This window comes from Urocitellus parryii, chromosome 2 (assembly GCF_045843805.1).
Source record: "Urocitellus parryii isolate mUroPar1 chromosome 2, mUroPar1.hap1, whole genome shotgun sequence".
NCBI lineage: Eukaryota > Metazoa > Chordata > Mammalia > Rodentia > Sciuridae > Urocitellus > Urocitellus parryii.
The window spans coordinates 223,950,195-224,019,601 of NC_135532.1; the positions used below are offsets into that span (position 1 = coordinate 223,950,195).

At 53.0% G+C, this 69,407-nt stretch overlaps 2 protein-coding genes across 7 annotated transcripts; both read right to left on the minus strand.

The window, feature by feature from the left end:
- Window positions 1-5,243: 5,243 nt before the first annotated feature.
- On the minus strand, window positions 5,244-31,496 carry Cbs (cystathionine beta-synthase). Of its 4 annotated transcripts, none has more exons than XM_077795064.1 (17): window positions 31,313-31,335; window positions 21,817-21,845; window positions 21,629-21,700; window positions 19,044-19,150; window positions 16,858-16,992; window positions 16,431-16,510; window positions 16,213-16,347; window positions 15,788-15,857; window positions 14,842-14,933; window positions 14,128-14,253; window positions 13,533-13,617; window positions 12,189-12,294; window positions 10,893-10,970; window positions 10,647-10,781; window positions 10,068-10,176; window positions 7,829-7,913; window positions 5,244-5,531 (listed from the first exon to the last, which is right to left on the minus strand). In XM_077795064.1, the coding sequence occupies exons 4-17, from the start codon at window positions 19,093-19,095 to the stop codon at window positions 5,428-5,430; spliced, it is 1,392 nt and encodes a 463-aa protein (XP_077651190.1). In that variant the 5' UTR covers window positions 19,096-19,150; window positions 21,629-21,700; window positions 21,817-21,845; window positions 31,313-31,335; the 3' UTR covers window positions 5,244-5,427. The 4 variants fall into 4 exon arrangements, with proteins under 4 accessions (XP_077651190.1, XP_077651189.1, XP_026265857.2 ...); XM_077795063.1 differs by lacking the exon at window positions 31,313-31,335 and adding an exon at window positions 30,847-30,946; XM_026410072.2 differs by having other exon boundaries at window positions 21,629-21,845; window positions 31,295-31,496.
- Window positions 31,497-41,144: 9,648 nt separating this feature from the next.
- Window positions 41,145-53,312, minus strand: U2af1 (U2 small nuclear RNA auxiliary factor 1). 3 transcript variants are annotated; one of them, XM_026410092.2, is made up of 8 exons: window positions 53,208-53,312; window positions 50,227-50,314; window positions 46,529-46,595; window positions 43,334-43,383; window positions 43,096-43,194; window positions 42,437-42,570; window positions 42,254-42,346; window positions 41,145-41,427 (listed from the first exon to the last, which is right to left on the minus strand). In XM_026410092.2, exons 1-8 carry the CDS (start codon window positions 53,249-53,251, stop codon window positions 41,286-41,288), a joined length of 717 nt encoding a protein of 238 aa, XP_026265877.1. In that variant the 5' UTR covers window positions 53,252-53,312; the 3' UTR covers window positions 41,145-41,285. The 3 variants fall into 3 exon arrangements, with proteins under 3 accessions (XP_026265877.1, XP_026265878.1, XP_026265879.1); XM_026410093.2 differs by lacking the exon at window positions 46,529-46,595 and adding an exon at window positions 47,427-47,493; XM_026410094.2 differs by lacking the exons at window positions 46,529-46,595; window positions 50,227-50,314 and having other exon boundaries at window positions 53,208-53,284.
- Window positions 53,313-69,407: the final 16,095 nt, after the last annotated feature.

The following is a 69,407-nucleotide window of genomic DNA, read 5'->3' on the forward strand; positions in this document are numbered from 1 at the left end:
GTAGCCGGCAGCACTCGGCCATCTTCTAAGTGCACTGTTCAGCGTTAAGTCATTCACACTGTTGTGTGGCTGTCACCTCCAGCCACTCCAGACCGTTCTCAGCTCCCCAGCTGAAGCTCTATCCCTAAGCCCTGGCCCTCCAGCCCCTCTCCAGCCGAAGCTCTGTCCCCTTAAGCACTGGCCCTCCAGCCCCTCCCCAGCCCTGGCTCCCACCTTCTGCTTCTCGTCTCCAAGCCTTGGCTAGGACCTGGCAGCCTCTCTCTGGCTCATTTCACTCTGTGACCCTCGAGGTCCTCCATGTCAGGATCCCCTTCCTCCCCAGGGCTGAGTGACCCTGCTGTGGTCCTCCCAGCGTCTTTTTCCTGATGCCCCTTTGCCTTGCCTGCCAGCAGGCCACTCCACTTCCTGTTTTGCTCCACCCACCCTTGTGGTCTGTTCATCAGAGTACCAGGCCTGTCCCCAAAGTGGCCTCAATGACTCGAGTGAGGGAGGAGTGCTTTAAGGCCCTTGGTATTGCCAGACTTCCTTCCCCAAGCTTGTGCCCTCCCAGGGCATGCACGTGTGGGTGCTCTCACTGCTGGGGGTCTCCTTCCTCCTCCTGGTCCTCGTGCATGTGGTGGATAAGCAGCAGCTCGCTTTGGACTCGCGTGTCCTTGAGGACAGGTGTCAGGCAGCCTCCCAAGCAGTGAAGCTTTGCAAAGGCGCCTCAAGCCGCGGCGGCAGTCGGCAGCCTGGGAGAGCTGTGGAGCAGGAGTCTTTCCAGCGTTTCACCAGCTGCTGGTTCCCCTCCAGCAAACATGGCTCCTAGAAGACTGAGAACCTCCTGGAATCCCGGCTGCATTGGACTGTGACGGAGAATGGGGGAAGGGACTCAAAATGGTTGTCCAGACTATGTGGAGGAAGCGTGTCCACACTCCATCTGTGGCCCTCTTTGCAATAATGGACCCTCGGGGAGGCCCTGGAGCAGACTGGATGGTCAGGGGACACCTAACCTGTGGTGGGGTCACCAGGAGGGGTGAAAGCCAGCTCTGCCATCAGCAATGGACACAATAGTGCCACCTCTACGTGTGTTCCATTCCTACAGAGACGTTGTCCATGTCGTCTTTGGGGAGAGGGGAATGAGTGCCACCCAGACTGAGGTCGGGTGACTCTCCCCCCCCCCCCAGGATGTGAACCAAGAGGTGAGGCACTCCCAACCTAGGGACAGTCCACCCTACCGGGACCAGGGCCTACCCGCCACCCCAGCTCAGAGGGAGGGCAACATCTGCCTGCTGTGTGGTCACCCCAGGCTGGACCTGAGGAGACCCCTGGCCTTCCCTGGGGATACTAGTCCTCAGCCACCTCCCTCCCTTGGGGTGGAATCAGGAAGGACGTCCGGGGCTGGTGGGCAGGCTGCCAGCAGAGCTTGGAACCAGCTCCTGAGTTAGGCTGGCTCCCAGCTTCTTGCAGCCAGGGCATGTCCTGAGTTCAGGTGGGCGTGCTGGCGGCACCTGTGCCAAGTCAGGAAGTGGGTCCGGGAAGTGCAGGAAGCCAGAACTGAGCTCTGCCTGCCCCGCAGGTCCCTGACCCAGAGCTGCCCCTGGGGCCACCTGCAGGAGGGTAGCCATGGCAAGCTTCACTGAGCCGGGGGCTCTCCTCTTCAGACTCATGCAGAGACCCTGGGGGGCTGGCATCTGGGTCAGCCAGTGGGATCCTGAGTGACATCTGTGACTTCAGGAAGTGTCCACAGAGAAGGGGGCTCCTGTCCTTGATCCTGTCCTGTGTGGTGGAGGCCCTGCAGCTGGTCTCAACGCCCCCCCTGGATCACTGGTAGGATCGCTGTTGGAGGGGGAGATGGCCAGTTCGAGAGGTGTCAGGTTTCTGCTGTGGTGGAGCTGCCTGTTGGCCTTGTCCTGCAGGCCTCGGGACTGTGACCAGAGAAATGTGCTTCTCTAACAAAGGAAGTCCTTGCCCTCGGGGCCTTCTATCACTTGCAGAGGAATCAAACAGTATCCAGGCCACGATGCTCTTGCACACTGAAGGCTCCGAGAGGTCCTGCAAATAGGAGCCAAGGATGTTTCACCCAACTGGCAGAAGGAGTCGGCTAGACTGCCCACTGCACCGCTCTTTACTGCCTAGGGGTCCCTTTGTTCAGAGGAGCAGTGTTGGGGGCAACAGCTTCACACAAACGGAAATTGCTGCTCTTACCAATTATCACATCTCAAAGCACAGTTTCTTAAGAACTTAGTTCATAATGGTTGGTTGGAGATTTTCTGGCTTCCTAAACATATTAAATTGTCAGAAATAGATACTGTGAAACCTCACACCCAGTAGCTTTTTAGACAATCTACCTCAAATAGGAATGCTCCCTGCAGAGGTAAACTCTAGTCCAATCGCAGGATGACTGTCCACGTGGTGCGTGGAGCCTGAGGCGCTCGGACCCACAAGGAGGGGCAAGCAGGCAGAAACAAACGGCATGGCACTGCCAACTGAGGAACTGTCACAGGGCGGCTCCTGCTGTCCCTGTGGACATGGGAACTGGGGCAGCTTGCCTAAGAACCCCTGACTTGGCCAAGGCAAGATTCAAATCCAGAGCAGATTGGGTCCGGAATTGCAGCTTCTCTGGGCTATGCCCCAATGCTGGGGGTGGCACTGCTGAAGGAACTCAGATGCTGAGGTGGGCCTGGGGGTTGCTACTGGCTGAATTGTGCCCCTCAATTTGTATGTTGGATTACTAGCCCCGAGGACCTCAGAATGTGACTGACTCGGAGACAGGATCTTGGGTGATTTGTGTTAACAGGCCGTCAAGAGTGGGTCCTGACAGTGAGCATCCTCACCAAGAGGAGTAACTGGGACATGGTGGGAGCAGAGGGAGGTCCCCAGGTAAGACCAAAGCCAAGGTGGAGGAATGCCGGAGGCGGCCCACAAGCCACCTGCAGCCGGGACAGGGTCTCCTGGCAGCCACAGGAGCCTGCCCTGCGCACACCCGACGGTGGACTTCTTGGGATTCCTGTTGGCCGAGCCCCTGGGTTTGTGTGCGCTGCTGCTGCAGCAGCCCTAGCCAACTCGCGTGCAGAGACCCCGCAGCCTGCTGGGGCAAGTGGAGAGCCTCCGCAGCCAGGGTCCTGTCTCACACCACACCGTCAAAGACCTTTCCAAGGCCATTATCTGCAACCCCCACTGTTGTAATTGAATGCCCCACCCTCAGTCCAAGGAAACTGCACTTCTCAGGGGTTTATACCCTTCTCCCCTCTCAGCAGGCCCTGGTTTGGGGGTGAGGCCTGCTTTTTTCTGAGATCTGAAGAGGCTCCAACCTTCAGGAGGCCAGGAACTGGGCAGGGACCTCTGTAACCCCCACAGCAGGTGGACACCAGGACCAGTGGGGCCTGCCCTGTTGAGACTGAGGGACAGCAGGGGCATGGCTGGTGCCAGGGTGTGGGAGCCGAGTCATCAGGAAATGGCAGCGCTTCCTGGGTCTTGCTCTCATGAAGCAGATGAGACAGGAGGTGGGAGAGCAGCCCAGAAACACAGTAGGGGCACATGGCAGCCCCAGGACCTGCACCATGGTCTGCCTAGCCAGGGGGCCTATAGAGAGCCCCACTGTGCGCTGCCACAGGCTGTGGCACTGCATGAATGAGGGCTTCCCAGGTCTGCAGCCTGCATGGGCAGAGGGGCAGCCCGTCCCCAAGATGCTCCAAGGCCCCAGGAAGGCTTGTCCCCCCAGCCTCCGCGTGCAAAACCTGAGGTGGAGCCCAGGCTCGGAGGACACCGAGAGTGACTCTGGGTTGCCCGGGGATTACACCATCACGGGGACAGTGATCTCCACGGTGCCGAGGCTGGACCACAAAACTGTTAAGGATGTCAGATGCCAGCACGACAGCCAGGCTGCTGGAGGTGCAGGACTCTGTGCTCCCAGGTCAGAGTGCTGCCACCACAGGGTCCTGTCCTTTTGGCCAGTGGCTCACAGGAACCTAATTTCAATCCCTGAGCTTTCAAAAAATGTCACCAAGTCATTTCTACCCCATTCTCCATAGACTGTTTTACTGGGATTATGTAAACTACTACTTTCTTAGCTGTCGATGGGCCTTTACTTATTTATATGCAGTGCTGAGAACTGAACCCAGTGCCTCGTACATGCTGGGCCAGCGCTCCATCACTCAGCCCCAGACTGATGCAAACTGTTTTTAAAGATGGTCATACACAGTAGGCCAGAGTTCTAGATGGTCACAACACCACCCTCTGCCCCCAACTCTTCCTCCCAAAGGCAGCTCAGTCCTTACAGCTGGATCTTGGGGAGTCTGTGCCCATATTTCCAAACACTTGCTTATGCTGCTGGTTTGAGGCACAGATGTGAAGGGGCACACCCTTCCATGGAAGTGCAGATTTGTCTCCCCCATGTGTAGGAATCTACTTCTACTCTGACCGCTCCAGCGTAGCTAAAGCCAATCCTACAAGCTTGGGAGGCTGAGGCAGGAGGATCGTGAGTTCAAAGCCAGCCTCACCAACTTGGCAAGGCTCTTAGTAAGTCTAAATAAAATATAAAAAAGGATGTGGCTCAGCGGTTAAGTGCCCCTGGGTTTAATCCCCAGTACCAAAAAAAATATAATAATGTCCTGAGATAAATGGATCATCCCCAGAAGAATGATAACTCCCTCATCTACAAAAGTGGATAGATCAGGGAGCTAAAGCCACAGAACTCTAACAGGTGTGAATTCTCACCATCTTAGATGTCACAGTGGAACACCAAAAGTAAGAGCAACAGGAAGAAACACCTTGGCTTTGCCAAAATTAAAAATCGTGCCTCAAAGAACTAAAGGAACTGGTTAAGAGCTCAGTATTCAGAGTGTGTAAAGAATCTACAACTCAACAAAAAAGAAAACCGAGGTGCTAGAGTGCTTGCCTAATGGGTAAGGGCTCCCCAGAGCTGCCGGCTGACCAGCAAATACTGGACAGACGTCCAACGCCAGCAGTCATCAAACGCAGACCCAAACCAGTGGAGGGGCTGGGGATGGATAGCATGGCTGCGACTCAACTCGGCAGTGACAAGTGAAGACTACTGGCGAGGACCCTGCGCCCTGGGGGACAAGGAGCAGGGCGGCTCCTCCAGGTTAAGGCAAGGCTGCCCCACGACCCCACAGCTCTTCTCCTGGGCATGCACCCCAGAAAAGTGTGGGTGATGCTGGGACACGCGCACCTGTGTCTCAGGCGGAAACAAGCGTCCATGCCGTGTGGAGACCCATGCACACTGCAGGGGACCTGAGACACACCAGGAAGACAGGAGGCCAGACTGCAGTTCCACTTTTATGAATTGTCCAGGCCAGGTGGCGCCAAGGCCTTTGCTGGCTGGCCTGGAACCGGCCTCTGTCTGCTCCCGCCACCCACAGGGGAATCTGCTTAGCATCTGGAAAAGCAGAGGGAGGGTGGGAACAAGGCGCAGGACTCGCAGGTTCATTTCCCATCCTCCTCGCGGGCTGCCACGAAGTTCAACAGGTCAATGGCCGTGACAACCCCGAACACCATCTGCCGCTCGCTGGACTCGCCATTGCTGTGGTCTGGGGAAGAAGACGGGGCCACTGGTCAGGAGGCACCTGGCACAAAGCGGATCTGAGGCAGCACGCCCTCCCAGGGCTGCTGCAGGCCGGCCAGCAAGGAGGCTGTGCTAGCCCCTCCCCAGTCTGTGGGTGGGGAGCACTGGGCAACCCAAACAGCCCAGGGCCACGTTGCCTCCCTCCAACCGGAGCATTTGGGCAGAGCCAGGCTGCAGGCTGACCTAATCCAGGCCCCCAGAATGGACGGTCTGGGGGGCAGCACTGCTGGGCCCATGCCCCAGGTCACACTGGAGGCCTCACCACCTCAGGACAAGCCTTGGCCCTCTCTATGCCAAGGCACCCTAGCAGGAGGCTCAGGCCATTGGTGCCCTGAGCAACACCTGCTCGGCCTCTGCCTGATTCTGTCAGCAGACGCAGTCCTCTCTCTGGGGCTCAGTCTTCAAATCAGTGCCAGCCCAGCCCCATACCACACAGCCAGCAGGCAGAGGGTGCTCATCATCAGCTTGGCCGGGTCTGCCCAGATAGTACTGGGATGTGTCTGTGAGTGTTCTGGATGAGCTCAGCACCTGAGTTAAGAACCCTGGAGGGCAGATGCCCTACCCGGTATGGTGGGCCTTGTCCAATAAGTGGAGGGTCTGGACCAGCAAGGCCCGTCTCCCAGAGGAAGGGGGTTTTTCCTGACTTTGGACTTAACTGACACATCGCCTCTCCTGGGCTCCAGGCTGCCAACTCCCCTGCAGCTCTTGGGATGGAAACCTCCAAAATCACAGGCCAGTTCCTCACAACTCCTCTCTTTCTACAGATACCTACCCTGTTAGCCCTGTTCTCTGGAGTCCCCTCCAGGCACACAGAGGGCAGGCAAGGGCAGAAGGGACGACTACCCTGACCCTGCTTCCTGCTTGCGGCAGTGCTGCCTCTTCTGTTTTCATGAGCAGAGACCCTTGGGACTAGGGAGGCCCACAGTGGGCAGGGACCTTGGTGCCCCAGTAGAAGCCTCAGAAAAATAGAATCCAGAACAGAACCAGTGGCCTGGGCTGCCTTTGCCCTATGGACCCCCTAAAACCCGGCTCCACAGAGTACCAGTGGTCAGTATTTGAGGTCTGCAGATCATGCAGTCTGTCACAGCCATTCAACTCTTCCCATGTCACATGATGGAGCCCAGAGTGGGGACAAGCAGGACAAGTTCCAACAATACCTTCTCTGTGGGGCTGGGGTGCGCTCAGTGCGGAACACTGGCTCCCATGCCCAAGGCCCTGGGTTCCATCCCCAGCACCATAGGAAAAAACAATAAAAACACTTTGTGGACTCTGACTTTGGCACCCACTGTTTTCTGAGGTATTCAGATATAAGTAAATGTGGGATCAGAGGAGTACCCCCACCCAAGCTCAGGGTGGGACCCTGGATGCCTGTTGCCTCAGGAGGCTGTGGTTCTGAATGGAGGGCTATTTTTTCGAGGGGTGGGATGGACGTACATACCTGCAGGCCCCCCCACCACTCCTGACCAGGCCTGGTCCCGTGCTGCAGAGCCAAGGACGGGAGAGGGTTAGATTGTGGTCGCCCCGGGCCCTCTGCTTCCCAGGCACTTAAATCCTGGGCTCTTAGAAGGCGAGGAGGACCCTGCTGGCCTTCCGATGCCCAGGAAGCAGCTGTGCGAGCAGGGACCACAGTGCCCCAGAGCTGGCTGGAAGCAGACACCAAGGTACGGCCACAAACAGTCCCTCAGGGCCAGCACCCAAGGGCAGGAGGCTGGCAAGTCAATGTGGCCTCTCCTGGGGACACAGGACATTGCCAGCAGCCAAGACTAAAACTGTTCCAGGTTTTCCTGGGATTGTCCCTTACAGTCCCAGAGACAGGCTAGGTGTGGTGGCAGACCCCTGTGATCCTCACTACTCACAAAGTAAACTTGAGCTGGGGATGTGGCTCAGTGGTAGGGTCCTAGCATGAGGCCCTGGGTTCAATGGCCAGTACAGCAAAAAACAAGCATCCCTGTGACTGCCTGCCACCTAGGGCCAAGAGCCCACTGAGCCTGAGCCCCTGCACTGCAGCAGAGGAGCCCCTGCCCAGGTGACAGCGGGGTTTGCCAAGCACCGCCTACCCTGCACATCCCTGGAGACGTGGCTGGGATCACAGGCTCCCATGGCCAAGAGCCTGGGGTGGGGAATACACAAGTCAGTTCCACCCATTCCCCGTCACCCGTGAAGGACAGGGGTGTCTTCTGCACACAGCAGGACTGTGCACGTGGAGGCCCAGGCCAATCAGCACCCCACCCTGAGGACAGAGCGCTGTGTGGACCCACTTACACTGGATCTGCTCATGGACCACCAGGGCAAAGTGGTCAATCTCCAGGACGTGCGAGAGGGTGCCCAGCGTGTCCGTCAGGCGGATCTGGAAGGGAACCAGGGAGCACTCACTGGAGATGGAAGGCTGCTGCCTGCAGCATAGCCACCCACATCCCTCCACGGAAAGGACGTGGGGGTGGGGAGGGCTGGCAGGGCACTGCCACGCCAGCCAGAGGACGGTGCAGCATTCAAGAAACACACTCAGATGAGCTGTCAATCAGGGTAAGGGGGCCAGCAGATGCTATTGGGAGGGGGTCAGAATGGCAGCCAGCTTTGTGGGCCCAGATCAGGGTTCGCAGGCTGAGGAGGGAGGGATTGGTTCTGGGATTCCTAGGGCCATACACACTGGGGTCTGTGACACTGTGATGACTCCCACTGGGGGCAAGCTCACACCTTGGAGGCATCTGTGGGACACAGGGTGCTGGGCCAGGAAGCCCCCTGCCCTCAGAGGGGCCCACCCTGCAGCCCTCACACCCTTCCCAGAGCCTGGTGAGGGATTCTCATCTCTTCCCAGTCCCACAACACACTGGGCGCAGCCACCCGACCCAGGGGGAAAATGGGCAGCAGCCCAGGCAGAGATGCAGGCCAGCCCGGACGGAGGGCTAGCAGCAGAAGTGGCCCCCTGCAGGCTGGAGAGAGCTCCCACTCCTGGCACAGACGAGAACACGCACAGGAGGCCGAAGAGCAATGGACACATTCCCCGCGAGGAAGGAGTCGGAGGTCAGCGCATGGCTTCCATGAACAGCCACAGGCAGGTCAGTCTTGCTGGTGGGGAGGCGAGCGGGGCAGGAAGAAGCGCTGGGGCTGATGGACGTGGGCGGTGAGGGTTTCCCGGGGGCATTTTACGTCAAATCATGGAACTACATGCTCAGCACCCACTGTGTGCAACCACACCTCACTTAGGAACAGAAGAGGTATGAAGGAAGGAAACTTCCAGAACTAGTAGGCAATGGGGAAGGCTGATCAGGAGGTCAAAGCCAGCCTCCGCAACTTAGTGAGGCCGTGAACAACTCAGTGAGACCTTGTCTCCAGGTAAAATACCCCAAAGGGGCTGTGAATGTGGCTTCTCACTGTGTGCAACCACACCTCACTTAGGAACAGAAGAGGTGTGAAGGAAGGAAACTTCCAGAACTAGTAGGCAATGGGGAAGGCTGATCAGGAGGTCAAAGCCAGCCTCCGCAACTTAGTGAGGCCGTGAACAACTCAGTGAGACCTTGTCTCCAGGTAAAATACCCCAAAGGGGCTGTGAATGTGGCTCAGTGGGTGAGTGCCCCGGAGCTGTGTCCACAGTGTTAAAAACAAGACAGACCAAGGCTGGGACAGACACCCGCCCTCTGCAGAGGGGCCCGTGGTCAGGGAGGCCCAGGAGGCCAAGTGAACAGCAGGAGGGCCAGGCTGGGAGGCCTTGCCATGCAAGGGGACAGTGGGACAGGCCAGGACTCGGCACAGGGAGGGGCAGGGATTTCGGTTTTAACTCCAGGTAGGCAGGCTTTGTGGGGGTTAGAGGCCCAAGGGCCCTGGGAGGACCACAAAAGAGGCCGTGACAGGTGACGGAAGGGGGAGGGCCGATCTGGCAGTGTCCGGGGTGTGCGAGATGCGGGAGAGGTCAGGTCTGCCACCTGCTCTGGGCAGAGCCCCTCAGCTCAGCAGCCTGCACAGCCAGCGCTCCCTGTTCCAGCTCACGGGGTCTGTGTGGAGAGCCAGGCTCTGCCCGGGGCCGGCAGAAGCAACGCCAGGCGCTGCCCTGGCAGCCAGGACCTGGCCAGCACAGGGCCTGCTCTGGCCCGTCCCTGAAGAGCTGGGTTCTTGAGGGCACCAGGTACACTAGGTGTTCTCCCACGGAAACAGACACAACAAAGATGAAGGGTTGAGAGAAAGACCACCTGCGGAGGCCCTTGGGCTGCATTGGTGGTCCCCAGGCTGCTGCTGACCCCAGGCCCCACCACGCAGCACCTGAGGGGAAGCGACCCTGGCCAGAGCTGCCCTTCTTGGCTCTGCACTTGCACCCTGGGCTTTGATGGGGTACAGCTGGCACCTGAGTGGGGTTACAGCCAGGGACCTGGTCCCCTTCCCCAGGAAGCACTTGTGCCCTGCTCTGAGGACAAACCAAGGCTGGAACAAATACCCGCCCTCTGCAGGTGCCCTGGAGAGAGGCAGAGGGTCCTGTGGGCAGGGGCTGCTCTACTCAGGGCATACCAACCGGTTTGAACTGCTTGTAGAGGACTTTGTGGACTTGGTCTGACGGCTGCACCTTCCCAGCAAGCAGGGACGACAGCATGTTCCCAAGAGTCACCATCCCCAGGATGGCCCTGCAGGGGATAGAGAATGGGTGGGGGAAGGCAGGGGTCAGACTTGCCCACAGCTACACTGGGGGGCTCTGGCCTCCACATGGCAGGAACACAGAGATCCCCCAGGACATGGTGGACTCAAGTCCTGGACTATTTCTGTTCTCACAGGTGTGGAGACTCCCAGGACGTGGGACAGCTGGTCACCTGGGCATAGCTGCAATGGACCTCTCCCGTGAGACACACCCCAAGGTGCCTGCCACCTGCCTCCTGGGCAGAGGCCCAGGGCAAAAGTGTGTACGTGAGCAATGAGGCAGTGAGCACCTTCTGTCGCTCCAGGGGCTAACCAGCGGGTAGCCAAGGTTCTGAACACTATGCACAGTGACCACAGCCTAGCAGTATGGGCCTCAGCTACTTTGTCTGGTGACACCACACATAGGGCCCAGAGGACGGAGCTCTGCACTGGGGTGGGGTGGGGGGAAGCTGGGACTGACCCCGACTCCTCAACCACAGGCGCCTGGTCGAAGCCCTTCTCGCGGAGGATGGTGATGGTATGCTCACAGGTGACGGTGGGCAGCACAGTCAGCGGGGCCGACAGACTCAGCTCCTGAACTCGCAGGTGCCACCACCTAGGGAAAGGGAAGGCCGGGGACCAGTGCTTCACTGCAGGCCTCACCGCAGGGGCTACGGGGACCGTGCACCCTGCCCAGGCGCTGTGTCCCTGCTCAGGACGTCCTTACCACGGCCTCTTCACCAAGAGGTCCTCCTCCTTCAAAAAGCCCTTCTGCAGCATCCACTTGTCACTCAGGAACTTGGACCTGCAGGGATTGTGGTGTCACCAAGGCCAAGGCCCCTATCACAGCCTCTGCACATGCCAGGTGCACACCCTGTGCACTCAGGGATGTGGTTCCTGGACCTTACTAGTCCAGGGGACAGTGAGAGCCTGGCAGCAGGTCCAGGGTTCAGGAGGACCTGGGCCAGGAACTGCAGGAGGAAGGGGCATCTGGTCAGCCAGGGCACCATGCTTGGGCTGATGGGCTCAGAGCCTTGGGCAAGGTTGTTTTCTGGGGCCTCTGTGCTCACAGCCCCTCAGGGGCCCCTAGGTAGCCTCTTCCTTGGCCTCCAGGTCTGCCCCAACAGAGGAAGCCCACCCTGCTCAGTCAAAGGACAGCAGAGGAAGCCACACAGCTGTTGCCACCTCCTAAGAGGCAGCCAAGTACCACCACAATGGGGCAGGGCGACCCCTGTGCCTGAGGGCACACACGCACACTGACCCCTCACATTTGCTGCCCCACGCACACACCGAAAGCACTCTCACAGACCAGGCTGCTCGCCAGCTCACATGTAGGCCCAGCAGCCCACCCAAGTGCTCAGGGAGACGCGCTGCTGGGGCAGGCAAGAGCCCTACTTGGGGCCACCTGGCAGTGGGCACCCAGGTATGAATCATCCCATGTCTGAGAACCCACCTGGGGGTGCCCACCCACTATGCCTGCCCAGCAAGGGCAGCAGGGTCATGCAGAGGCTCAGGCCAGGAGGAAGCACTGTGATTAACAGAGGGAATGGGGGATGGATGGCCTGTCCCAGCCCTGCTGCTCCACTGATCACAAGGCCTGCTGCAGGGCAGCTTCCCTGGGGCCTGGGGTGAGGCACTGCCCCATCGGGAGGAGCTGGAAGCTGAATGGCCACTCAGGGGGCCAGGTCTGTCCTGCAAGTCGAAGGCCATGGCAAGCCACAGCAAGTTCTAAGGGACCCCAGCCAGGACTGGCCCTGCCCAGGCTCTCTCAGGTCCAGGTCAGCAGGCTCCTGGATGGCAGGGGCAGCAGGCTCTCCCTTAAGGACACTGGTGCCACACACTGGCCCATGGAGCTGAGGCCTTGAGCAGCGATAGGGGCAGAGACGGGGCCCCAGAGTTCCTGGGGCCCGCCACCTCCAGCTTCCTTCCGCGGGCGCCCTGGTGAGGCAGCGCAGGACGGGGACAGCGGCCAGGTGGTGTCGAGGTCAGGGGCAGGGCTGGAGGACAAGGGAGCGGGGCTCACATGTAGTTGCGCACGGAGTCGGGCAGGATGACCACACAGCGCTGACCCTCCTGCAGATCCTGGGCCGCCTTCACAGCCACAGCCATGGCGCTGCCGGAGCTGCCACCTGCCGAGGACCACGCAGCTGGCTATCTACACGCCTGGGTATGTGCACACCCGCACGCATGCCCAGGTGCCCTCAGAGGCACCGTGTGTGTGTGCTCCCTGCCCGTGAGTGCCTGTAGCACACCTGACCTACTCTGGGCGGAGCTGTGGGCAGAGGAGCAGGGCCTGCAAGGACCCACACATGCTTGACGTTCCCGCTGAGGGCGAGTAAGAAGGCCCAGGAGGAGGTGAGACTTTCTGATCAGCCAGGGCAAGGCTGGTGACGGGGGATGCCCAAGATGGGCTCTGGGTCCCACGCAAACACCCCTGGTCCTGTTTGAGTGCCAGGGATAGCCTGCCGTCTCAGCGGCTGCTCATGGTCACCCCACGAGGAGGTGGGTGACACCAGGTCCTGCCAACTGTGCCAGACCCTAGGAGCCTGAATCCAGAGGCTGCAGCTGTACCTCCAGCTGGGGCACATCTGGGCTGCGTCTGGACTTGGCTCTAAGTGGCCACAAGAGCGTGGCCTGCAGGGAGACCCTCCTCTCCAGGGAGGCAGAGGGCCTGCTGCCTGGCTCCCAGGGCCCAAGGCCAGGGAGCAAGTCGCCTTTCCCAAAAGCAGCACTTGGCAGGTTCTTGTCATCAGCAGGGGCTTGGTCCCAGTCTTCAAGGTGGGACTGGGTGGCAGGGACTGGCTGCACGGAGGGCAGTTCCCACACATGGTGCTTCAAGTGGTAAACCCTGAGGTTTCACCAAACTGGCCCTGCTGTCCTGCATGGTATGGTCCCCAGTGCTGCTCTGTCCATCCTGAGCAGGCGGCTGAGGGCTCAGGTGAGGCCGGTGAGCCTAGTCCTGGACAGGCCTCTGGGCCACAGAGAAGGGGGCTGACAAGAATCTCCATCCATTTCCTTTGGGGCCACAAAGGTGGAGGGAGACCCAGCCCAGCCTCTCCAGGGCCCTGGGGGCACCCTGTCCTGGCTCTGGACCCTGCTGAGGAGGAGCCCAACCACAGACAGGGCTGGTCTTGACTGAGAAGAGTACTCCGAGAGCTCTGCCAAGAGCCCTGCCCTGCCCACCCTCACCTGTGCAGGTGAGCACGAGCTACAGCAAGAGCAAGCAACTGCTGCAGAGGAAGGCCAGGGCAGATGGCCCCCAAGCACTGCACTGCTGCGGGCACGCTGCCCCAGATAGCCTAGGAGCTGGCAGAGGGCATGGCCCCTGCTGCAGCTGCCCCACCACCCCAGGGGCGCCGCCCCTCACCACACAGCAGTCCTTCCTGTGCAATCAGCATGCGGGCGAAGGCGAAGGACTCCTCGTCGTTGCTCTTGAACCACTTGTCCACCACCTGTGGCCAGACACCACAGACGTCAGCAGGGGCAGGGACCACCTAAGACTTCTCTGGGTGACTGTGCCCCCAAAGAACCCAGCACTCCCGCCTGCAAACCTGGCGCTCGCTGCCCTTCCTGTTCCAACATGCTTCCCAACTACAGTCTCTGCTAGGACTGGGGGCTGCTCCAGGGCCTGGTGTCTTACTTGGCCTTTTCCCCCACTGCCCGGCCGCAGTGAGCCGTGGAGGCAGCGCCAGGGCGTGAACTTGGACCTGGTAGTGCCCCTTCCCAGGACTTAACCCTGAGGACACCTGCTTTCACGTATTTGAGTCGAGGTCTTACTAAGTTGCCGAGGCTGGCCTAGAACCTGCGACCCTCCTGCCCCAGCCTCCCGTCACTGACCCCAATACCAGAAGCCCTCAAAGTCCCTATGCCAGTGCTTATTCTTCCGTCCCACTCAGTGGAAAGCCAGTGCCCAGGCACCAGGCTGCAGCTGCCTGGCTGGGCAGTGCTCTGGCCCAACCTACCGCCCTGTCCAGCACCGTGGGGATGAAGTCGTAGCCAATCCCTTCCACCTCGTAGAAGGTCTGGTCCGTCTGGTTCAGCTCTTCGGGCTCTGCAAGGATGGACCCTTCCGGGTCCACCCCGATGATCTGCAGAGTGGGTGGTTTTAGTGTTCAAGCTGGAGACTAAACCTCATCTGGACTTGCTGCAGGAGCCACCCCCACTGCTAACACGGGACTCTTAATGACCCATCCGCAGGGCACACATGCTGCTCTGGGGCTCAGGGGCAGGAAGAATGCCCAGAACCAGGCCCAGAGTAGGAGCTGTGACCCTCAGAGGTGACCTCCCATGGTTCCTCTGGAAAGGACCCCTCAGTACTGGGGCAGCCAGAGCCTTAAGGGACACAGGGAAGCTCTGGACACTGACCTCTTCCAGGTTGGTGGGCAATACCATCCAGAAAGAGTAGCCAGCCAGGTATGGCTGCAAGCCATCCTCAGACCAGTCCTGAACCCCAAATCCAGGGCCTGTCTCAACTCAACCCTGGGCTGACCCTCATCCCCACTTAGCACAGCAGACCCCACCCCTGAAGCTCCTGGACCGTCATCCAGCAACACTTGCCAAACATCCCTGGGGGTGCAGATGGCAGTGCTCTGCAGCTCCGCTCGGGGCCCGGTGAGAAAGGCCAGGGGACCAGGCCTCAGGCCTAGCGGTGCCAACCCACCCCTGGCGCTACTCACTCTGCACCCAGGACACTTCTCCTTCAGCTTCCTGGCGATGCCTGTGATCGTGCCCCCCGTGCCCACAGTAGCCACCAGCATGTCCAGCTTCCCTGGTGGAGGGAGAAGGTCTCAGGCCAGTGTGGCCAGCCCCCACTCCTCGCAATACCCAGAGCAAGCAGCCCAGTGATCAAGTGCCCCAAGGAAAGTCCAGCCTCAAGCGCAAATGGAGCTCACGGCCTTCACGGGTCCGAGCAAGAAGACAGGGATGATAGGTTTTGCCCTGGCTCTGCTCAGAGACCCTCAGCCCTCAAGCCCCCCATGGATGAGTCTGGAGCTGATGCCCACTGGGTGCAGGTGGCAGGACCGTGTCCCTCGTTGGTGATGGGAATAGTCCACTGAATTTTAAAAGGAAATGGGGCAGACTGCTCAGGCAGGGCGCTGGCACGCCTGGGCCACCCCAGACACTCCGGGCGAGTCTGAGCACAGGCAGGCCCAGGCGCCGGCTGCAGCCCCCCGCAAGCCAGGCCTCTGTTGCCAAGTGAGAGAGGAGGCTGGCTCATAAAATGGGGCAAGCAAAGGCTTGGGCCAGCCTGTCACCTGGGCCACTGCCAACGGGCAGCCGAGGCTCCCGCCTCCCAGCTCTTTCCCACAGGGATCTGCTGGCACAGCATCTCCCTGACCCCCGGGACTTGGCACTCGTGAGTGGACACGGTTCCAGGAGCCACATGCCTGTACAGACAATAAACTAATTGTGGCCCTCAGCACCCAGCCTGGAGGTGAGGGAAATAGGGCTGAATTCACTGCCCGCTGCAGCTCGTCCCGCTGCCCTGGGGGCCATTTTAGAGAGGAATATTTCAGAGGGGTTCTGCAGGGTGCACAGGAGTTGGCCAGGAAGAGGACATGTGATTTGTACACTCCAGGCAACCAGGGACAAAGGAAATCGAGACCGACGGGGAGCACACACCATCACACTGCTGCAGGATCTCCTCCGCGGTGGCGTCATAGTGGGCCAGAGGGTTGCTGGCATTGCGGTACTGTGCAGAGAGAGCCAAGGGCCAGGAGCGTGAAGGCCTCTGCCACACCAGCCACAGCCGGCTGGCCCCCAGCTCAGTGGAGGGCCAGGGAGCAGCCCAAGGCCCGGGGCCCCCCAGAACACACAGCTCCTGTTCAGCCAGACACGTCCAGGAGGAGTCGAGTCTGCCGCCCGTAGAGCGCTCCGGGGCCTCGCTGAGCCACAGCTGGCAGCACACAGGGCCGCAGGCCTGTGGCTCCACGGGCAGGAGCACCACAGGCCCAGCGCCCACCATACCGCCCAGAGCCCGCGGAGCCCCGGGGATCTCTCGGGTGGGCGCAGGACCAACCCCGGACGCCCAGGCTACAGCACCTCACCTGGTCCAGGATGTGGGAATTGGGGATTTCGTTCTTCAGCCGCCACGCCACGCCCACATGGGACTCGGGGGAGTCGAACCTGGCGTTGGTGGGGGTCCTCACGATTTCCGCCCCCAGGGCCCGCAGGACATCCACCTGCAGGTGGAGAGCCACACCTCGTTCCTCCCGTCAGGCCTGAGTTGAGTTGGGGCCTGCCGCGCCCCGCACCCAGCACCCACCTTCTCCATGCTCATCTTCTCCGGCATCACGATGATGCAGCGATAGCCCTTCACAGCTGCAGCCAGCGCCAGCCCGATCCCTGAGGGCAGCACGGAGGGTGTGAGGGGCCCGGGGGCTGGCCCTGCCCCTCCCTGTCTGGACACCAGGGACAGGCCCCAAGTCCAGCTGCCCTGCCAGGAAGGCCCTGGACAGAGTACTGAGGACGTCCAAAACCCACCACGGCACCTGCCACCCCATGTGGGGCCAAGGGAAGGCAGAGGCAGAACCACAGGCACCTCTGCTCACGAGGAAGAGCCTGGCGTCAGGATAGGACAGCAGCTGCAGCGGTCAGTGCAGAGCCAGCTGTGTTCACCCAGGAGGTGCTGAGTGGGAGAGTGGCCAGGGGACAGCCAGCACTCGCCACCTCCTGCTGCTCCCTGCACCAACCTGTGTTCCCAGATGTCGGTTCAATGATCGTGTCCCCGGGTTTCAGGGTCCCATCGCGCTCGGCGTCCTCAATCATGCGCAGACTGATGCGGTCCTTCACACTCCCGCCCGCATTGAAGAACTCACACTTGGCCACTGGGAGCCAGAGATGGTTCAGGAGGGAGAAGACCCCGACCCCGATGGACTCCTGCTTACCCTCCGGCTACCAGACGCACCCCAGCGTGGCCCCAGGTTTGGGCTTACCCACTCTGGAAGTCGCCCCTCCACGCCCCCGCACCTGGGTGCTGGCGGATCAGGGCTTTCCCACTGCAGGCCACGCACACACCCCTACGGGGCACAGGGCGACTCTGCGAGAGCGAGGAAAAGGCACCAAGGAGCCCCCACCAGGTGGACAGGCCACAATGTGTCCTCTGAGGCAGGCAGTCCCACTGCAGCAGGTAGGACTGCAGCAGGGCTGGCTGTGAGTCCCACACCCGAGGCCAGCTGAACTGGCGGCCCTGCTGACCATCACCTTGATTGTCCTCCAGCCGCGGCTGGGGTCACTCCCCTGCCCGAAGCCCCTCCCATCTGGGCTCTGAGGCCAGGGGCCTAGCCTGGGCTCTTCTTCCTTTAGGGAAGGCCTCTCTCCCCAGCTCTCAAAGTCTTTAGTTTTCCAAGGGGGTGGGTATTAGTTTGCACCAGTACGGTTTGAAGGACCCTGGACTGACCTGCAGCACCCACAAGCCACCCCCTCCTGGCTCATCTGTGTTTCTGAAAACCACAACCAAACACTTCACCCCAGAACCAGGTGGAGGCACTGTGGTTTGGGGTGGGGGGTGGGGTGAACGTGTGGCCGAGAGGCCTGCATCCCAGAGAGTCACCGGGAGGACGCCTCTCACAGCTGGGGATGGCCCTGCTTGGGAATCCAGCTGCCGGGCCAGGCTGGCCCACCTCGAGGCCACTACCAAGTGCAGACGTGGTCTGAGCAGCTTGGCTGGTGGCCTAGCCACCTCGGTACTGCCTGACAAAGGGACACAGCCCTGGTCTCCTGAAGGGGCTGTTCTGGAGCAGTCTAGGTGCCTGGCAGCGTTCAGGGAGCGGGTCCGCTTCTCTAGGGGGCGGGCAGGAGGCAGGCCCCCAGGCCCTCCACGCCCAGTGCCTCCTGCTGTCTCAGGACACCCCATGGCAGGGACATCTCCTCTCCATGCAGCAGGGACCTTGGAGTAACAAGCCAGGATCCTGGTCCCCAGCCTGTCCCCAGGCTCCTGGCCCTTCCGGCTGCCCTACTGCTGATTCTGACCCCAGACCCCGCTCCCTGGGGCTCAGGGGTGCAGACCTCTCCCCCAGGAGGGTGCCCCTGCCTCTTCTGCTCTGGGAGCAGCTCCTTTACCCAGCAATGGCTGAGGTAAGGTCCAGTGTTCACTGCGGCTGCTGACCTCCCAGGCCCCTTCTGCCTCGTCAGGGATTGGCTGAGCTCGGTCCCCACTACTGACATGGAAAATGAAAAACCCCAAACAGTGAGGCCTGGGAGAAAGAAAAAGGAAGAGCCATACAGCGACGACTTCCTTCCCACCCAAGGTAAGTCCTTCCCAGATGCCAGCCAAGGGGGGAAGCCGGTGTCCCCTTCAACCCACAAGTGACACTCTCTAAGAAACCCTGATCTCTTCCAAAACAACTGCTCCCAGGCACTGGCCACCAGCCCCCTGCTCGAAGCCCCACTTCCCGATCGATGCACAAAGCGACCTGTTCAGCGGCTCATTTTCCACCAGGGAAGTGGGCCCATGCCGTGTGGTCCCATTCCTGAATAAAGGCTAAAATGACCTGTGATGTGTGTCCAGCTGTCTCTCTGTTCTAACACTCACGAGCCAGCTGGACACAGAGATGGACCCTTGCTGTCCATTGATGGCCACACCCCTACCTAGGACTTGCTCTCTTCCCCTGAAGTGGCGCGAGGGAAGCCCTGGGCACAATCTGCTCCGCTCTGCCTTGGGGTCTTCACCTCGCTCCTCACTCAAGGTCAGCTCCCCGCTGCCGGCAGCTCCGGGTGGCCCCCTGCTCACCCTGACGAACCCCTGCGGCACTTCCTTCTCCAACTCTACTGACGTGACCTCCCCCTGAGCCACCAGCAGGCCGCCTGCCCCACCGCCTGCGGGCCAGGCCTCATCTGGGGTCCGTCCCAGGGTCGGGGAGCGCGGGGCGGCACTCACGGAGCTCGCACTTGAGGCCAGCGCTCTTCCCGATCTTGTTGATCCTGACCATCGGGGTGTTCCCGATTTTCCTCAGAATATCTGGCAAGATTTTTGGAGAATTTGTCCTAAAACGAAAAGGGAGTCCACAGTTACTCAGACGAACAAGACCAGACACCAACAGTATGGGCAGGCAGTCCAGCTGCCCTCTTACAAAACAAACCGAGGACCACGGGGCTGGCTGCGGGGAAGGGTCTGGACGGCCCAACAAGCCACAGGCAGGGAAAAATGACATCGCAACACGCACACACGCACACGCACGCACGCACGCACACGCCCTCCTAACACCTGCCAAGCCCCAACACGGGAATGCCTGTGGATTAGCAAGGGCTCTGGAGCGTACCGCATCTGTGTCCTGATCTGAACATGTCCTCTGGTCACCTAAGACCTTATCAGTAGTAATGTGGTGACAGGTGCAAAGAACCTTTATTATTTTTGCAATTTCTTGTGAGTTTTAAAATAATTTTCCAGTAAAACAAAAGCCAACAGCCAGGAGTGGTGGCTCATGACTGTGACCCCAGCGACCTGGGAGGCTGAGGCAGGAGGACAGCAAGCTTGAAGCCAGCCTCAGCGATTTAGAGAAACCCTGTCCCTCAAAATCAAAAGGGCTGAGGTGTAGTTCAGAGGAAGAGCACCTGCCCAGCGGGCACCAGGCTCCGGCTTCCTCCCCATATCACAGGAGGGAAACTAGGTGAGCAACAACCTTGACTTAGAAACAACAGATCGGACATCTCTGCTGGGAATTCCAATGCCCCCTCCCAGGGTCTGACTGCTAGGGTAGCTCTACTCCTCAGACCCCTGGCCAGCTAGGAGGACTGCAAGACCACAAGAAATGCCAGGCCTCTACCTGCCCTGGGCCCAGGACAATGCCAGCAGCTCTACCAGACAAGATGGTGACAGGGACAGGGAGGCTATGAGGCCAGCGGCTGTCCACAGGTCTGTGTGCACAAAGTGTGGCCCAGGCAGGTTCCCAAATGACCTTCCTGTGGCTCCTTCCACCCCCAGCCAAAACCTCCTGAGAAGACTCCGTGGAGGGCCTGAGGGGGCCAGCTCCCACTCAGCATCAGAGGGCCAGGATCGCCACACCCCAGTGGTTGGGCACAGCTGCCTGCCCTGCAGGCCGGAACCCAGGACGGGAGTGGACAGGCGGGGGGTGCTTGGCTGGGCAGGATCAGGCTTGGCCCCCGGGGCAGGTGACTGGGTGCTCACTCAGCAGGCCACGGTCTGCAGGTGACGGGCCGGAGAGGTCTTGATTCACCTTATCTTAAGGGCTTGCACTTTCAGCCAGGAGGCTGCGGGGCATCCCCAGACCGTAGCTTAGACCCCAGCCTGTCACAGGGCCACCTGCCTGCCCTCCCCTGAGGCTCCCACAGGCTCTCTTCATAAGCCCACACCATCTTGGAAACCTCTGCAACTGGCCCCAGGCACCTGACCCCACCTGCCTGCTCTGTCTCTGGCCCATGGGTCTCCCTGCCAGTGATCCCCAGGGACTGTGTCTCCCTCTAGTGGACCTGGGTCCAGCGGGGGCCTCTACCACAACTCCCTCCTGACTGTGGGGACTGGGGACAGGGCTATTTCGGGACAAGACTTCCCTGAGGCCAGTGTGCTCAGGCAGCATCCAGGGACCTGCTCTCCTCCTCCCCCAGGCCCTGCAGCCACACCCAGCCTCCCCAGCCTGGCCCCGCTGCTCTGGGCTGTCTGGGCAGCAAGGACTCATCCCTCTGGCCAGCTGCCCGAGTGGCCTCCTGCAGAACCTGCAGGTGAGTGAATTTCGCTCTTCCTGTGGCCACTGAGCCCCCGCACACTCCTGCTGACTGTTCAATCTGTGACCACTGGTGCGGCGTGCAGTGGGGGAGGACAGGCACTTTGGAAGCCTGCTCTCCATCGGGAGGACTGTGCACTAAGGTCACCTGCAGCCTCAAACAGCAAGCTTGGCTTGTCCTTGCCGGGACCGGGATGGCTGTTTTCCACACGAGCAGCCCTGGGCTGTCCTACTGCAGAGCCCTGAGAACACCAGCACAGGGTTGGAAAGCCCCCACCAGGCCGGGCGCATGCGAGGCCGTCCTCCCAGCGGCTGCGGAGGCGAGGACCGCGAGTTCAAAGCCAGCCTCAGCAACTTAGCGAGGCACTAAGCAACTCAGGGAGACCCTGTCTCTAAACAAAACACGAAATAGGGCTGGGGTGTGGCTCAGCAGACGAGTGTCCCTGGTTCAATCAACAGTACCAAAAAAAAGGCCTCCACTGGCCCTGGAACTCCATAAAAGGGGCCCACGACAGGAGCCTGGCGAGAGGCCCAGACACCTGGCGGGGACACCTCTCCCTGTAGCTACTCCCTGCACCGACCTGGGCAGGCTGACCTGGGTGTGCTGACACATTAGTCCAGCTCAGTGTGCCCAGCTCAGCTGGGCAGCGGCCTGCCCAAACTCAGTGCTCCCTGCCAGCCCAGCCCTTTGTCACCCACCCCAGGTCCTCCTGGATGTGGCTTCCAGGTGACAAGCGGCTGCCGCCAGGGTAAGGGAGCACCCATCTGGCTGTCAGACACTCACAGAGCCTCCAGGTGATACGCGTGGTGGTGCGGGGAGTCCGTGGTGGGCCTGCCCAGCTGCCAGGTGCACCTGCTGCGGAGGTCAGGCCGGATCCACAGATGTTCCTTGGCCTCCTTGTCCCCTGGAGGCCCCCTCTCTGGGCTCCCTTTCCCCAGGTGGTGGGGGCACCCTGCCGACCCCTCTTTCACCTGGGGCGTCTCCGAAGGCATGCTGGGATCTGCAAGGGAAAGGAGAGACGTCAGCTCAGGCTCCAGTGCTGGGGCATTCGGCAAATCGGGCGCCTCAGGGCCTTGGAGTCCACTCACATCAGTGCACCAAGAAGAGCGTAAAGCAAGGCTCCAGCTGCCACAGATGACACTCTGGCTCCTCAGAAGTTAGACAGAACTACCATAGGACCAGCAATTCGATTCCCAGGCACCAATCCAGAAAATGGGAATAGGTGTTTGTACACCCGTGTGCACAGCAATGTTGTTTACAGAGCTCCCAGGTGGGAGGAAGCTGCAAGAGTCCACCAACAGATGAACGGATAAAACACAATGGGGCCCACCCGGCAATGGAGTAGTATTCAGCCACAAAGAGGAAGGAATTCTGACCCCTGCTACGACATGGTGGGCCCTGAGTAAAAAGAAGCCAGATGAAGAGAAGACAGACACAGCTGATTCCACCGCGAGGTCGCCCCACAAAGGCAACCCAGAGGGCAGAAGAGGCCAGCAGAGCCATGGGAGGGAGGAGTCATCACATGGTAAAGTTCTCATCCCGCAGGAGGGACACGTAGAAACGATCAGACAGGAAGTCCAGCCAGCCCTCGGGAAACCAACTGCAGAGTAAGAGCGCTCGGAGGACAGGGAGTGGCTGGGGACAGAGCCTGTGCCCGGCACACTCCAGGCTGGTCCACCTCCAGCACCAGAGAAAGGGGCAAATCAGGCAAAGCCGTGCGTGTGGGCACTTCCCGGTCAGCACTTAAGAACACCCTGTGATAGCGACCTGCAGGACAGGTACGGGGCGTCACCGCCCACTGGAGATGACAGGCCACGGGAGGACATAGGACAGTGGGGGTCCTGGGAAGACGGAGGAGTGATGTGCGCCCCACCCGCCATTTACAGAAGGGTCAGCTCCCCAGGGCCCCTGCCCCTCCTGCAGAGGTGACTCTGGGTTCCCGGGGGCACCAGAGCGGCCCAGGGGACCCCACCAGCCCCTGCTGGTGTTCTGCCTTGCCCCTGGGGAAACTTCAGCCAACCACAACAAGCCGCTTAGAGTAAATGAACCCAAACAAGAAAAGGAAACAGGGAGGACCAGGCGCCTGGTGAAGCCCTCCACTGCTGGCCACCTCCCGCCTCGGCACCCCCAGAAGGACCAGGCCTCCTCCTCGACTGTCCCCAGGCCACAGCCAAGGCCAGCTCATGACTGCTCAAGTGACCACACTGAAGCTCTGAGCCCCTTCTCCTGGGACAGAGGCAGGGTGGGGGACCCTCAGCCCCGGGGGGGTCACTGCCCGGGAAAGTAACTGGCCCCTTTTGTAACAGTCCACCATGTCAATTTAGGACGTTGACAACTGGGAAACCAGGTGAGGGGAGGTAAGTGGGAACCGGTTCTGCTCAATTTTCCTCTCAATCTAAAGCTGTTTTTTTTAAAAAAAAAAGGTCAGCCGTGGAGCCTGCCTATAACCAGGAGGTGAGCAGGAGGTGAGAGAAGGAGGGTGAGGTCAACCAGCCTCAGCAGTGGCCAGGTGCTAAGCAGCTCAGTGAGACTGTTTCTAAATAAAATACAACACAGGCCTGGGGGTGGGGCTCAGTGGCCCAGTGCAACTGAGTCCAACCCCTGGTGCCCCCCATTGTATTATGTGAAACATCCTTTAAGGAGCATGTGGCAGGGGCTGAGGCTCAGGTGTCTCCCCAGAACCCAGCCTGGCTCCTCCCCTGCTCCCCAGGCCATTTTGCCCTCAAGTCAGAACGGAAGAGGCCTCCTCCTCACTCACTGTAATTGGAGGCTCCGCCCTTGCCAGCCGTCTCCAGGGCAGAGGGAGCCCAGCTGCCCTTCCTCCAGCACAGCACAGGCTGCGGCTGCACTCCCAGGAAAGCTGTGCCTGGGTTCAGAGGTTGGGCTCTCCCTTCCACCCGGGCCGCCTGCGCTGTGCCACGTTCTTCCCGACATTGCAGAAAGACCCCACTCCGTACAGCACCGTCCCTTCAGGGGCCATCTGTGCCTACAGGCAGGTGATTCTCTCTCCCGGCCCAAGATCCCTGCTCTACACTGGTGTCCCCCACAGAGGCCAACAGCTGGCCTAGGGACCCCGGCTGTGGGACTAGCCACATGGCCCTGTAGACCAGGGCCCTGCCGAGGCACCATCCTGTGGGCAGAGTCCCCACAGAACCCAAAGCCACAGAAGTTGGCTCTGGGGAGTAGGTGGGACATCCTGCTCCCACCCGCTGGGGTGTCACCTCCATGTAGCCAGATGCTGAAGCATCCTGGGGAGGAGGGCCATCCAGTTCCAGCCCCTGTGGACACCCGGCTGCAGCCCTGCTGGCACACACCAGCCAGTCCAGAGGGGCCCAGTTTGGGCCAAATGAGGGGACCACAGCAAAGCCCTCTTAATGTGGGAATTGTCAAGTGGGACCATGAGCCCTCAGGCCATGTGGCTTCCAGAAGGGGCCCTCAGGGGACAAGGTGTGGGAGAACTATACCCAGATAATCAGAGGGACGTTATGTGCTTTGGGCACCCTCACCCCACGGCTTTCCCTGGGCATTGGGGGGACTCAGCAATCCACCTCGCCTGGGGTGAGGCCAAGGACAAGGCTCCACGCCCTCTAACAAGGTCTACTTCACGCTCTGACTTGGCCCTTGCTGCTCAGCCACTGCAACTGGTTTTTAAATGCACGGGTTTCTTTCTCCTCCTCCTCCTCCCCCTCCTCCCAAATCTCTGGGGAAAGGGGGTCACCTTTGTTCCCCACCCTAGGCAGAGTTACCTAAGCACATACCCTCCGTGGGGAGGGCACCAGAAGACCTCAGAAAGGACTATCCCATATTCACAGGTGAGTTGCAGCCCTGGATGGACAGCGCGTGGAATGTAGCCTGAGTCACCTCTAACAGCCCCTGCTCCTGCTGAGGGGCAGAATCACAGCCCTGGGACAGGATCCCCGTGTTTCTCCTTTGCTAGAAAAGCAATAAAACTTCTTTTTCCTTTTTCTCAAACCTGTGTCCTTGTTATCAGATGGGCATCAGGGACAAGGACTAGCTTTTGGTAACAAATTTGGTACCCAGTGGCCCTCTCCAGCTTTCTGGGGCAGGCCTGGCTCTCCAGGAAGCCACTCCCATGCTCAGGATGCCAGGTGGGGGCACACGGTTGACAGCCAGCTGCAGCAGAGTGAGGAGACGGAGAGTTGCCTGGGGCTGAACCAGAGGAGCTGTTCCCATGAGTAAAGGAGGGACTGAGGGACGTCCCAGCAGCCCTGAAGCTCCTTTTGCTTTGGGGACTCCTGCCTTCTCCCCCCAGTGGTACAGGTGGCTCCATCGTGGTCCAGTTTGAGAAAGAGGAAACTCAGGAAAGTCGAGACAGCCTTGGCATCTGGTAGGTCCCCCGGTGCGCACAGTGAGACCCTTGATTCACATCTAGTCCCTCTTTCTGGGGACATCTGTGGGGCCACCGGTGTAGGAGTCCTGGTGAAGCAGGACTCTAGGACCTAGGGATATGTGCTCCCTTCTGATCTGTTCTAGGTTCTTATCAGTTTGTTGGCCTTGTCAGGAATTCCCTCCGGTTGCTAATCTGTTTGCCTCGGTAACCGCCCTTTTAGACATGGCCAGAACCGCATCGATCCTGTAGGGAGCCTCTTGGGGAAGACCTTGGCAGGTCAATATGAAGGTGCCCGTCCGTCAGCCATGGTTTGGGGGCTCCTCTCTGGTTGTCTGTGTCTTTCTGTTCCATCGTCAAGTGGGCTGAAGAAAGGGTCAGCTCCAGGTAGAAGCCTAAGGTTTTACTATAACGTCCGGCTGTTGGTTAGCTTTCTGGATCATCGTACCCTCTTGCAGTTGGGGTTGGTCTCTCAGAGGTAAAGGGAGTGGAAGAAGTGTGTGCGCAGGTCTGCCTGTCCGCAGGCTCAGGTCTGCTGTCTGCAGGATCCCGCCTGCCAGCCCTGGTCTCAGTGGTCCTCTCTGTCCTGTTACTGGCCCTTTAATACACGGCCACTGCCTCCATCTTTCTGGTAGTCTCTTGAGCACAGAGACCTTGGCTGCATGGGCCCCCTTTAGGGATGAGCCTCTCTAAGAGAAAAAGGGTCCCTGTAACACAATCGGCCTGTCAAGGGTCTTTCTGGATTACTGAGGTTGGTCTTTCTGAGTAAAGTAGGAGAGAGACTCTGCACAGGCTTGATGGGGTGCAGCCCGCAGGAAGGGAGCCCAAGTGCCACAAGGCACTGCTCTGTGTGCAAGGACAGCAGGACACCAGAAGCATGGGTTAAAGGGATTTCAGTCTTTCAAACCCAGTGCTGCACCCCCAGCACCGTCGCTCAGCCTGGCCCCAGCAGCCAGAGGTCATCTCAGTGTGATCAAGGTCACCAGCCCTAAACTGGGAAAAAACAGAACAGCAGCCAGGGCTGTGGAGAGGGGGACAGAACCTGCCCGGCCCCACCTCCCAGCCCTGGGGGGTGGGGGCTACTGGCCACAAGGGATGTGGCAGGAGGTTCCAGCTCTGTTAGCTTAGGACCTGGGGACAGAAGCTGGGTGTGGTGGGGCTCGCCTCTAATCTAGTGGCTCAGGAGGCTGAGGCAGGAGGATCTGAGTTCAAAGCCAGCCTCAGCAACCGTGAGGTGCTAAGAAACTCAGTTGAGACCCTGTCTCTGAATGAAATGTAGAATAGGGCTGGGGATGGGGCTTGGTGGTTGAGTGCCCCTGAGTCCAATCCCTGGAACCCAACTCCCACCCCCAAAAACAGATCTGATAGGAGATCCTATTTGTTTAGAGAATATTCATCACTGGGGCAAAGCAATTCTTGCTATGACAGTACCCCACCAAACTGAATGCCCAGGGAGACGGGCAGAATGGATAACTGCACCCAGAAAAGGAAAATATAGAAACTAAGGCCAACCAATTTTGTTGGCAGCCTCTGCAAAGGGACCTTCAAGAAGCCTAAAGAAAAAGGGTGGAATGGCCTATCAATATGCTTAGTGTAAGGAAAAGGCCCCAAAGAAGCCTCTGGGTACAACTGACAGCGGAGCTCACTTAGAGATGATGGATGTGATAATAGGGAGACAGGTCAGGCTCCAATATATGCTGTGCTCCAACCCTCTGACTGCAACCTGGGAGGAAAAAGATTAAGGCACAGTAGCAGACTGTCCAACCCTCTCCTGAGATGAAATATGTGGTGTGTAAATCAAATGCACAAATAAAACGCAAAAGGATTGTTTCAGAATGAATTGAAGAAAGAATCCCAAACTAGAAAATATATTTTTTTAAAGTTATAGGCATGGAAATATATTTTAATACAGAAAATTAGAAGATAAAAGGAATGTTTCTGGATGAGAAAATATTTTGTCTGGTCAAGTAATATTCTTGTGCTAAAGTCCAAGATGAAAGAGAACGAACTAAGGATATAAAGAAGTTGTGAATGTTTAGTAAGTTGCAGAAGGTAAATCTCAAAAAGTCTGTGTTTGTGATTACATGGATGTAATTAGTATTCATTCAAAATTATTTGAACTTTAAAGCACTGGTATGGAGCAAAGCCTGAAACATTAATCTGCTTTTATCTATCAATATAATTTTCTTATATCCATTAGGTTTTATTACTTGGAGGAAACTAAGTTTTAAAGGAATTAGGGTTTGTACCTTTTAAAGTCTTTTTGGGTGGGGTAGTGGGAATTGAATCCAGGGAGCAATACTCCCAGCCCTTTTTAATATTTTATTTAGAGACAAGGTCTCGCTGAGTTTCTTAGGGCCTTGCTAAATTCCTGAGGCTGGCTTTAAACTAAAAATCCTCCTGTCTCAGGCTCCCAAACTGCTGGGATTATAGGTATGTGCCACGACACCCAGCTTAAAGTCTTAAATGATTACTTTGTACCTGGCTAAACAAACAACTATCATTTTAAGTTATAACAATATAGTTGACACCCTAAATACGTGACTAGATATATGTATGCCTCTGAGAACTCTACCTGAGCCTTGTCTGTTATGTAAATGTTTACAAAATGAAGTTTATCTAGGTTTTCTAGCAAGGTAACCAATAAACGCTCTCTTTTTTGAACCTGAAATAGAAGGGCCACACTGTTCTTTGAAGACCTAAGTCAATTTGTGATCATTAATACTGTTTCCTAAATGGATGAAATTTAAGGCTATCTTTTGATTTTTTTTTTTTTAAAGAGAGTGAGAGAGGGAGAGACAGAGAGAATTTTAATATTTATTTTTTTAGTTTTTGGCAGACACAACCTCTTTGTTTGTATGTGGTGCTGAGGATCGAACCCGGGCCGCACGCATGCCAGGCGAGCACGCTACTGCTTAAGCCACATCCCCAGCCCTATCTTTTGATTTTTGCTAGTACTGCTAACCCATTCAGATTATTGTTACCCACCCTACAGATTCTAAGTTGTAACTTAAAAGTTAAGCTTAGGGGAGCACTTTACGAATGGTGTTCTCTAATTATCTGTAATGCCGGGTATGGTGGCGCGAGCCTGTAATCCCAGGGGCTCAGGAGCATAGACAGGAGGATCTTGGGTTCAAAGCCAGCCTCAGCAACAGAGGTGCTAAGCAACTCATTGGGACCCTGTCTCTGAATAAAATACAAAATAGGGCTGGGGACGTGGCTCAGTGGTCAAGTGGCCCTGAGTTCAACCCTGGTACCAAAATAAAAAGATTACTGAGATCTCAAAATTAACAAGATATAATGCACAAGGCTTAAAATTATAAAAATCGTTTTTTTGGCTCATAGCTATTACACAAACTGAATGTTTTTGCTTTGTTAGTTTCATTTTTTATTTTCCTTGTAAACTTTATAACTGTTGCTGGTTAGTGCTTTGCAGAGATACTGCTTCTAATCAAACAACCTGGGCTGGTATGAGATAATAAGTCACCACCTACAGAGCAGAGTATATAATGCTGACTTGCAGACCAATAGTGATCCTAATTAAATGAAGAGGGTGTCTGTAAAATCATATTGAAGTTATATCCTGTTACTCCCTTTTTAACACTGGTGGAATTGGCTTGCTGGGTGTTTAAAATCAAAAACCTGGGAGACCCAAGTCAAGGGAGTGAAAGGGCCAAGGAAAAGCAGCCAACACTTTGGCCCTTGCCCTCTAAGGTCAGCCAGGACCCGAGAATGATAGGACCCCTCTCTGGGCCCTGCAACTCTAGTGAGTCACCTGATCTGGGGATGGGGAGACCAAGAGGACCCAGAGGACAGGAAGCCAACCAGTGCACACTCATAAAGAGAAGGGTTACTGGAGAGGGAAAGTGTCCCTGATGCTTCCAAGAGAAGCCACTTGGGTCAACCAGACCTGGACCCATCCTGGCAAGTGGCTAAGGGAGCCAGGAGGCTTTATCATCAAGAGTGATCCCTGAGGCATCTCGGGGGACTCTTAAGAGTAGATAGGAACAGGGTCAGTTTTGGCAGGAGAGACAGTATGGCCTAAAGCACAGTCCTATAGGGACTTTTAAAAGGAAGTAACTGGAGATGGTGTCAGCCCTACCCAAAGTAAGTAAAGCTGTTGGCTATATAGAAAGGGTTCTGTGTGACAGTGCCCAATAGTGATGTTCTAAAGGACTCTAGGCTACAGTCTGTCCTGAATTAATTTGGGCCTGCTGTCCTAGATCTACAAATCTTCCTAACCTCCTACATTGTAAACTGGATCTGTTTTTCACAGATACGATTATGAGTTACTGTCTTCACGGTTTTCAGAAACTGGCTGAAATACTAACTGCTTCTGCGCTAATTGTGTACAAAAAAGGAAAGCTTTGCTGTCTCTATTGTTGTCTTCGCAGGATCCCTGCCCTGTGGATACCTTGTCCAGGTATCGACCACTCTGGATCTCTGGACTGCTCTGATGCTGAATGCCCTTCACTGTCCATGCCTCACCTGATAGAGAACAAAACTTCCGGTTATTTTCCCCAATTTGCCCTCTTTCAACAGGTAGTTGCTTGGAGATGTTGTCACCGATTTTTTCATTGAAATGAAGTGTAAAACTGTCAGTGGGGAAATGTAACAGTGTCCACTTTTTAGGCTTTGACTTGGCCCTTGCTGCTCTGCCACTGCAACTGATTTTTAAAATGGACCTGTTTCTTTCTTTCTTTCTTTCTTTTTTTGGTGCTGGGGATTGAACCCATGGCCTTGTGCATGCAAGATAAGCACTCTACCAACAGAGCTATATCCCTTTCTCTTCCTCTCTCCCTGCTCCTCCCTAACCTCAGGGAAAAGAGGGTCACCTTTCCTCCCCACCCTAGGCAGAGGTGTGTGAGCACACACCCACCATGGGAATGAAGTAATCCTGACTTCGGGGAAGGAACAGAATATCTCAGAAATGATTATCTCCCAAAGTGAATTACAAGTGAATTACAGCCCGGATGGAGAACACGTGGAAGTAGCCTTTGAGTCTCGGCTTGAAAAGCCCTGGTCCCCTAATGGGCAGAATCTCAGCCTTTGGGACTGGAGTCCCCTGTGTTTCTCTTTTGCTGACAAAGCAATAAACATTCCTTTTCCTTTTTCTCAAAACTGTGTCCTTGTTATTGGACTCGCATACGGGATAAGGACCCCCAGTAACACGCGGTACCCGGCCAGCACCACCTCACATGCCCACCCCGCTTCACCTGCGGTAAGAGCAACTTTAAGGTGCATTCCCACCCAAATGCACCTTAAAGTCAACCATCTACACCAACACAGTCTCCCCGACATCCCGCGGTCCGGCTCCACGCTCTGGCGCGCCGGGCCAGCACGGTTCGCTCCGCAGACCCAAGGATTGGGGTGGGGGCCGGGCCAACTGGACACCTATTTCTGAGCTTCAGGGCCCTCTGGACTCGAGGAAAGGGAGGGCTGCCGGCGGCAGAGGGAAGGGCGCTGGAGGCGGGAAGGGACCCACCGCTCAGACCCGGAGCACGGCCGGGCACGTGGGATGGCCTGGCTCCGCGTGTCCCGGTGCAGATGATGCAACTCGGCGCCCACGGGTAGGGGAGTGCGGGTGGGGCGATGGGACCCCAGCGAGGCCCTCGGTCCAAGGCGCCAAGGGTCTCTGCGAGCCGGAGCTCACCTGGATGCAGAAACGGGAAAGCGAGGCGGGCCGGGCTGGTCCGGTGCGCCTGGGTGAGCTGCAGCCCCGACGGCGGCGAGGAGGAGAAGGCCCCGGGGGCTGGCGGGCCTCGGTGGACCTGGCGGCGGACAGTGGGCGGAGGCGATTGGCCCAGCGGCGGGGGCGGAGGGCCGGTGCCGGCCAATCCCTGGGCGCAGAGCGTCCGGCCCTCGCGCGCCGCTCGGCCCCGCCCCCTCCCCACCGACCTGGGTCCGCGCCCGGCTTCCGGTTGCCCGGGAATCCTGGCCCCCCGCCCTCCCCCATTTTACTCCCCCACCCCCACCTCCGGGCCCCGGCCTCCCGCCCCGCTCCGCCGCCCGCCCGACCCCTCCCCTGGCCCAACTCCCCGGACCCCTCCGTCGGCGGGACAGCGGGTGGCGCTGCCTGAGTCCCCGGGTCCGGGTCTCACCTGGTGAACTTGTCGCACCTGGAGTCTGAGAAGGATTTGCGGCTGAGTTCAGGAAGCGAGCGGTGTCGAGAGTGGGGGTCCTGCTACCCCTGAGGCTGGATTCCAGGTTTGTCGCCGAGTCCACGTCGGCGCCCGGGGACTAGGTCGGTGTCCCCGCGGCGGCTTCCCGTGCCAGCGAGCTGCCGGCGGCCCTCTGCAGAACGCCCCTCTTCCCAGGCTCCGCGGTTCCCGGGCTCGGTGACCGCTCCCGCTGGACCGGGCCACCTGACGCTCGGAAGGCGCTTGACTAAAAGTCACAGAAGCGGTGTGGGACGGAAATGTCCCCGTAGCCCTCCCGGTACCAGGCTCCAGCGATGGCCGGCCCAGAGGGGGCGCTGATCGCGGTGCCCGAACGCTGCGCTCCGGCTGGGGAAGAGGCCGATCTCCGTGCCCCCTCCCCGTTGGCTCAACAGGTGTCCCCGACTCTGGAGTTATCCCGGGACCTAAAGTGAGTAACGGCTTTAGGGAGGTGCCTGCAGGCGTTGCCAGGGGCGCCTGCGCTGGCCACCTGCGCCGGCTTTGGTTCACCAGGTGCGGGAGCTCAGTCTGGGGAAGGGCGCCAGGTATAACCAGGAGCCCTGGGTGGAGAGCAAGCGCAGGAATGTGGGAGCTCCCGTTGGACCAGAGGCAGGCGACGTCTCACTGCACAGGTGACGTCTGAGCCAAGACCGGAGGAGCCACATCTTGTTCTGGAGAAGAATGTTCCGGGCTGAAAACTGCATGGGTAATGCCTGGGGCGGTCGGAGGAGATGCTGAAGTCACCGCTGCAGGCAGGGAGGGAAGGGCCGGGGCGTCTGGGGGTCCTGTAGGGCAGAGGCCAGGGTCTGGATTTCAAAGTCCATATATATAGATATTTCTGACTGTCAGAAAAGTGGCAAGAACAATACAAAGAATTACCAGAGCCCTTTTGCAAAACTTTCCAAATGTTGATATTCTTACTAGTCTGCTGGCTCCCCTCCTAGTCCCCTCCTCACACACACTGACTGGCCACTTGGTAGTGGAGCAGGAGTTGCAGACTGTGATGTCCCTGCTCCCCCTGGCTCTGGTGGCCCCCAGGCTTGCAGCAAGTGCCCCAGGGCGGTCTCTTCCACCTCTCCTTCTGTGGAGCAGTTTCTTGGTCACTCCTTGTGTCTCAGGAGGTGGCTTTTTCCTTTTTGGCTCTGGGGATTGAGCCCAGGATGCTGGACTCCTGAGCCGCATCTCCAGCCCTTCCTGTTCTGGGAAGACTCCTGCCCAGCCAGGCCAGCAGCCTGCTGTCTTCCTGCCTGAGCCTCCGAGTTGCCAGGATCACAGGCTGGGCCTCGCCCGGGAGGCAGGCAGAGTGTACAGAACAGACCTTTTGCAAGGTATTTTGACTTGGATGTGCCTCATGCTTCATTACAGACCCGGGGGACAGCCACCTGGCTGAAGGCCATGGATGGGATGTACGTCCTGGTCCAGACTGGGTGCCAGGTCCTGCTGTCTCCTGCTGTGGTGCTGACAGGGACCTGGGTAAGGAGCCTCCGCAGGCTTCTCCAGTGCGAAGCTACGGCCTTATCTTGGTCACTAATAAGTGTCTCTCGAGGCATGTTCTATGACGACGTGAATGCTCTGTGAGACTCAGCCATTCCCTAGTTTTAACACTTATTAATGGATTTCATCTGAATCAGTTCTTATTAAAATATCTGCCAAACCCTGAGTCTTCTAGACCCAGTTGTCACTGGGCATCACACGCGTTAAGAGAGTTGCCTCCTGCCTAATTCTCTTTTATTTAGATTAGTGTGGATGCACAGATTCATTTTTTTCCACACAGACATTTAGCTGGGTGTGAAGCTGCGGGCCTGCAGTGCAGCTGCGCAGGAGCTGAGGCAGGGGCTGGCAACACAGGGAGACCCCATCTCAAAAGAAAAATGGGAGAAGAAAGCATGTTTTATTATTGAAAATGCACAATGGATTCTACAATAAACACAAGTGTTTAGTAGTCAGAGTCGTGAAACTATCACTACAATTTAATTTCAACATTTTTGTCACCCCTGAAAGAAATCTTGTACCCATTAGCAGTCATCCCTGTTCCCCCTTCCCAATATTCCTTCCCTTACCTATACCTCCAGCTACAGGTAAGCCATCTCTTGCTAAAAAAAAAAGAAACTGCACGTAAGTGTATGATTTAAAAAATAATTACAAAGGGGGCTGAATCTGGGTGCAGTAGTACACACCTATAATTACAGCAACTCAGAAGGCTGAGACAGGAGGATCGCAAGTTAGAGGCCACTATCAGCAACTTTGCAAGACTCTGTCTCAAAATAAAAAGGGATAGGGTGGTAGCTCAGTGGAAGCTTCCCCCTGGGGGTTCAAACTCCAGGACCTGGGGATGTAGCTTAATGATGTAATGCTTGCCCAGCACAAAGCTGTGCGTTCCATCCCCAGTACTGACAAAAGGAAAAAAAAAAAAATTCTTCCCAAAGATTCCTAAACTTCAGATGTTGTGCTTTGAAACCACAGCGAGATGCACCTTCCATTGGGTGTGGGGGTGAATCTTCCCCCGCCACATGCTCTCCACCTTGGGACTTTTTTCTTTTTGTGGTGTGGGGATTGAACCCAGGGCCTTGTGTATATGAGGCAAGCCCTCTACCACCTGAGCCATACCCCCAGCCCCACTTTTGGACTTCTGACGTAACCAGTGGTTGTGCACAGTGGTACATGCCTATAATCCAGCAACTTGGGAGGCTGAATCAGGAGCATTGCTAATCGGAGACCAACCTCAGCAACTTAGTGGGACCCTGTCTCTAAATAGAAAAATATAAAGGAGCAGATCTGTGGCTCAGTGGTAGAATGCCCCTGCATTCAGTGCCCAGGACCATGAAAAAAGAGAAAGTACTAATCTTTTAGAAATGAATGGAGCTGATGGAGGCAGGTTTTTTTTTTTTTTTTCTTTTTTGGTACTGGGGATTGACCCCATGGATGCTCTACAACCGAGCTGTACTCTTAGCCCTTCTTATTTTTTATTTTGAGATAGGGAGGAGGATAGTAAGTTTGAGGCCAGTCTGACAACTTGCTGAGACCCTGTCTCAAAAATAAAGTTAAAACACAGGCAGGAGACAGACGTAGCTCCGTGGTAGAGCTCTTGCCTAGTACATGCGTATGAGACCCTGGGTTCAATCCCCAGCAACCTGGTCTCTGCACTTAGTCTTGGCTGCCTAAAGGTGGGGGCAGCAGTCCTTCCTCTCAGTTGACCGTGGAAGTTAGAACCAGATCAGGCCCCAGATGTGCTCATGGCTACTGGGTGGTCCTCTCTGGACCTTCTTAGTAAATGCAGGGAGACCCCCACGTATACACACCACACCAGTTACTACCCAGAACCAGCTGGAAAGATGGTTCTGGGGGGCTCACATGACTCCTTCAGGTCCAAACCTAGCCAGGGTTCCTTCACCCTCTGTCTCCCAGGGGAGCCTGGACACACCCTGCACTTTCCCTAGCTTCCAGCTGACCAGCAGCTGAGCAAAGCTTCATGGATCCCACACTGGCTTTGCTCTAGATGTCACCTATGACGTGTGGCTTATGATGATAATGGTGACCTTGGTGACTCTCCAGGGCCTTCGCTGTGTCTTCACATCTGTCTCCTCTGCTGTCTTGTCTCTAGGCAGGTCTCTGCTTGGCTCTGCATACAGCATATCAATCACTGACGGCATATTTTGTCCAGAACAGCAATACTGGTTGTTTTGACCTGAACTTACCCAATCTCTCTCCTCCCTTTAAGGGCTGAAGACACCCAGATAAGAGTCACCAGGACAACTTCCTGTCAGGCCATGGGGCAGCAGCTGGAAGTCTCCAGCCGAGTTCTTCCCTGCCTGGTGCCCCTGCTCCTCTCCCGTCCAGCCTGTTGTGTGCCTCAGTGCACTAAGATGGCCTCGATGGCCGTAGCCCCATCCTCTGGGATTCTGGCTTTCCAAAGAAGTCTTCCTCCTAGCCCCGGCTTCTCCTCAAGTCAGTAAGGGTACTTGGGTTTGGTAACTGCCACTTGCCCACTTCAGCTCATGCTGTCCGGCCCAGCACCCGCTTGCTCAATCTCACAATGTGCAGGGTCAGTGTTGGACTGGAACTCTTGCCTCTGGGTAAAACATTACCATTGATGAGAGTCAGCTTTGCGTCATGATCTGTGTCTTTAGCTGAAGGCACAAGGTCCACGTGTTGCCATCAAAGGCCCCAGGAGCAGGGCACTCGCCTCCTCAGCGAGGTTCGTTTGTTTGTGTTCGGCTTTGGGGTCCCTGCTCCTTCATCTCTTTTGTTTTTACAAGCGTGTGAATCGTTACCATCATTCCAAAAGCTAGACATGTGCGGGAAATGCTATGCCGTGTGCCCCACCCATCTCCTCGACTCTGGCTCATCCTGCTGGGGCTTTGCACGCTCGGGAGCAGGCTTGTGTCTGTGAGAATCGGCTGTGTGGGGGAAAGGGCTGCCCGTGTCCACTGCTTTAGCAGGTGGCCTTGCTCCAGGCTGGTGAGCAGCATTTGGAAGGCAGAGGCCTGCAGTGTGAGGTCTGCCCAGAAAGGCCAGGAGATGGTGTGCAGGACTACACATGTGGAGTCCCAGCAGCTGGGCACCAAGGGGCAGAGGTGCCCAGTAGCCACCAGGTAAACTAGTTGGTCATTCAGAGAGGAGCCTGAATTTGGAAGGAGTCAGTTAACTGGTGCTACCTGAAGCCACGGGAGGGAAGATGCCACCTGTAGGGTGGGGGTGGTAAAGTGAGAGGCCAGAAAACATTCACTTCCTGGAGTGTCGGGGACCGCTGTGGCCAGGCAGGCCCAGTGGAGGGCATGCTCAGGGAAAAGGGCACTCCAGCCGGCCAGGCCCTGCCAGGGCCCAGGTGGGAGGAGCGCTTGGCGGGACGCTGGATTTGATGGTGGGGGCAGCCGTGGCCAGTGTGGTTTCTGTGGCTCAATGGGGTAGAAATCTCAGAGAGGCTTGAGGAGCGGACAGGTCAGAAGATGAGGACATAAGGCCCCCATGGCCCTAGCCACTTCCCTTTGTCACAAAAGGGGATGCAGAAATGAGACCAGGGCTAGAGGAAGGCGAGGCTCAAGGGACAGTGGGTGCAGGAGAGGGTACCATGTTCTCACCAGGGGAGCCTCCAGCGACAGGGAAGGCCAGAGGGGCAGAGTCCTCTGGCAGGTGCAGGGACAGGGGCCTGGGGAGGCCCTTCTGTGGTGGCTCCCATGGAGCCACTGGCCCTCACAAGGACTTCCCAGCCACCAGGATTGTGACCAAACACATCTATTAATTAATTTGTTTTAAGATGGGGAGTATGTTGTCCAGGCTGGTCTCGAATCCTTGAGACAAGTGGTCCTCCTGCCTCAGCCTCCTAAGAAGCTGGGACTATGGGCATATGCCACCAAGTCTGGGTTAAACCTCTTATAAAGTGCCTCGTCCCAGCTCTTTTGTTGAACACAAAAAACAGACTCAGCCACTGACCTTTTTCGACCTACAACAAAAGGACACTTCACAGGATCCCAGTTCCCTGAGCAGTCTCCACCAGCCAGTACAGGCAGCGCCTCCACGTTGAAGCTTTGCTGTTGAGGTTGGTATGTGCCCTTCCAGGGTGCTCCCGCCCAGGGAAGCGCACTGCAGACACGGCACTTCTGAGCCAGACTGCTGTCTGTCCTGAGACGAGGGTCCCCAGGGATGGGTCCCCTCCTCCAGTGCCCTCACCACTTAGAAACCACCCCCTTGGACAGGCCCACGGTCCTGCCATGCTCTGAATGCTGGACTCTCTTGAAAGGGCCCAGTGGACTTGCAGCGGCTCTGGATTTTTTTGTCCTGCTGTCCTTGGTACAGGGAAGACTGCCACCTGGCTGGTCTCAGGATTATTTGATTGAGATATGGTGGGAAAAAAAAAATAGTTCAAAGACCTCAAACTTCCACTTTTTTGAACAATGAAGAGGGGAAAGGCAATTTCAGCTTTGGAGTTTGTTCTCTCTTAGGAACCCGACAGTGAGAAGGCTGCATTTTCAATCTCAGGCAGTTTTAGAAGGCTGGCTCATTCTCATCGGGTCTCCTACAAAGCAGCTGGGATGGGAGCCTCGTGGACAGCGGGGCCCACTACTACCTGAGCCAGTGGCTGGGGCAGGGGGTTCACTTTGGCTGTAGGTGGTCATTAGTTCACTGGGGCGTGGCTCAAAACCTTCTAGAGTAGAAGTCAACTGCTAATCCAGAGAACCAGGAGGATCACCGAGGAGTATTGGTGAGAACTAGGGATGTGGCTTTATGTAGCAGAGGCCTACCCTGAGTGACCACCTTCTTAGTCCAGTGGGCAGAGAGGACACTGAGGAATACTGGGTTACTGGGTTCCCAGGAGACGACATCCACAGTACTGCACCTGGCCTCTCAGCCCCATCTTTCCTAGGACAATTCTTTCCTGAATTGTCCGAATGTGTGGTGACAAGGCCCTGACTCTGCGTGTCACTTTTCTGGGCTGCAGGACACTACCTGTTTAAAAGGTTCACACCCTGGGGACCTAGTCTTTCATCCCTTTCCCAGCCTCGCAACAGGCAGCCGTCCTGGTGACAGCGCACACTCCGAAGACCCATGTCCTCCTTCAGGTGGGCTGTCCCAAGGCCAACACGTGCATGGGGGTGGTCTTACAAGTTTGTTGGCCTTAAAACCTGAATTATTTCTTTAATCAGTATCATCAGTAATAAAAGTTGATGAAATATCAGCAGGAAGTTGGGAAGGTAAAAATCAATCCGAACACTGGGGCAAGTGTGTGCAGTGTACATCAACAAAGGACTCATCTCCACACTCTGCGGAGGGCCCGAGGAACAAGCCACAAACAGCCAACGCAGTCAACATTTTGAATAGACAAGACTTAAAGAAGAAGTCCTTCATAATGATATGCAAATGGCCAACAGCGTGAAAAGGTGCAGAGTCACTGGTCACCAGGGATATGCAAATTAAAACAGCACCCACCAGTGCACCCCATCAGAGTGCTAAGAACATGGAGAATCCCCGCCCCTCTTGCCTGGTCAGGCTTCCCCACTCTTGCCCCTCTTCTGTGCATCACTCCAAACTGCAGCCGGACGCTGCCTCCAACATCCACACACACTGCAGCGCAATCCCTCCCGCACCAGGCAGGACCCCAGCTAGGTCTTCCCATGGCCCACCAGAGCCATCAGTTCTGTCGCCCTTCAACCTCTCCTCATGTCTTCTGGCCGTCTTTAGCACAGTGGAGCACACAGAGGAGCAAGCATACCTTGCTGTATGCATCATGCACTAATCAGATGGGGAAGAAATACAACATAAGCATAACTGGGTATTCCCAAGAAGCCATGCACAGGACAGATCAGCCTTGAAAAAGCCCATCCTTGAATTACTGGAGTGAATCCCGCTCTGATGTGGCACATGTACTATGCTGTGCTGCTAGTCTGTGGTATCTTGTGCTTTTGTGCCACTTTTACAGCTGGGGTCCCTGCATGTACCTCTGTGCCATGGGTTCTATCAGTGCCACTCACTCCATATAAAGGACTTCTGATTAAAAAGGCAGCAATGATTTGGGCAATGAGATGTGAAGCACTGGGCCCTGGCTCTTCCTTGTCAGTGGCCTCATCAGCCACCTTAGCATTCACCTGAGGCAGCTCCATCTCCAGGGGCAGGGCAGGGCAGGGCAGGCTGGAGTCTGGTGTCTGAACACCAGCATTGCTGATCAGACATTATGACAGCACAAGGCACCAGCCTATCTCTGCTCCTGCAGAGAGAGATTCTGATTCTCAGAAAGGCAAGTGGGTTAATTGGGGTGAAGAGCCATCTTCCCGCTTTGTCTTATGTCAACCTCAACTCCCCTTCCCTATGTAGAGGTTTTGAGGGAAGGTAATTCAACACCCATTCCTCATGGCCCAGTTCCAGTTTTGTTATGTCCAAAGCCTTTGGAATTCTGCTGCCCCACAAAAGGCCTCTCCTAGACCCCTTCCCAAGTTGCTCAAGTGAACCACAGGCAGAAGCCTGTCGTGTAGTTCTGTTCACTATAATAAAACACCCAAGCCAGCTAACTTTAAAAAGAGGAAATATTAGTTCAGTTTTGGAGGTTCAAGGGCATGGTGCTAGCACTGCTCAGTTCTCCACTGCAGCACATCCTGGCAGAGGTATGTGTGGAAGAACTTAACTTACACTGCCAAACAGCAAGTCAGAAAAACTAGGGTCCCACAATCCCCTTAAAGAGCACACCCCAGTTATCCAAGGAACTCCACTAGACCCCATCCCCCAAGGGTTCTATCACTCCAGACAGTGCCACCCCAAGGACTAAGTCGTCAATCATAATGGGCATTTGACCACATGCAGACCATGGCAAGGCCCTTGCTATCCCCTGCACCATCAGCTGGAATATCCAAAGTGCTAACCAGGCATTCAGCAGGTCCTTCTCACCCCATGTCTGGTGTGTACCTAGAATGTCACCACACCCTGCTGTGCTATTGAAGCCCATGAATGCCAAAAAGCCCTGGAGTTGAGGTAGTTGGCTCTCAGAGAGCAAGTTGAGCCTACTCAGGGGCTGTGCCTTCCTCATAGGTAGTGAGAAGTCCCTGTGCACAGAACACAAACCCATGAAGCCTAATTTCCAGAAGAAAAAAAATATATATTCTTTTACAAAATTAAGGGGAAATTGATGAAAGGAAGTTAGAAAATATCAATGGGCAATCTGAGAGTTGGAAACCCTCTGCTGAGCACCACACTTCTGGGGAATTTACACAAACTGTGCTTCCAGCTTGGGAACCAGTAGACTCAAGTGAAACTAAAGAGTAGCCATGGTAGAGTCCTACAAGACACAGCAGTATACAAGACCATCCCAAAGGACGAAACATTGGAAACTGTAAAAATATTGTTTCCTGTGTTTTGAATTGTGACTGTAAAATAAATCACTGGTTGTTTTGGCAAACAGGCAATCCTGAACCGAGAAGTACAAAAGTCATGGCTTCATTTGCCTCTGTACCAGCCTACACTGTTAGGCTGTATTTCACCAACTGGCTAGGGACACGACAGACAGCAGCAACTGTGTTCTGGCGTCTCGGGCCATCTCTTCAAGACAGCTCATCTTCAACAACAATGTCTGAAAACACTTCTAATGACATTTTCCATTTACATTTTAAATAGATGTTTAAAATGGAGGAAAAGCTAATAGCAGGTAGTTATTAGACACAAAGTACAACTTCTGCCACCTTGCCCCTCTCAGATCAGTTGAGGAAACAAGAATCTGCACAATTACATCCGAACGTTAGACCAACTGAAATTCCTATTCTGACATCTGGGGTCAAGGGGAGTACAGGGATGGGAATGTGACCCCCTACTCACCAGGAGCTGTCACTGACCCCCCCACACCTCTGGCCATACCATGAACAGACAAAACTCATTTCCACACACAGCAATGTGAAAGTACACAACAGCACGTTTGTTTTAACTGTCACTGTTTTAAACAAGCACTGTTGCTCTTCCAGCAAAACCGAATAAGAGGAAACGACAATGTCTGGGACCCCCTCACCGCAGAGCAGGCTCCTGTGCCCCAGAACATGTGCTGAAAGGGGGTGGCTCCTGACTGGCGAGGACAGACTCCACAGGCTTCGTGACCAGGCGGGAGGAGAAATTCTGGGCCACCTAATAGGCATGTACCTGGAGTTGACTTTCCTGCATGAACGTCTCACCTGGTGTGTTTTGCTTATTTAAGCAAAATATAAAACACTTTCATTTATACCCAAAGCAAGATGTGCACATAATCTTTACCTTGAGAATGAATCACTGGCATAAAGAAAATTTAAATTAAAAACTTTCCAAAAGAAAAAAGTTACACCAGGAATACTGTATCACTACAAATTTTATTCAGAAACCCATCTTTGTGTTTTTTTTTGTTGTTTTTTAAAAAAAATTCCCATTATGAACTGGTTTGATCAATCAACTACAACACTTTCTAGCAGACATACGGTAAAAATGGCATGGCTCAGAATCGCCCAGATCTTTCACGATCTCTCGATCGCCTCCTGTCACGCTCGCGGCCCCCACCTCCTCCACCGCCTCCACCACCACGACCACGGTCTCTGGACCGAGAGCGCCGCTCCCTGGATCGGGACCTGGACCTGTGCCTGCAATCAAGGAAAGGAACATGCAATCAGCACCAACAAAATGCAACAGCCAACAGCCCTTTTGAAGGGAGAAGCGCTTCAGATAGTCTTGGGACAAAGATATGACCCCTCCACCTTCTACGTCTTCCTCCAGTAACAACTCACATGACCACGGGAAAGCACCATAATACATGATCCTGACACGCATCCTGCCCCCAACTCTGACCAGGCCCTCCCCCCAGGGACACCCACTACTGAGCCCAGGAGGCTTATTTTGGGTCAGGAGAGCAGAGTTCTTTTTCTCCTCTGCTTCCTGTTGTTGGTAGCAACAGAGGATCCCCACTACTCCATTTCCTGACACATGTTTAACAAGAGAGGGATGAGAACCCTTCTAAGATCAGAATTCAGCCTAACCAAAAGCGTGACTCTTCCTATTCACCACTAATGCCTTGACTTTCTCTGCTGTGACATAACTGCTGCACCCAATTTTGTCAGTAGTAGAAACAGAGAACTGACACCCGTCAAGAGAAAATGAAGCAACTCCCCCCAAAACCAAAAGGAACCAACAGGCACATGGTATTTAAAGGAAGCTACAATACCTAACTGGAGAGTAAACTATTGCACACACTGAATTTCAGTGGTCTCCTTCTTAACATTTCTTAACTAAGGTTTGATTTCCACTTCAGAAATAAAATCATGAATATTCTTCAAAAAGCATATTTCACATTAAAAAACAGAATACACGCACATACACATAAATAATAGGTGCCTTTTAAAGAATGGAATGAAGTCTGTTTAGTCTTGGGTGAAATTAAGTTCTACAGCATTCATGTTGTTGAGTACTCACTTCTTGCGACGGCGCCCATACAGCTCCCGCCGCAGCTCTCTGGAAATGGGCTTGAGATGCATGAAGTTGCAGAAGCCTCCTCGTGTGCACTCTCTGTGGGTCAAAGCCAGAAGTGTGTCATGCATTGTGAGGGCTGGAGCATGCGCAGCCCACACGCGGCTTTGCGGTCTGCCCTGCACTCACCCCATCTCATACTGGCGACAGCAGGCTTCCCTGAAGTCGGTCACAGGAGACAGCTCAGCATGGATTGGCTGTCCGTTAAACCAGCGGTTATTCAGGTCAATCACAGCCTTTTCTGCATCTTCCTCACGGCGAAACTGGAAAGACAAAAACAAAACTGCTTGCCACTCACCTTAGTAACACATTTTCAGTCATTGATCCTGGTATATGTTACACACTGAGGTGAAATTTCTAGGACGGAATAGTGGTGCAGAACAACTGAGAAGTCAGAAGTCAATGGCTCCCTTTTTTTTTTAAAAAACTATTAATTTCATTATAGCCCAAGACCATGCTAAATGTTGCATTCATTTTCAAATTCAACATGCTAAGAGCAAAGGTGATTGCATAGGCAATGCATTTTATTGAACAAAAAGAAAAAAGACACAAAACAAAGTTGCCCCTAGTCAAAACAGCTCTAACCCAGTTATGTCCCTTGCTCTGTCCTTCCTCCCAATCCTGTTGACAGGGTGTAGGCTGGCGGCCTCTGATATCAAAGCCACGATTGGGAGAGCTGAGTTACCACATCAAAATTCCTAAGTTCCCACATTCATGATCTTAAGGCCAGCAGCTCAAAGGGCAACAGTCCTTGGTCACCAGGCTCAGCCAGCCAACCAGTGTCCTACCTTGACATAAACGTTCCCCACTAGGTGATCTCCTAGGTTGTCACAGACGTTCATTTCCTCGACTTCCCCGTACTTCTCCTCCATCTCTGTAAAAACCTCCTGAAGGGAGAACACAGTGGTTTAAGGACTGTGAAATAGCCAAGCCCGGCGTCACTAACTGAACTCATGTGTATTCAGGGGGTGAGTGTTAATCCCTCCAAGCAGATACGGTGAGGAGGTGTGCAGTCCATGGTCTCACCTCAAAGAATTCATCATAATGCTCCTGCATCTCCACATCGCTCACGGCACCTACAAACAAGAGAGATCTTGCTGGTTAGAAGGCGGCCGCCCAGAACTCTCCTCTTTAAAGTTCAACTGCTACATTGACACACACGATTGTCTAGAGGAACAGCAGGCCAGCGCTGCACGCTACAGGAGCACCAGCTTGCCAGTGACTTAGAGCGTGCTGAGACTGTGAACGCCCGGCAGTCTCAATTTTGGCTACTAAAAATCACAACCAGTTTTAATCAGCATCAAAGGGCTGTATTTTCAGGAAATGCGAGGGAAGGGTGACTCTCAAATTAAGACTTGACAATAAATTTCCTTCCTTTAAGATTTAGAATAGAGGTCAAGTAAGCACACTACTTTTCCCCTTTATTAAAATAAAAGCTGAAATCAGGGCAAACGATTAAGAGCTTATGTGCCTAACTAGTTTTTTCTATACATTACCAGCCACAGAAGGCTAGAAAGTTCTTTCTGATGCGATTAAAACCCAAGCGATCAGAGACTCAGCAGGACCATTAACCAGTTACAACTTCAGTATTTTGGATGCCCCGAGTAAACGTAAAGTCATGATGCTTTACAGAAAAAAAGCATTCTTTTATGCCCCAGAACTATTTTCATCAAGTTCACCCTTCACAATTCACATGCACTAAGTGAAATCATACCCATTGCATGGATAATTTTGCAAATTTACATTCTATTCCCATCATCATTTTTGCTATCAAATTTTACTATTCTAGAATTCTGGAGTTCTCGTAATCTAAATTTGAGAAATCGTAAAGCTGGCAGGTCAATGAAGTCATGTTCCAAACAGGTAGGTCAGGGCCAAAGGCCCAGCTGGCTTCAAGGCTGGGCTGGCTGGGTCTCCAATTGTTACCTTCCACGCCACGCTCCTGGATGAGAGGTTAGCTGACAAACCTCGCTACCTCACTTGGCGCAGCCCATCAAGGGCATCTGTGACTGGGGTGTGTGACTACACAGACTGGGCTGCCTTTGAGCTCACTCAAAACCCTTTTTATTCATTCTCAAAGATAATAGCTAACTTATCTTCTATTCTGAGAATAAGTCCTCTTTTTAAATTAATGGAGGCTGTTTTAGTTATTTTTGAATTTCCAGAAACTCAGTTTGCCTTACAATCCAAGACTGAATGAATGTGCTAGGCAACACCTATGACTTCTGACAGCCAACCTGCCACTGGAACCACAAAAGGCCCAACTCAGCTGTCAGGAGCACCTGGTCCCTGAGTGGAACTCAACACAGCAGGAAGCCAGAAGCCCATTCCAGGGGTGGATTTGAACATTATTTACAATCCATTTCCTTTTCCGTATCAGAAAGAATGTGAAAAGAAAAAGAACTTAAAGTTTTAGCAGCTTTGAGAATTTTTTGTGGTGGCTCTTTTGAACTACTGGCTACACTCATTTTGCTTAGAATTTTTTAGTGAAAATAACTTGAAAGGCAGAGATCGGTACATAGTAACCAAATGGAAACTACTTAAATGACTCAGTATATTTTAAATAATACAAATTTTAATAACACAAATTTGAAAATCAACTAGTTTTCTTAGAAGAGTATCACTCAAAAACTGGGACTCATGTTTAACTTCAATTCCTGCACATGAAGCTAATTTTCCTAGGTATGAAAGGGCAGAGCCAGTGATTTCATTTAGGAACTAATTTTCTTTCTAAAACCCAAAATTATAAATCCATTTAATTTGTACAATCTGGATGGACCCCAGAATTGGAACATTTAGTAACAGCTAAACTTTCAGTTTGTAGCATATGCAAAGTAAGAGTACTGTGAATTGCAAATAAAGATACAAAGAAAACTAATGCAACACTATGGTCAATTAAGCATACACAGTCCCCAAGTGAACAACCAGGGCAGAGATTTATTAATAACTGTTAATCATCTATTTCTCATTTATCTTCACCCCAGGGTTAACAAAAGTCCATACTCAAATGTTTATTTCCCTCCACTACTGGCACCTTATTTCTTTTAAAAACCGAACAACCAAAAATCAAAACACCAGGTATTTTAAACCAAGGATTACCAAGTAAATCCTGCAACTACCAGATTCAGGGAGAGAAATCTCTATCAAGTGAGTATTAGCATACAAAAACATTTAGCATCGCAGCAGGAAGTTTACGAGAAAATCCCATCTCACGTGGAAAGGTGCACCAAGGCACCCCTACTTGAGGGCCAGCTCCAGTGGGCAATGGCCCCCTGCCCCCAGACCATTTACCCAAGGTAGATTATCCTACAATGGAGAGGTTCAGGTTTAAGGGTGTGCTTGATTTAGGTCTGTGCTATCCAAGGATAGCTTTACTAATTTTTACTTTAAAATAAACCGGTGAGAGGTCTGACCCTTTGGTTTTGACTCCTTATTCTAACTAGAGTCCAGGCGTTCATTTCAATTTACCCACAAATGACTAATTCCCAATGGTTCTACTGCTGGACACTTACAAACTTCCACTCTATAAATATTCACAACCTAAACAGATTTCCCAATACAGGAAGAAACTGGTAATATTTACTGAATGCCAGTTTAGAACTGTTTCCCCACTAAGTGCCTTTTATTTCCCCAAAGCAGCACTTAACTCCGGCAGTTGGAGATTTTATCTAGGCAAAGCAGGCGGCCCCAAACAGTGTCTTGCGCCTATCTGAATGGAGTACACTACACATGTGGAGGAAAACTGAGAGGTCTACACAAGCTACAGACCTTCACTGGGTAATACAGAACAAGCTCTTGCAATTAAAAGCAAGACTTCCAAAGTGGAGTTTTAGTGAAAAGGCTAATGAGAAAAAAAAAACCTAAAAAAATTCAAATCAATTTGTTTTTGAGAGTTCAGAAAGTGAGAAACGTTCAGATACTGCTGCTCTTAAGAGGGAAGAGCAGAACTTGAACTCAATCCCAGGATGACAGTCCAAGTGAGAAAGAAAGAGCAGCAGGTCCGAACTGTTTCAAAGGGTGCCCTTTCCAGTCACTGTTGCTCTGGCACAAAGGGCCGGAGTTCAGATCTCCAACAGAGGCTTCCACGGGATCAGTGGGACACACTCCTGCCACCTCTAGTGAACGTGGTCCTCGACACTAGCACAGCAGACCAGATGGAGTGGGCACTGAGCTCTGACACGCAAGCCCAGGGAACCAGGGAAGGAACTTGTATGAACTTACAGCGCAAACCGTCAGCAGACTGGGAAGAGTTTTGAGGGTTACGGTAAATGTTCAAGAGGGCAATGGTCTGAAATACAAAACGCAACAACTTTATATTACGGAAAATTAAATGTAAACACTTAACCGGTTGCCTTTGGCGATCGCTTCAGGTGAGAGTCAGTGCTGAAAAAAGAGGAAGTTATTTTCTTCAGAAGCAGAGATGTTCCCTTAGTTGGTGGCTGTCTTGATCTACCCTAACACTGCAGTGCAACAGAGATCTCATGAGATGCCAATACTGTACTTCTGTTTACAGAATGTAAAAACTCTCCACTTTAAAATTCCAATCCAAGTAAGAATGCAAATAGCTTGCCAGGTGACTACCAGTATCCTCAGGTGTGACAGAAAGCTTAACAACTGAGAAAGAAAAGCACCTCTATAAACGGGTGAAAAAATTGCTAATAATTCGAGAAATACAATAATTACATTTCATGAAATCTCCACTTCCTAGAGGAAAAATTATAATGGTGAAATAGAACCCACACTTATTGGGAAACTTACCTTGTTGATTTCCTCAATATTCCTAGCATTTTAATTTTACAGAAAGAACTTAATAAAGGCCAGGGGTTCAGTCACTGTAAAGACCAATGACCGGCTATTAACATTAAAACCCGTTTCACGTGGACGGACGCTTTCCAGACAGATGTCAGTCAATGGAAGAGGTCGCCAGTGACCCTTCCTAGGAGAGCCTCCTGAACATGGCCCATATCAAGTTCTGGCTGTGTGCGCCACGCTGTTCCAGCACCTTGTCCTGTTTGCAACAGCTCTATGTCAGCAGCTCAGAGCCAACATTATGTCTCAATTAAGAGTGGGCTCTTGAACACCATCGTTTTAAAAAAATTTCTCCAACTGTGGGACTTACAGTGTGAGCCGTCAGCCGTCTGTGCACTGTTTTGGGGATTACGATAGATGTTTTGAATCAAGATGGTCTGCGGGGAAAAAAAAATAAAAAGGGGAATTCTACTGGCTGCTGTGCATATATTAGACAATTGCAAAGAGACAATTTGTTTGCAAATGGCTAAACGTTTGTTGTTTTTTTCCCGCAAGTCAGACACTTTGTCTTGTGCAGAGTATACCAAAACCATCATATTATGAAAACAGAGTTTGAGCAGTGACTTGGGTCAAGTCAGCCAGCAACCAAGAAGAAACTGTAACTGTTGTTTTGTGGTCCCCGTTATCAATAGTAAAGTGCTTTAATACAAGATAAATAATAGAACACTAACATTTTCTTGTACTTCAAGCCAGCAGACACGAAGATGTCAAAAAACTCACGTTATAATCATATTCCCCACACAAAATTATTTTTCTCAACCAAATGCATAACTCAACTGTATGCAGTACATCAAGTTCTCTGGTCTTAGCAAAACAGGCACACCAAGTTGTCATGGATACCTGACTCTTATTTACACTTTCTTGGTGGGATCTCTGTTTACATAATACAATAGTTAAAACATTTGCTCTTTTCCGATCCTTCTTTTAAGGAAAAAAATCCTTTTAGCCCTTGTGCTTTAAAACTGGATCAGGCAGACTTGAAACCTTACACTGTACCGTTCTTCTTAAAATCAAGTTGTCTGAAAAAACAAACCATGTTTGAGTTAGTAAGCTAATATATTACATGAATCTTGTCCACATCACTGTAAGAAGCTTACAAAGAAACCCACCCTGAATTATGCTAGAGATTTACAAGCTGAACCAACACACTGCATGATTTAGAAAAATAAATATTCATTCTTAATAACAGGGGTGTGAAGAAAGCATTTTTCAAGTATTTTAGTCACCCAGTCAGTTCTACTCTGAGCTATCTTTAAAGAGGCATGGTACCAAGGGACGTTCCTGCAGGCCTGAGCTGGAACCCACCTGGGGGAAGGGCTGAACTCAGAAAGCACACCCTGAACCATGAGAATAAAACAGCCACCTTCACTCAGGGCCCAGCACCCTCCCTACCCATCAGGAGCTACCCTGAATCAATTCATCTTGGGCCTTGGAGGTTTCCAAAAAATTGATTCTACACAGCTTCCTCAGGGATCACGGGTGTGAGCACTGACTATAAGCTAAACAGAGCCTGGATACTCAATGATAAAACTCACTACAGGGCTCCCTCAGGCAGTGGCTGTTTGCTGCACGAAACTTCAAATAAAGGGGTGAAGTGGTTCCATTAAAATTGGGGACAACTAGGATTACCTCCAACTAACAGACCAAACCAACACAAGATACTGACCTCATACTGCTGATCCCATCAAATTTTAATGGAAGCACCTCCATGTTCTAATCCACAGTATTCAAATCAACTTCACATTTAACCTCCTGAAGAGATCAATGATTCAGAAAGAAGAAAAATCAAGTGTTCTGGCTCAGTTAAAGGGCATTCTTAAGGAGAAAACAGCCAGATACCTGATGTGTACTTTCCCCAGAATAAAAAACCGGGGTAGATTTTAAAAACTTGGTTACTGCACAATCTATAGCCACTAGTTTAGTTGGGGAGACTTAGCTAATAATTCAAATTAAAACACAATTATAATAGAAAACTTAAAGCAAGTTCTCTGATATTTCGAAATTCACAAAAACAAACAGGGACATGTTTGGTTATTAAAGAGCAGATTTTTTTTACACTAACCATGTAATCATGAGGAATGTTGTGAGGAAAAAGGCATTATGTGCTTCTCTTTTAAAAAACATTTTGTGGTAAGGTTTTCCCAGAGACTTAAAACATCAATGTCTCTCTTCCAACTCATTTCTACTGGTTGAGAAGGATAAATCATCAACAGAAAGGTGTGTATTCAAGGCTGAGTCCAGCAGCTTCTGAGCTATGCACTGTAGCCACCAAAGGGTCCAAGTGCACCTCGTGTATGGGGTGATGAGAAAGGGGCTCCTCAGTCTCAGTCCAGACAGACTTAATGACACTTTCTGCTACTATTAGAAGTATTTTGTCCTTTCAATCCATCAGTAAGCCCTTGTAGGGCACAGATCCTTGCCTTTTCTTCAATCTGCCAAAACCAACTATCAAAAACAAAACAATCACCAAACCCCCCCACAAAGATTGAACTCAGCTCAAGATAACAGGCATCTCTCAATTAATTGAACAGGCCTGCTATGGACAAGGTATGCTTATCTTCTACTATTAAGTTTCATCTTAATGGTTCCAACATGGTGCAACGTGCTGCTTGCTCAACTTGGGGTGTAAAAGTGGGAACTTCTCTGGGGTATCAGAGGAACTCAGCAGCACAGTGTGTGGGCCTGCTGACAGACAACCGTGCCAACATCCTTTGTCCAGTGGCTGAATCACTCTACTGTCTAGAGAGCAAAGAGCAGAAAGCCCACTCTGCATCCACCACAGCCTGGACAAGAGGTGCAGTCAAAGCTGGCATTTTCCTCACCAAACCACATATATCAGGGGAGGGAGGGCAGGGCAGTGAACATCAGTCACAGCCAACACAGAAACATTTAACTTATTTTTAAAAAGTTTCTCTAGTAAGAAGAATAAGGGACCTCCCACTTTGGGTGGTTCACCTGCTTCATTCTCACTTAAACAAAAGGACACATGAACACAAATACAAAATAAAACTAGAGGAAAAAAGACAATATATGGAAACCATTAAGTGCCTCTGAAAAATACAAAATTTTGGTAAATTTACATGAAAACAGAAAAGAAAAAACAAACAAACCTGGCTAAAGGTCGGTTTATTGTGCAACCGAGAGCATCTGTCTCCATGACGACATGCTCCAATTTTGAAATAAAATGAGCAGTTGACTCTGCAAGGGAAAACAAGAGCTGATTATTTTACTGTGACAATATCAAAAGGGAATATGCCATTAATGTGATATATATACCATCCAACTACTTTCCTTTTACTTCACAAAAGCGCAGGCAGTTTTTCTGGGTGGCACCTTCCTCTTCCTGGCAATATCTTAGGATTACTTTTTCACTTTTACTCTTCTGGTTTTTCTTAATTAAATCAAGTATTTAGTATAAGTTAAACCTAAGCCCTATACTCTATTTTGTCCATGATAAAATTCTGGAGGACACCAGCAGGGTATAGGGAGAAGAAAAACCCCAACTCTACCAGCTGCCTGGCTTGGACAAGTTCCCCGCTTCTGCAGGTCACAGATGCTGTCTGTAAAATGAGAAGGAGCCAACCTGACACTGTTCTGAGAATCAGATACAACATATATGTGCTTCATACACAGGACTCATTTAGTACTACCACCAAGGAAAACAGAAAACAAATTTCAGGTTCTCCTACAACCCATAAGACCAAGAGAATATTTACAAATAAGTATGAAGTAAACAGGAAATCAAGGGATCAAGCATGTCTTAGAAACTATCTCAGATCATCTCTGTCTCTACTGTAAATACATTGATCACCCAGAACAAGTTGCAATCAGCACCTGCATGACGGTAATGCCAAGTAATGTGGCAAATCTGTGAGGAATTATAAAATTGTACTAGATGGACTTCATTCAAGTTTCACCTTGCAGAGTGAAAGTGCTGCTCTATAGATGCAATTTTTTAGCAAGGACATGTTCAGGAAGTCAACCCTAATGGCCTCAACTTTCAATGAAACATGATTGATTAGCCATGAAGATTGTTAGCTATTACCAGACAGTAATCAAGATGGGAAGGTTTGTGAATTTATCAAGAAAGGAAAATAATCACTATGTATAATTCTCAAACTTAGAAGTAACTCTGACTTTAGATAACCTAACTTGATCAGATAATATTAATGAACTCAAGTGAAAATAAATACCTTATTTAACAAATATGTCAGAATGAGCAAAATCATTGCTTGAACAATTAATATTCAATTATCCCATAGAGATAAAATAACCCTCATTCCTTTACTTCCAGTGATGGCCTTTCATTTCAACCAATTCACTATTTAGAGCTTAGTAAAATTAATCAAAACTTTTTTTTTGGGGGGGGGGGGCGGGTAACTTTAGTGATTTTCTTAGTATAACTCCAAAATGAAATGCCATAAGAAAAAAGGTTTACTACCACAAACAAACCACTAAAAAAGCTGATTTATACTTGAAGCTAGAAAATGGCCATAACTTAACGTGCATAGTTACATATATATTTTTTAAAATTGGTAGAGTAGTCCCACATCTATCTTCTAGCTTTAATTAAAAAAGGAAAAAAAAAAAAGTTAATAGAAACCATAGCTTTCATTTTTTAGGAGCTGATCTTGTTTCCTGAAGTTAAGCCCATGCAACTCCCTGAAATGAGCACAAAAGTGACCTAGATAATAAACTTTCTGAATTGAAACCATGACATGTGTGATTCTGCCTTAAGAGGCAGAAATATGCCTAAAGCAGGAATGTAAAAATGTTACTGGAGTAACAAGCCACCCAGGACAGCCTCTCACAACACCCAGTGACAGCACACAGAAATACACATGAAAAGGTGAACTTATGTCCCTGGTTCTGCATGCATAAGTCCTGCAGCTTCCATGTCCAAGGACATATTAGGCCTGTTTCCCAAGCCACCTCCTATACCTCAGAGCATTTAAGATACACACTCTTCCACAGCGTTTCAAATATTTTAAGGTATTTTACTTTAATTAATCTTGACACTCCCACTACAATCCCTAAAGACAAGACCCAAATTTTATGAATCTCTGAGTTCCCAGCATGTCCCATAGCTGATATCCAATGTATGTTTGTCCAGTGACTATGACTGCTGATTCTGGCGTGAGATTTCTAGAAAGAAATACATCCCCTCTCCCAAACAAGACAGGGGATTCTATCCTGTGTAAAGAAGACATTTGACAGGGCAGCCTCCAGCCTGGAAAACAGAAACATTTCAATAGTATTTGAAAAAGTGGCATCAAATAATATTATCTATGACAAATTTAGGGGCTTACCAGAAAAAAACAGATGTTTGCATAAGCTTTGCATGGCGCTCAAGAATGCCAAGACGGTTACCACTTACTGGGAGTAGATTATGCCAGACGCTTAGGCTTTGGGTTTTCAAAGTAGGAATTATCCTTCAAAGCGTCTGGAGACTTCTCTTTACCCTAAACTTCAGCCAACACACTGAAATTAACACGTGCCAACACGGCAACCAAACACAGGCGAAATTTGATTCTTCACTTTTAACCTAACAGCTGATGAGGGAAGACACGCAACCTTTACCGGGAGGAAAAAAAACGAACCCCCAAAGAACCCCAAACTCTGCTCGCATCGGAAACGCGACTCCCGAGCGCTCCGGGAGCAGGGCCTCTGTGGCCGCGGCGCGGCTAATCCGGCGTCTGGCTGCGCTTTCCCACTTCAGGGTCGCGCCGCCGGCCCGCCATGGCTGGGGCGGGCAGCAGGCGGGCTCCGCGGACCTCCCCGACCACCACGACCCCGTGCCGCCGGCGACCGGACGCTGGCGAGGCTGGGGTTGGGGCCGGCGTGCCGCAGGCTGAAAGTTGGAGAAAACGAGTCGGCGCCGGCCGGGCCCGGACCCTCGGCGGCCACGGCGGGCGGGAGTCCGGCGTCCAGGCCGCGGCGCGCCCCACCCGCCCGCTGCGTGGCCCACGAGGCGGCGGCCCAGGCGCGCGAGGCCGGAAGGCCGCGCTCCCGCCCGCCGCGCTCTGCCTGCCGCCCGGCCCCGCGCCCTGCCCGCGCCCAGCCCGAGCGCCGGAGGACGGCCCTCACTCACTTGTCTTTCTCGGTGCCGAAGATGGAGGCCAGGTACTCCGCCATTTCCCACCCGCCGCCGCCGACACGGCTGCCGACGCCGCCAACCCTGCCGACGCCCGCGGGAGACGTCACCGGACGCGACGACGCTCCCGCCCGACGTGGCGGCGCTACCCAATCCGAGAAGGCACCGCCCACGTGTGGGCAGGACTCGGCGCATGCGCACACTTGATCCTTCGCCCCGGGGGCTCGTGCGCCCCCTGCCGGCGCCCTGCGCCTCTCGCGCCCGCGCTCTACCTGGGCCGGGCCTGTGCGCCAGGCCGCTGAACCCGCGCTGAGCGGTTTCCGCCAAAGTCGTCTCGGGCTCCGCGCTGGGCGCTGAGCTGGCCTTCCTTCTCCGGTCGCCTGCCGCCTGGGGCGACTCCTCCTTTTTGCCCCACACCCTACACTCCTGCTGACAGGACCCCCCAGCCCTCACCCACTCCCCTCACTCCTGGGGCAGGACCCCCAGCCCTCCCCCCGCTCCTGGGGCAGGACCCCCAGCCCTCCCCCCGCTCCTGGGGCAGGACCCCCAGCCTTCACCCATTCCTGCGGCAGGACCCCACTCCTGCGGCAGGACCCCACTCCTGCGGCAGGACCCGCAGCCCTCCCCCACTCCCCCCACTCGAGCCGCAGGACCCCCAGACCTTGCCCCACTTCCCCCAATCCTGGGGCAGAGTTACCGCTGTTGCCGGTGAGGAGTCCTGGCTTCCCCGATGTCGAGAATAACACCAGAGAGCACGCGGAGGCCAGGTCAGAGTAGAAAATAGAAGTTTATTAAGGGACAGCAGAAAAGGCTTCTCCAGGAGGAAGGAGGGGACCCCAGAGGCGGAATCCGTGGAAGTGCGGTTCTCTCCCCTTTTTATAGTTTTGGTGATGGAATGGAAGGGGGAAGGGGTGGGACACAGGTGGGCCAAACAAGAAATCTGGGCAGGAAGGACATCATTATCACTTTTGGGATGGGCTATCTCCCAATCTGTTGGGGGCTGTTCATTAACATTTCTTTGGGATGGACTTTGGGCCTAGGGGCTTTTCTGGGCTTTCATTAACATTCCTGCATTTGCCGGAATCATTGTCAGCATGGCCTCCATTTTAGATTTCACTAGGTATTAGACCCGATTTACTTAACTACACTGACTGCCTAACTTTAAATCTGGCTTCAGCAGGAACCCCCCCATCCCTCCCCCACTCTCACCACTCCTGCTGGCTGGACCTCCCCACTCCCCCCACTCCTGCGACAGGACCCCTAGCCCTCGCCCACACTTTCCACTCCTACCGGCTGGACCCCCAGCCCTCTGCCCTGCCCTTTACTCTTGCCAGATGGGAAACCCGATCCCCCACTCTTGCTGTGGCCTGTCCAAGGCCATCTAGAGATGTGGCTGGAAGAGCAGTGACCTGCCTTGGGACACCCTTTCAGACACTCCTCCCACCCCCACCGAGGTTGGAACCCTTTAGTTGGAGGGATTCTGTTCCTCCTTTCTTTATTTTATTTTTAAATATTTATTTATTTATTTATTTTTAATTGTAGTTGGACACAATACCTTTATTTCACTTACTTATTTTTATGTGGTGCTGAGGATCAAACCCAGGGTCATGCACATTCGAGGCCAGTGCTCTACTGCTGAGCCACAACCCCAGCCACCTAATTTCCAGGCCTGCTGCCTTCTGTCACTGAATGGCGAGAGAACCTGGCTGTAGCTAATAGGGGTTCATTTTGTTACCGCTGTTGACTGGTGACTGAAAGGGTAAAGTTTCTAAGCTGGAAAGCTTGAATGTAAAAGATTAGGTATTATTAAGTTCCTCTGTTACACCCAGATTCCTGAGATAGTTAAGACAACACCCTACTGGCCATTTAGCCTAGGGCCCTGTGCAGTTCGTCACAGGGCCCGGACCAATCAGTCTGAATGTGTAACCCGCTTACGAATGACCAATCACCCCCGCCCAACCTGTTCCCGCCAATGAATGTGCCAATCATGTCTCAGAGTTGTTGTTCAATTTCCCTGCACCTCATGATGATTTGTTCTGATGTATGCAAAGCCCACCGCCCTCTCCAAAAAGTGTACTTAAGCTCTGCTTGACCTTTGCTCTGGGCTCTGGGCTGCTCTCCCTTCTTGAGTGAGCACAGAGTCCCAGCGCGCTGGAATGGATCCCCAATAAATCCCCTTTTGCCAATTGCATGGAGTCAGTCTCTTGGGTGGTCTCTCCCTCCGACGTTTCGCCGTACCTTTACAGTGACGAGTTCTTGCTTCCCCGATGTTGAAGAATAACACCAAAGAAGGACAGAAGAAAAGACTTCTCCCAGAGGAAGAAGGGGACCCAGAAGGTGGAATCCGTGGAAGTGCAGTTGTCTCCCCTTTTTATAGTTCTTTCAGTGATGGAATGTAGGTGGGAAGGCCTGAGGGGTGGGACACAGGTGGGCCAAAGAAGTGGTCTGAGCAGGAAGGACTTCATTATCACTCCTTTGTGATGGGCTATCTTCAAATCTGCTGGGGGCTATTCATTAATACTTCTTCCAGGTGGACTTTGGCCTAGGGCCTCTTCAGGACTTCATTAACATTCCATGAGTTGTCCTCTGTGTTTTCCCTGAGTCATTCCCAGCATGGCCTCCATTTTAGATTTCACTCGGTATTAGACCCGATTTACCTAACTACACTGACTACCTAACTTTAAATCTGGCTTCAATTTGATGCTTCCACTATGTCCCTGTGGCTTTGAAACTTTATTTCCTTTTTTTTTTTCTTTTTTTTCTGATCTTCTTTTTCCTGAACTTCTCCTCCCTGATCTTCTTTTCCCCATTCTTCTCCTTCCTGGTCTCTCCTCCCTGATTTAATTTTCTGTGAATCACCTCTATAAAAGCCCCCAGTTACTGTGGTTAGGCTTTGGGACAAGAGTCCATTGTGTTTCTTCTTTGCTAGCAAAGCAATAAATCTTTTTCATTTTTCTCAAAACCATGTCCTCGTTATGTTATTGGATTGGCATCAGGGACAAGGACCAAGCTTTTAGCAACAGTGGGCAGGACGTGGACCATCTGGGTTTATTGATCTTGCCTGTTAGAGCAGAGTGTAGCAAAGGCACCCCCAACCCAGCGAAGGGTTGCATCAGCACGGTGATACCTTTCAGAAGAGCAGGGGCTCAAAGGTGAGACCAGAGAAGTGAAAAGACAGATGCCAGTCCAAGAGGCAGTGCTGTGTCCAGTGTGGGCAGCAGCAGGACACCTTGCAGGAAGTGGGACTCCTGGGGAGCTGGACCTGGCAATGGGTCTCTGGTGGAGTCCCTGGAAGAAGGCAGGGTCAGTTCTGTGCATGGGAGCTGAATTGAAATAGAAAGCTCCCACAAGGAGGTAATCACTAGAACCAGGGTCGATGACCAGACCAGGGCTGATGACCAGACCAGGGCCACCAGCACCATCTACCCATTTGTCTGTCCTTCCCTCTCTTCATCTGTCCATCTATCTAGTCCCTCTCACTCACTTATCTGTCCACCCATCCATTTGTCTGTCTTTCAGCCACTTGTCTGGCCTTGAATCTGTCCATATGACATTTGAAGTCTGTTAGGACAGATTCAGTGGCAAGTTGGTAGACACCAAGGGAAGACAGATCTACACTTAGAAGTCTGCTGGACACCTCAAACTCAACTTGTCTCCTCCTCCCGCTGCCAGACTTCTGCTCTAACATCTAACCCTTCAGCTCGCCAGGGCCATCCTTGGCTATCCAACTCTCTCAGCCATCTCTGCCCTCTCTGTCCTCTAGCTATTTCTCAATACACCTGGGGCACAACAGCAGTGTCTACACTGTTTCTCCCCTTTCCAGGTGACAGTTTGTCCAGCTGATGGAAGATTGGGGAGAATACAGATCTGACACCATACTTACTCCTGGGGGGCCCTTGTTGCTCCCAAGTCCCTGAGAAGGCAGACCCCTGTCTGTTGAGAGCCACAGTTTAGTCGGAATGACGCCTGGCATTTTGCTAAAGGGAATGGTTGAAAAGTGACCCTGCTCTGGGATTAGGGCAGCTCCGGGATTAGGGCAGATTCTGCTGCCTTGGCGCCCACTACTTTGGAGTTCCCGTTGAGTTCCGGGAGAATTGGTGCACGGAGCCTGGTGGAGGGAGTGTGTTCCCCGAAAGTGTGTGTAGAGTGCCGGTGAGAGTTCGGGAATAAAGAGTTGCTGTTTGAACCTATAAGGCTGTGTGGCGGCTCCGTTATTTGTGCCCAGCCAGACTGTGGTACCTGTCCACCTGTCTGTCTGTGCTGCTCACCTGCACAGTCTTGTTTATGCTGACCACACTGCCTCCCTCCTTTCAACAAGACACTTTGGCCTGAGGTCTCCCCAGGAACCTCTCAGGTGAGTGGCTCATTTTGGGTTCTCACAGCCTTCCCTGCTTACTTGTGGGGGTGAAGCTTGCTTTGGCCTATCTCCTGGGACCTTGGCTGTGATCTTCCCTGTTGGGGGGTCACGTCATCTGCATCTGCCTTGAAGAGTGTTCTGAGCTGAGCACCCAAGAGGGCTCCTGAAATTCCAGCTCTCTGTCATAGGTCAACAGTGCTCTGCTGCACATGGTCATCTCTCTCCTGCTGGATTCTAGGTACCTGAAGACCTTCGTTCTTTTTATTCTGATTCCTGATAGAACAGGTGCATGGTCCCTTCTCTGTGATTCCAAAATGCAGAAAGCTCTGGAAGCAGAAAGATTTTGTCCACCTGTAAATTTGATTCCAAAATTCAATTTGCTCCAAAAACTGCCCCGCCCTAAGGTGTTAGTAGCATCCCTGTCTGGTCAGGTGCCACTGCTGTTTTAGTATGACATGTGTGTTTTAATTTAAAAAGCTTACTTGTCCTTTGCAATTGTAATTGAACTTTGAATACATAGAAGAGTTAAATGCACCCCATTGCTCACTGTGAGAAGGGCACATAGAAGCACTGTCCTTATAATGGGGAAGAAAGTCGCATTGAAGTTGGGAAGTCCCCCCCCCCCCCCGCCCTTAGGAAATCAGAAGACAAGTAGTTGAGGGTTACAGGAACATGATGACCAAGAACCATGGAAACAGAGAACCCAGTGTACGCGGGGACTTTTCCAGGAGTGGATGGAGCGAGCTGGCAATGGAGATGCGTACAGTGGGGGGGGGGGGGCTGGGGGTGAAACCAGCTGGACTGGCAGGAGGAGCTGCGCTTTAAAGGTGAGCATGAATATTCAACAAGTGCCAAGGTGTGAAACCGTCTGCAGAGCTGAGTCTCCCAGAAGCTTCTCTTCAAGGAACAGCCGAAAATTACAGGAATGGATTTTTCTGAAATCAAGTCCCATGAAAACTGTGGACTGAACAAGTGCCTGGAGCTGAGGCAGCAGCTTGGCTGTGCTGGTTTCCAGGAAGGCAGGGCCATGCTGGTGAGGGAGCAGCCGCAGGTGTGTGTGGACAGGTGTGCGTGTGTGTGGGGGGGCTCTCCCTGTTATGCAGATGAACACCTGAGAACTACTCTCTGCATGCTTGGCAATCCCTTGCATCAGTACCCTGGATTCAGTTCGGATAAGCTGGCCCAGGAGAGAGGAAGCAGTTTGTCATTCTGCCCAGCCCTCCACACTTCTCTTCCTGGTTGTCTTTCAAATGGTCCTGAATCTGGCATTTACTTCTCATTTGGAAAGGAGTCTTACACTCCATGAAGATCAAACATAAATGCTTTTTTGGGGGTAGGGGTCATGCCATTAACAGAGACCAGGGCTTCCCTCACATGTTCTGTGGCTGGGGTGTATCTCAGGAGAGGAGTGGTCATTTGGCACCCCCAGCACCAGGGATGAGGGGTAGAGATAAAGATGCTCCAAGACTTGGTGGTGAAACAAGACATTCCAGGGCGCAGAGCTCTGCTAGTGTGCTCAGCCTGCGACCTCAAACAGTTCTTGAAACTGAATGGTTCAGTGGCAGAAGGAGGCAACAGCAGACCTCATTGTTGACCCCAAAGTTGTAAAACAGGAGGAAACATCCCACATGGTGATGAAGCCCTCTGCCTTCTTCCCTTGATGGAGAAATTTCTAGAATGGGGGAGACATTGCAGATGCTGGGGATCCTGCAGACTGTATGGTCATCACATGTTACCTTGCTAGTTTCAGGGACACTTCTCAGCGATCTGGATCAGTAGGTAAAGGAGAAGGCTCGGTCATGGGCCTGGCAACTGGGGTCTCTGTACTGAGGTCAGGCCTTGGGGCTCCACCACAGCTGGTTCAATGGAACCTCTAAATCCGACCACAGCATATGACACTGCCAGCCCTTCCCAAGACCCCTGAGCACCAGACCAGACATGGCCCTCCGCATGCTCACACACAGGCATGCAGCTTCACTGGAACCTATGTAGAGAATAAGAAGTAGTAGAACATTTACAGTATGTATTATCTGGTATTTATCAATCACTTTTTTACCTATATAAATCAGAAACATGCTGCAGTACTATTTATGGGGTATTTATCCCACTTAGCAGTGATGAATTTGGTTGTAGAAATATTAATGTATTTAATTTGGGGGTCCTGATCTAGACCCCAGTTGAGGGTTATGCAATGTGTATTTTCTTCTTTCATTTTTTTCCCAGTACTGAGGGCTGAACCCGGGGCCTCATGTGTGATAGGTCAAGGGCCTGCCATTGAGCCACAATGTTTACTCCTATGTATTAACTGGGCTCTGGATGGTGTATTTGGATATTTTGTTTGCAAAGTGGCTTTAATTGCACTCCTACTGTTTCCTTGCTCCTTAGGAATGTGACTCTGCAGCTCTCCTGATGGTGGTGGTATGTCCTCTTTGGGCTGGGCAATGTCTACTATGGTGGAGTGTGGTGAACATGACCGGTGCCAGTTATGAGCCTGGGCTGCCAAAGTGTTGTGCTCTCCCTCTCTCAGAACTTCCAGCTGCTGTGTAAGGGGCCTGGGCCCGGGTGTTTGCCCATGAGGGCCTCCTGCACCGAGGCTGCCCATGGCCACAGGCCCACCTGCTGCTGACTGTAGATGTGTGAGGGTGCCCAGCCGCCAGTGGACCAACCACCCAGCTAGGACTGAAGACTAGCTCTGTCACTGTAATGGTGCCAGGTAATGGTGGCAGGCTCCAGTTGACTGGTACCTGCAATTGCTGTGTGTGTCAGCTGGGCCAGAGGGAAGTGGCTCAAGTGCTAAAAGTTCCTGAAGCTGACATCCAGAGCCAGCTGAATGCTACTGTCAGCCATGGATTCCCTCACCTGGGTAGGGATGACCTCTTGGTGGCAGAGAGGCTGCTTGGTCCCTGCAGTGTTTTTCTGGCCAGAGATGTTTTCTGCTGCAAAGCCAGCTTAGTGTGTCTACTCTCTCATTTCATGTGCAAAGGAGAAGAGAAGAAAAGGTGTGTGCATGTGCTGGTGGCACACGTCCTACAGCACAAAGTCTCACAGAACAAGAAGGGAGGGCTTGCCTTCCTCTGAGGAGGGAAGGTGTGCCTGACAACGTGGGAGAAAGGGCAGAAGTCAGGGTCAGCCCATTAATGGACCAAGCAAAACCCCACAAGCGTGTGTGGGGCAGGTGGTGAATGAGCTGTCGTGCTCTAGGAAGGGAAGCAGCTGGGCGTGGGTTCTGGAAGCTTCCAGTCCTCCAGTCTTTGCCTCTTCATCACACGCTTAGAAGCATCTCCTAGGAGTCACATGCCACTCAAGGCCCTGGTAAGGCCAGGTCCCTGCCTGCAGGGAGCCCATGTCCAAGACAGGAGCAAAGACGAGCAGGAATTGGCATGAGCTGAGCTCAGGCTGCACTGAGAGCTGTGCAGAGGACCTGGGCACTCAGGACCTCCGCAGCCAAGGGGGTCTGGTGGTGGTTCCTTGTTAGGTTTGGGGCTGGTGTAAGCTAGTTGCTGGGATTTTTTTCTTTTTTGGTACAGAGGTACTTAACTACTGAGCCACATCCTTAGCTGTCAACATCAGGGTCACTCCAGGGGAACTGGGCTGCATGAAATAACCACACAAAAGACAGGGATACCTTTTTTTTTTTGGTTCCTGTGATGGCTCCTCTGACCTTAAGGGTCCACAGAAAAAGAAAGAGCGAGTGTGTGCTGACCCCTTTAATTGAGGAGAAGTCATTTAAATGAGGCCAGGGGTCAGGATTCAGGGGGCTGAGTCTAGCTTCATGATGTCCACTGTCAGCAGGTTGACTGACATCTAGGAAGGCCACACCCAAGGGCAGAGCAAGAGAAGGGGACACACAAAGAGCGTTTCCATGGAACAGTCTATCCCCAACAGGGCAAGGGGGTAATATCACAAAGGAACAGGTGAACGTAGCTCCATCCATGGGGCAACACACCTACGTCTGAAGATGTGTCCTCAACCTCCGGGACCAGGGCAATGTCCAGGTCACTATGTAGTGGTGGTCAGAGCCTCTCTGGCTCAGGGAAAGAGAATGCAAATCATTCAGACTGGCTCCCCACACTTAGCCCTTTAAAAAAATGTTTTTGTTTTGATCAAGATCTCACTAAATTGCTTAGGGCTTCACCTAATTGTTAAGGCTGGCTTTGAACTTGCGATCCTCCTGCCTCAGTCTCCCAAGCCACGGGGATTATAGGTGTGCACCACTGCACCTGGTTAGTTGCTGTGGTCTTAATGCACAAAGTCCCATGCATTAAAACACAGTCCCCAGTGCAGTGTGTTGAGAGGAGAGGCTCTTCAGATTTGAGTAGATCACTAGGATGCTGCCTTTGTAAATGGAGTGGGCTAGTCGTCATGGGATAAATTTCCTGATGGATTGGCCCTCTCTTGATTTCTGTCTCGCTCTCACCCTCTCTTCTTATCTGCCTTCCACCATGGGATGAGGCAGCACCAAGGCCCTCATCAGATACTACCACTGTTCTCGTATACTTCCAAACTTAAGAATGAATGGTGGGCCAAACAAATCTCTGTTCTTTATAAATCACCCAATCTCTGAAATTCTGTTATAGCTGCAGAAAATGGGCTAAGACACTGATGGACATCCATGTGAAGAATGGGACTGATCAGTGGCTCTATTCCAGCAGGCAGCGTGGTCAGCACAAACAGGTGACCCACATTACAGCTTTCTATAAAGGTGGTTATGCTTTGTGTGTGTGTGGTTTTTTTTATGCTTTGTGTTTTTATTTTAATGTCTTATTTTACATGTGGTTAGTACATACTCATGGGTTGAAATTCAAAATGGAGAAATCCCCTGCCAGCTCTGTATCCAGCCTCCTGCAGTCCCCAGGGAGAGTGGCCAGTACTGCCAGTTTCATGCAGGACCCAGAGTCATTTTATGTAGTTATAAACAGTTGATTGTATGTTTTATGTTTGGTCATGTTAGCATACCATACACACTATTCTCTACATTAGTTTTATGTAATGTATATCACAATGTGAAGAATGTCCTCACTTTTTATTGTGGAAAAAAAATATGTATATAACCTAAAATTTGCAAAACTCACAACTTTTGGGGGTGGGATACTGAAGATTGAACCCAGGGGTGCATAGTCACTGAGCTACATCCCCAGTCCTTTTTATTTTTGAGACAGGGTCTCACTAAAGTTGCTGGGGCTAGCCTTGAACTTGCTTCCCTAGTGGGTGGGGTCATGTGTGTGTATCACCAGCTCAGCATAGTACTAGCACTTTCCAGATGCACAGTTCAGAGGTAGCAAGCACATTCACACTGTTGTGCAGCCATCACCACCTTCACCTCTGGGACTTATTTCATTTTGCAAAACTGAAACTCTGTCCCCAATAAACACTAATTCACAGTTTCCCCCAGCCCCTGGCAATCACCATTTTAATTTTTGTCTCTATTGATTTGAATTCTTTTAAATTCCTCATATAAGGGGAGTTTTACAGTGTGTGTCTATTTGTGTCTGGCTGATTTCTTTAAGGAAAATGTCCTTAAGCTTCATTCATGTTGTACCCGTGTCATGATTTCCTTGTTTTCAAGGTTGAATAGTATTCCGCTGTTTTCGTAGACCACATTTGGTTTATACCATTGATTGACATTTGGATAATTTCAACCTTTTGGTTCCTGTGAATAATGATGTTTTGAACATGAATTTGTGGACTTTGTCTTTAAGTGGTTGAAGAATATTCCATGCAGCAGAATCTAGTGCCCTTGATTTTACTGATGATGCACATCTAGTGTTGTGGTTGGGATGTGAGGTGTCCTCCCCGAATGCAGGAGGTGAAATGATCAGATCATGAGAGCTGTGACCTAATCAGTGGATCGATTCACTTGATGGATTAATCACCTGAGTGGATTACTGGGGGTAACTACATAGGCAGGTGAGACGTGGCCCAGGAAGTGGGTCACTGGGGGCATGCCTTGGGGACTATGTTTTTTGCCTGGCTCCTCCCACTCTCTGTCTGCTTCCTGGCCACCGAGAACTGAGCAGCTCTGCCACACCCTTCTGCCATGAGGGACCGCCTCACCTCAGGCCCAGAGTTGACGGACCATGAACTGAGACCTCTGAAACCATGAATCAAAATCAATTTTTTTCTCCTCAAAGTTGTTCTTGTTCAGTATTTTAGTCACAGAAACAAAAAACTGACTAACAGAAATTGATACCAGAAGTGAGACCATTGCTATGACTACCCAACTATGTGATTCAGAAGCCTCTGGAACTGGTCTGTGGGAGGAAATTGGAAAGTTTGGCAGTATGGGCTAGATAAGTCTTAGAATGTTGTAAGCAGAGCTTAATGGGTAATTCTGCAGAAGTTTAGAAGACAAGAATGTGGAATGTGGGGAATGTGGACAGTAAAGACTGTGCTCATGAGGTCTCAGAGGGAACAACTGGGAATTGGGCTAGAGGGCATAAGTATTACATTCTGGCAAAGTGCTTGTCTACATTCTCCCCATGTGCTGAGAACTGGTGTGAGGCCAGATTTAAAGGTGACGGACTTATTAATCTGGCAGAGGAAATCCCAAGGCTACGCAGCATTCAGATGGTGGCATGGGTATGATTGCCAGCTCTTAGCCAGGTTTACTGTTAGAATCAGGAGCAGAAAGCAGAAAGAAAGGATGGAAAAACTGTATGGTTTGGCCAGAGAAGCATATGTAAAATCAGGGCCAAGGAAGTTATAGCTTTTGAAGTTCACTACCACTGAAGAGAAACTAGGTAGTTTTCACAGAGGCAATAGGAAAGATGTCTTGAGGCAGCTCAGGAATTTGAAAGTTGATATCCATTGCAGGCTCTAGCGTGTAAAAATGAAAAGTCCTCTAACAAACCCTGGTGGCACCCTGTTTGCACAAGGGTGCTAGGAAGCCACTTCCCCAGGATTTGTCTCACCATGCTCAGCTGCTGGGGCATTCAGAGGCTGCAGCCGTGGTCCAAGGGGGCCTGGCAACTGCTCGAGCTGGTGGCAGAACTTAGCATCATTCATGTAATGCTAGTTCTGCAGAAATGCAGGATGCTGGATTTAGGGGGTCATGGAATCTTCCACCAATGTTTCAAAGGAAGGCCTGGGAGTCCAGACAAAGTGTAATGCGGTTGGAATCCCTATGGGCTGCCCCTGCAAGGGCAATGTGTGAGGCTGTGGGAAGGAAGCCAAAGCTCTAGTGGAGACCCCCAGGATAAGGAGATGCCATATCATGGACTGCCTGCCCAGGTCAGCTGCCAGGCTGAGAGAGAGGCCACGTGGGCTGCAGCTAGCAAGGGCAAAGGGTCAGGACTGCCCAGGCCCTTTGGAGATTATACCTGGGTGCCATGAACCCCAGATGCCAAATGCGGAGGTGTAGGACTTGTTTGTGTGGATGGGTTTCAGTCTTGCTTTGGTCCCATCCCCTCTCTAGGCCCCTTTCCTTCTCTCTGGAATGCGAATGTGTACTCTGTGTCATTGCATTTTGGATACATGGAATTCTAAAATTTTTACAGGGTCTCACAAGTAAGAGTTTGCCTTGAGTCTTTGCCTTTGGACTTGGACTTTTGGGCAATGCTGGGACTGTTAAGACCATGGGTACTCCTGGAGATGGACTAAATGCATTTGGTATCGTGAGATGGGCATGAGCTCTTATGGGCCACAGGTGGAATGTCATGCTTCGGATGTGAAAAAGCCCCAAGCCCCCAACAATTTATGTCAGTCAGCTTTCTGTTGCTATGATCAAAAGACCTGCCCAGGACAACTTAGAGGAGGAAGTTTATTTGGGGTTCGTGTTTTCAGAGGTTCAGTTCATGGTTGGCTGACCCCCTTACTCTGGGCCCAAGATGAGGCTGACCAAGACATGGCAGAAGAGTGCTGCTCAGGATATGACAGTTGGGAAACAGAGAAGGGGAAAGGGTTGCAGGGAGTGACCCCCTCCTCCAGCCATGCCCCTACAATTACCACCCAGTCAGTCTATTCAAACTAGGATGAACTAACAGTTCACAGTCTCATAATCTAACGTTCCACCTGACCATGCTGGCACTAACATGGGGACTCTGGGGACACCTCATATCCAAACCACCCACGTCTCCTGATAGTGTCTGCTGTCTGCAAACACCAACACAGCTCCTGTAAGCAGCCTTCTACCGTTACCTGCACCATGTACTTGCAAGATACATTCCCAGAAGCGGAGCCGCTGCCTCAAGTGGGCTGTGCTGCTGTAGTCTGGTGACCCTGTGTCCTGACATCACTTTAGTTCCGTGGCTGTTGAAACCTGGTCTCAGATATGCCAAGTCTTAGGAGCAGTGCGAGTATTTATGAAGCAATAGTTGTGGATAGAATTTGCAAATTTCAGACTTTTACCATCTCTGGGGTGACATCTTTGAAAGAACTGTCTTTCATCCTGGAACCAGAAGCCCCCACTTGCTGTGGCAGTGGACACTAGGGGGCGTGAAGCTCCTGTTTTGAGGTGGCACCATAACAGGCCAGTCCCTCCCTCCTGCAGCCGGGAGGTAATTATCCAGGACTTCTCCCAGGGTGAGCCCAGGCTTCCCAAGAGGTCAAGAGAACTAGAACGGAAGTCAGACATAGCGGACCTGCAGATTCCAAGTCCTGATGTCCCAGCTCAGGCTGATACCTCTCACTTCAAGCATGACATCGTAGGTGCCACAGAACCAGGACCACGGCCTGCTACCGGCAGTTTCTTTAAAACATGCATGAAACAGTGGCATATCTATTTTGTTGTCTAATCCAGTGGGCCTGGAGGGAGCCAGAGGCCCACGCACTGACATTCAGGAAACGGAGAGGGATGTAAAAGAGGCTGTTTGTAAATGTCTTGTATGGAGCAGCCTCATCTTTGGAGACCAAAACCCGATTCTGTGAGGAGCAGATAGCACAGTGATGCCCTGTCCAGCTACCATGCACATTCAGTGGTCATCAAAAGACCTGTATTCACAGCAGCTATCCTGTTACCTTACTGCCCCCGGAAGCACTTTAATCTAAACTCTGGACACCATGCCATTCCACCCCAACCTGCCTCAGATATCCGTCTAGAAAGTAAATTTTCTTACAGGATCATCTATACAACTCTGCCATCACCATAGCTGACAAAACCAGCGGTAACTTACAAAGAAAAAGTGTGTGTCTGTGTCCAGATTTTTCCAGGTGTTTAAGAAAAACCTTTCCCAGTGAGGAGGCCCACAGCTGGCATTGGTAGTTAGGTCCTGAAGCCTTCGCAGGTGCCTTCTCCTTCTCTCCCCACACCCAGAACTCATGGGATCTGGGTCGGTTGTCCCACTGGCCCTTTCTGAGCGTGGTGCTCAACTGACCCCAGGATTAGGATCTCCTGAGGGCTTTTTGGACACAGAATCTCAGCCTGACCCAGAGTCCCTGACTCAAGAGCTGCATTTTAAGGGGATCCCATGGGATTCTGAGGCACCGACAGAGGCCGGCTGCCATTCTGGTTGTCTCTGCTGGCTCCCGGGCCCCTGGATCCTCTCCCCGCTGCAGCATTTCCTGGGGAGTCTAGATGGAGTTTTGTATACCTTTGGGTTCAGCCTTTTGCCAAGAACCATCATGGATTCTTGGGGTCCTCCCGTTGCAGCATATCAGGAGCCCTGGGGGCAAGGACAGGGCTGGCCAGAGCTGGAGCCAAAATGCCAGGTGGGCACAGCAGGCAGCTGAGGCTCCTGGAGGGCAGACCTTAGCCCAGCCCTCCTCAGGCAGCTTCCCAGCAGCTGCTAGCGGCCAAAGCTGGGCCAGCAGCTTGAGAAGCGTGCCAAGGCAAGCCAGCGCTTCCTCACCCGGGGACCTGTCCATCCAGCCTTGACAGCAAGCCAGCTGTTGAGTCCGGGGAACTTTGCACACCTGTCCTGTCCCTCGGTGTGTTTCCTCTGTCACCAACACCCGGCATCGGCGTGCATACATGGTCCACTGCCAGGCTTGGCCCTTAGCCTGGGGACCAACACTGCCAGGCTGCTAGAACCAAGGTGGCTCTCTGAGATGCCTGAGGAGAAGCCAGAGGTGGGCGGGCCAGGGCCTGCAGATCTACTCGTGGGACTGGCAGCAGGCAGTTTTGCAGGAAGGCTCGCTGAGACCGTGGGCAGGACGTCAGGTGCTGGGATGGGCCCCTGTTCTCCACCTGTGGTTCCAGGAATGTCCTGCCATTGCTCCTGTGGAGCCTTAGCTGCTGCCCCTACATACTGGCCCCTAGCTGACCTGACTGGGGAGCTTTGTGGGGAGAAGCAGGTCCATTCCTGGAACAGCAGCAACCTTGGGGGCATGTGTGGTCAGGCATGTCCCCAGTGCACACTCCAGTGGGAGGCTACCTGAACCAGGGTGCCTGCCTCACTTGGGGTGCAGTTTCCTGAAGGCCCTCAAACTCCTTGAGATCATTTCCTCAGGAATTGTTGGCGCCTTTGAGAGTCGGAGAATCCAGGCCCTGAGCACTGCGACCTCTTGGGTGGGGACAAACATGACGAACCTTCAGTCAGCCTCGCTCCATGCTGTCAGCCCAAGTGTTGACCAGGCCCCTGTGTGGGCCACTGCTCAGCTCTGCACAGCACGCGGAGCTCACGGTGAGCTCCTGAGCACCCAGAACCCGCTGCGCCCATGTCCGCCGCACACCCACTGGCCCAGCAGAGCCTCAGCCTCAGGCCGACCTGTCTGATCCAGAGGGTTCTGGGCCCCAGGGGAGCATCAGAAAGCTGGGGAGGTCATGGCTCCGTGGCTGTGACCCAGGTCTGGCTGTGGGAGGAAGTGGCAGCCAGTAGTGCTCTGGAGTGGCGCGCAGCGCGCGGCACCACCGAGGCCTTGCACCCTCAGCCTCCTCGGTTAACTCTGCCTCGGGTCAGCTGCCAACCTCCCAGTGAAGGCCAACACCCGAGCCTTGGCCCAGGCTCAGTTTGGGGACAGCCTAGACTAAGACAACCATTAAGCTGGGCTGGTGGCCTTGATGCAAGATCTGTCTCCCGTGAGAGAATCGATTCATGCCCTGTGCTCCTTCTGCCTGCGGGTGGAAGGAACCATGGGCAGCCTTTCAGTAATGCAGAGAAGCCTGAGGGGGGTCTGCAGAGCAGTGATAGCCGTGAACGGAGTTTTTTGTGGGGGTCATGATTCTAAAAATTGAAAAAGGATGCATTTGAAATGAGGAGGGAGATTTAAGTGGTGTCTAGGGTTGAGGGGGTGTCAAGTTCTTATAGATCTTGCCAACTGGGAAGTGGAATTTGTGCCTATTGTTCAGAGAAGAACCTCAAATCTGTGGGGGGCCAGGGCTTTGTCTGCACTTTGCTTTAAAACACTTCAGACCTGGGGGAGGCCAGCAGTGGGGCTGAATCATCCTGCTGGTTGAACCTGCACAGGCCTGGAGGGCGCCTCCTGTACTGTTGTTTCTTTCTACTTTGGAGACTGTGTGAGCACTTTTGTAATGAAAATAAGCCTGACAAGACAGCTCCTCACTTCCGTGGCCAAACCGTCCACAACACTAGGTGTAGGCAAGCAGGAGGGAGGGCTGGAAGCAGTGTGTTTTTTGTGACCTCGTGTGTTGGCAGGGATGGGCTTTGTCTCTGAATCCCAAAGAGGGCCACATCTCCTGGTGCCACCTTCAGAGCTCTGTGGGGTCTCCCCTGGCACCCAGCCGAGAGGCCGCATTCCTGAGGGGCTGAAGTGAATGGGCCCCTTGCTCCTTTCTGGGGTGTGGTGGGGTCTGCAGCCGACATCCCAGGTCCTGTCGACCCGATGATGACCAAGAGGAGCTGGGGCCAGGGCTTAGCTGGGTGCATTCCTGCTGACCACAACAATGCCCCTCACCCTGGGCGGGGGCGATTTGAGCGTGAGCCGGGGGCCCTGGAGTGGAAAAT

What these genes read in the sequence shown, in the direction of transcription:
- U2af1 (XM_026410092.2), bottom strand. Translation starts at nt 53,251, where the DNA reads ATGGCGGAGTACCTGGCCTCCATCTTCGGCACCGAGAAAGACAA. An exon ending in ATTATGATGAATTCTTTGAG is followed by an intron (nt 43,195 to 43,333) that starts GTGAGACCATGG and finishes TTCTCCCTTCAG; the next exon opens with GAGGTTTTTACAGAGATGGA. An exon ending in TGTCGCCAGTATGAGATGGG is followed by an intron (nt 42,347 to 42,436) that starts GTGAGTGCAGGG and finishes TTTGACCCACAG; the next exon opens with AGAGTGCACACGAGGAGGCT.
- Cbs (XM_026410072.2), bottom strand. Translation starts at nt 21,837, where the DNA reads ATGCCTTCGGAGACGCCCCAGGTGAAAGAGGGGTCGGCAGGGTGCCCC. An exon ending in GCGTATCACCTGGAGGCTCT is followed by an intron (nt 19,151 to 21,628) that starts GTGAGTGTCTGA and finishes TTTTCGTTTTAG; the next exon opens with GACAAATTCTCCAAAAATCT. An exon ending in AGAAGATGAGCATGGAGAAG is followed by an intron (nt 16,348 to 16,430) that starts GTGGGTGCTGGG and finishes CTCCACCTGCAG; the next exon opens with GTGGATGTCCTGCGGGCCCT.